This window comes from Orbicella faveolata, unplaced genomic scaffold (genome assembly GCF_042242905.1).
Source record: "Orbicella faveolata isolate gen_17 unplaced genomic scaffold, um_ofav_v1 contig_34, whole genome shotgun sequence".
Lineage (NCBI taxonomy): Eukaryota > Metazoa > Cnidaria > Anthozoa > Scleractinia > Merulinidae > Orbicella > Orbicella faveolata.
The window spans coordinates 25173102-25245190 of record NW_028301563.1 but is presented as its reverse complement, the minus strand read 5'-3'; the positions used below and the strand labels follow the sequence as shown (position 1 = coordinate 25245190).

At 38.5% G+C, this 72089-nt stretch overlaps 1 protein-coding gene, 2 long non-coding RNA genes and 1 pseudogene across 3 annotated transcripts in view; 1 reads left to right on the top strand and 3 right to left on the bottom strand.

The window, feature by feature from the left end:
* Window positions 1-137, bottom strand: part of LOC149105431 (uncharacterized) — a 939-nt gene extending 802 nt beyond the window's left edge. Inside the window, exon 1 of the long non-coding RNA XR_016201499.1 lies at window positions 1-137. This exon is cut by the window's left edge and continues 161 nt beyond it. This is a non-coding gene — a long non-coding RNA (uncharacterized LOC149105431).
* An 18971-nt stretch (window positions 138-19108) lies between these two features.
* On the bottom strand, window positions 19109-21978 carry LOC149105430 (uncharacterized; annotated as a pseudogene).
* A 12143-nt stretch (window positions 21979-34121) lies between these two features.
* On the bottom strand, window positions 34122-58608 carry LOC149105428 (uncharacterized). The gene is made up of 2 exons (XR_016201520.1): window positions 58577-58608; window positions 34122-34938 (listed from the first exon to the last, which is right to left on the bottom strand). It is a non-coding gene; the product is annotated as an uncharacterized LOC149105428 (long non-coding RNA).
* Window positions 36644-38845, top strand: LOC149105429 (uncharacterized). Its single transcript, XM_089271607.1, has 3 exons — window positions 36644-36910; window positions 37475-37600; window positions 37924-38845. The coding sequence occupies exons 1-3, from the start codon at window positions 36804-36806 to the stop codon at window positions 38027-38029; spliced, it is 339 nt and encodes a 112-aa protein (XP_089127733.1). The 5' UTR covers window positions 36644-36803; the 3' UTR covers window positions 38030-38845.
* Window positions 58609-72089: the final 13481 nt, after the last annotated feature.

The following is a 72089-nucleotide window of genomic DNA, read 5'->3' as shown; positions in this document are numbered from 1 at the left end:
ATTTATCAGATTGACCGAAGGATTATGGGATCGAACGGAAACACCAAAATGGCGGGCAAAGATCGTGGTCAATGTTGTTAGGATTCGATAACAAAGCTCTCTGTTATTATATAGCCTTGCTCTACGTTGGAAAGCAGTCACAAAGTGTTTACAGATGTCCGTTGTTATTCCAGTTGAGTCAAATCCCAGTAAAGGTGGAAAAGTATGAAGTTTCGTCGGCAAAACAGTGTGGCAATCAAACTATTTGCCAGCAGCTGGCGGTTTCTCTTACACTCGTCAGGTTTACAGAAAGGTTATGGTTCCTGCAGCTTTCCAAGGTAAACTGATTTTCTTGCATAATTTGTGACGGTTCTTAAAATACTGGAACGTTCTGGCCGGTTAAATTGATCGTGGAAGATTACAGAAGATGCAGATACTTTAACACACTGTTAAGTCTTGTTGTTTCGTGAATACAAATGTTCATTTCCTAAAGGAGTTATGAAAGCAACTGTATTCAACGCAACAATATACGAACAATTTCGTGTTGGGAAAATCATTCATTGTAAAAGTACAATAAGTGCTATAAATGTGAGCTCTCTCATGTAGTTTACATATTCTTCTTATATATCTAGTGTATATCTTGTCTAGGATCAACTGGGCATACATATGTAGTATACAACACCTAAAACACAAGATATCAAAAAGCAACATCCTTCACCTTTTTGATTTTCAGGTTGATGGTGGTGCTCTTGAGGTTATGTTAGATGTGCATATTACATTATCAAGACCATTTGTTTGCCACTTATTACTTGAGTTGCAAAAGACTGATGTTATTTTCATTAGGGTGGTTGAAGTTCTCTTTAATTGGGCAGTGTTCCAAAGGTCCTTTATAATTTGGCATTTCTGTATGCAAATAGAGGTTATGTAGAACAGCAGATATAATTCACAGCTAGGTTACGGAAAATTACTTTTAACCACTTCCAGACCTTTGTACATAAGTCTTGCCATAATTTGAAAAACCCATGATTCATGGATAAAATTAATTGAAAAAAATACTTTCATGAAGAAATTACTGTAATTGAAATTTGAAATTCATGTCAAGAATATTTTGTGCTTTTCCGGTCATGAAATCTGTTTACATTTCATGAAAATTTACTGAAGAATGTAAACATTTACTAGACTCCAATTTAAGTAGCTGAGAAGTGTTTCAAACAGGATTTTAGAAAGATATATGTTAAATTTAAGTAAGTTTTGTGATAAGTCGCAACATAATGGAAACTCATTTCCAGCCAGATTTTGTCCTCCTTTTGCATCTGGATGTGCCTGGTTTTTGGTATTAAATTTTAATGTACAACTGTAGCAGGTTTAAATAAAACCATTAGTTATTTATACACATTCCTATGTAAATACAGAGATTTCACTTAGGTTTAGGATTTGAAGAACAGTTATCAAAGATCCATATAAAATGAATAATGAAGAGTTTTCAATAGTTAGCTATAGTTTCACCACCTGTGACTAAGAAAGCTTTTGGTTAGGTAAATATTAAAGTGCTGCATGTACATGAGTGATGGGTAATTTTTTAGATTGGCTGCTATCTCTCTGGGTTTTGGGTAGGTTATCACAGTGCGATATGAGTGATGGGTAGTTTTCAGATAGGCTTTCTTTTTACTAGATAGGATAGTGTTTTATTGTTCAATGTAAGGACTAGTCTTCAGAAAGCCTAGGTTTTGGCTTACTACATTAGTGGTGGTTTTTGGATAGACAAGTTAGTGGATAGCTAGGCCATCTAAGTATCTGTTGACTATCTACACAGGAAGCTAGTTTTTAGCTAGTCAATCTATTTCCTAACTATCTGATAGATAGATATTAGTTAGCTTTAAGCCATGTCAAAGATAGCTATCCTCTATCTACAAAACCTCTTGGATAGAAAAAAGAATAGAGATTTGCATCCCTCAACCAGGAATGAGATAGTTGCAAGTAGCATGAAGTTAGTAATGAACTAGTAATAAGATATGATTGTTTTTGGGAGGGCTTCTTTAACTGAGGACAGCAAACTATTGCCAGCTACCAGGAGACATCTCCAAGATGAGTATGCCAAATTAAAAAAAGAAAGAATAGAATTGCTTGTAGCATTAGCTACAATACTTGCATCCATATCTGTCAGGTCTTTATAAAAACAATCTTACCCACACTCTTCTCCTTTGAGCATGGTTAAACTGGTTGTGTAACTAAAGTGTGAATGAACTGGTAGCCCACTCAAAAAGTTAGATTGAAGATGTAAAAACGTGTTGGGCAAAGCTAAAGTCCATGGCCTCTGCTATATGACAACAGGTTTTTGGAGGACACTATATACATGTATGTAGAATACATTGACCCACTTAAATGTATCAACTGCAAATTTAAATGTTCATGTATATTGCAGTCTTAAATTGTCATCCCTGTAATGTACTGTAGTGTTCCTGAACGCTCTTTTTGTTTTATAACAGTGAGGTGCCTTGTTTCCATGTTAAACAGAAATTGTTAGAAATTTTTCTTTCACATAAGGTGGGCAAATTCTGACAGAGAAAGTGGAGTCTGCATTTATGCCTACAGTTGTGCAGTTTGAGTAATCTTACTGTTTTGATCAATTCTGAACTTTCCTATCCTCTTAGGTACTGTTTGATATTGTTTTTTTAAACTTACAGCTACTGTAATTTTGTGCATAGATCATTGTAATACAATGTGTGATGTTTACAGTTACTTATATTAATAGACTGCTGTGAAGAAAATTGTTCTTCATCACTCTCTCAGTATAATCTGAGTGTATGGAATCTGTTAAGAATTATGCTATATTTGTATAAAATTTCTAATTGAATATTGTTATGAAGAAAAAATATTTTGATTAGACATTGTTCAGGCAGGCAGCAAGATCTAAACCCTGTCTTCAGTGTTATGATTTAATGTGGCTACATTGGATGTAACACTGGCTTTGCAGGGGATCAGAAATTCTGAATCTTCTCCTGTGTTCTTTGGGGGATCAGAAATTCTGAACCCTTTCTAGTGTTCTTTGGGGGATCAGAAATTCTGAACCCTTTCTAGTGTTCTTTGGGGGATCAGAAATTCTGAACCTTTTCTAATGTTCTTTGGGAGATCAGAAATTCTGAACCCTTTCTAGTGTTCTTTGGGGGATCGGAAATTTTGAATCCTCTCTTGTGTTGTTTGGGGGATCTGAAATTTTGAATCGTTTTCTATGGAGGTACCTCTCGAGACAAGAAATTCAAAAAAATCATTTGGTTTCTTATGCGTGACTTAAACATAACATTTCAGTTCAAATAAAGAATAGGAAATTGCTCGGAAGAATTTTTTCATTCCTTGCAAACAGGGAAACTTTTCCTCTGAGTTTTAACACCAGTTTAAGATTCTTAGTATATTGCAGATATCATCTTTGGAATTAAATGGCAATCATAGATTTCCGTCTAAGCTCTACGTTTCACTTTAGGCCAATTTTGCACTCATTTCCAACGAAACTTCCAAGCCTGCAACGTAAAAATAACTTTTCTCCGAGACAGGTTTCTATTTTACACCGAAAAAGTAGCCATTTTTGAAGTGGTTCTCAGTATTTACTCTGAATTTTATCAAATTGGAACACCACATTTTAGTTTGGAAGGCGTTCTAATAGATAATAGGCGAGAACCAATCAAAATGCGAGAATAACTCGGGCTATTGTATAAAAGATCCCTGCCATTAACATCTACCGCTTGATTTAGCATCGAATTCCTTTACACCATCCCTCCCACGGGTAGCCACGTATTAGGGACAATACCATATCTAGGCTTGTGTTATAGGGCTTATACAATTTAGACAATTTTGACAATTTAGAACGATTTGATTATTATTACTTGCCAATTGCTTAAATTTTCCAATTTCAACAATTGGAAAGAATTATTTCGTGTATACTGCACATCATTTCACTCCTCACGGGAAGTTATGAGCTTAATTGATTGACCTCGCTCCCAATGTGTGGCTTGATAGCCCAGTTGGTAGAGCATCGCAGCGACATCGCGGTATCGCGGAGGTCACGGGTTCGAATCCCGTTGAAGTCCCGATTTTTCTTCAGGCTTCTTCTTTCCAATTGCTTAAATTGGAAAATTTACTGCGATGATCATTCTTCACTTTCATCTACAACCGCAGTTCAAATATGAATTATTTCATGTGTACTTCGCATCCTTCAAGTTCAGTCGTGTCATGTGGCCACATAGCTACCGCTGTGATATTTAAGTACGTGTGCATTTGTCAGTCAATTACTTAAGTAGAGGCAGCAGCGAAGTGGAAGTAGTGAAGTTAGACGGAGATCATGCAAGATAGAGTTCTGGCAAATAAAAGACCCATAGACCAGAGTCTCGATATTCCTCCTCGTTTGGACGACTGAGAGATTTCCAAGTAAACATAGCGTACAGTTTCTGAATAATTTCTTCATTTATTCGGAAGGCACCATTCCAAGTCCAGAATATTTAAAAGAATGGAGAATTTTCAAAATGAATGCTGCGCCCTTAAACTTAAAATCCTTTCAAGAACTCGTATTCAAGGCATTATAGAATCGCAAACTCAGTGATCGCCTGCAGCTAGGTGAGATCGATTGACCGAAATTTAAAAAGCTAATTGATTCGCAATCGATGCACATGTAAGTTTATCATTAAAACTACGGTTGCATAAGTGTATGCAAACAAACAATTGCGTCTATGTTGTTATGTTTTAATCCGTTATTTTATTCCTTGATATTCACCTCTGAAAATTATACTAAAACAATTATTCGCCTCAGGCTCAGGGAACGTTGGCAAATATTCACTGAGCCTTCGGAGCAGTTGTCCGTTTCGCAACGGTCGTTCCCATTTTTATGACTCTTAGAAATATTTTCTGAACTATCAACGAATTTTTCTCTACCAAATTAAAGAAAAGAGGAAATTTGTAAGTAACCACCCTCTGGCTCGGGAGTAAGGGGGCGTGTCTAAGCAAAACATTGGTGGATTCATCACTGGCAGTGTGATACCATGTTTCAGATAGCCAGATTATAGGTAAGTTTTTCTTTACTTCGCTCCTCGACTTCATCTCCAATGGCCACTCATGGATTTTCTTCCTCATCTTCTTCCCCCTCTGGTTCTTCATCTTCTTCCTCCTCTGGTTTGTCATCTTCTTCGTCCTCTGATTCGTCCTCTGGTTCTTCATATTCGTCATCCTCACCGTGTTCTTTTTCTTCCGCTATCTGTTCAACATCACTAACGTCCCTCTTATTGTACCCCTTTCTGATCTGTATGATCAGAACAAACGTCTAACGACACACTTCATTTTATAAATTTATCAGTGTATTGGGTGTTCCTTGTTAAACGTCATAAACCTCCACTCGATGGAGTTAACAAGTGGGATTCGCTGGTAACAGCAGGTACTCGTTCTCACGCGCCTTGGGGTTTGGACAGATGGTATTCGCGAATATGGAACCAGTAATCGCACCAGCAGCCACCACTAGTAAGGCCATCCCATTGAAGAGAGCCTGGTATACCTTGAAAACACGGTACATGTGACTGTTACACCACCATTGACAATGGTAGAAGGCATAGAGCGAATCCAAGGAGAGGAAGACGTCGGGCTCCAATTGCACAGCTGCTGCTTTCAAGTACGTTCCTTCCAAGAGCGAAATGGCTTCTAGAGGCATGTTTGGATCCTTGTTTTTTGTTTTTTGTTTTTTTTTTTTTTTTCTACACGGTGTTTTCTTTATGTACTGTCTGTGGTGATGGGAGAGGGGCTTGATCGTGGATCCGTTCTTCCAAAGGAATAGCGATCTCTACTGGAATAGATGCTGGTTCTGCCATGGCTTCCAGGCTTGTCGCATCTTCACCACTACTTGGGATAAACTAACAGTGCAACTCAACAAGGGAAGCTTGGTTTTCATGTATAACTGCGGCGACCTCTCAACAACGTTGGACACCAACGTATTGATCAGTTGGATGATGTTTTGGATCAACTGGTCCACCGACTGGCAAAATTTCTGTTCTTGCACTTCGATATTCATAATATATCCTCAACGCTGTCTTCGGTGTAAATCAAGAAAAATGGCATTGGGTAGGCACCTTAATACCTTTCTTGGAACGCACTCACACCACACGACAATGTTTTTCGAAAAAAAAAAAAATTAAAATTAAAATAATACAACAGGGCCTTTATTCATAAACGCCTCCAAGTATGTTTTCAAACCATAACAAGGTTTCTTTTTAAACAAATCAATATCCTAGCCATTTGTCCCCTCATGTATGTCGAACTTGACAGACAAGACTGTCTTATGACAGACCAGACTGTCTTATGACAGGCGACTTCTTCCCCAGCGGTGTCTTCTACTCACAAGTTAACCCCGTTTTCATTTTTTTTTTTTTTTTTTTTTTCTGGGAGATCTTTCGATTTGTTCCCGGAAGTGAAAAACACTTACGAAGCATATAAATTTCGGTGGAGGAAAACGTAAAAGGGAAGAGACAATTCTCATGTGATCTTTAAATGATGTCTTACGGAAAGGCGTCTAATAACAAGGCCACAGAAATTCTGTTGTAACATTTCTTATCAGAGATAGAATGTAATTGCGGTAAGGAATAAAATGCTCAATTGCTTTAAGAATATCGACCCATCGTTCCATCGTTCGCATTATAAGAAAAAGCCTATCAGGAATCTTCTTATATCAGCTTTTTATATTCTTATCAGAGAGGGTATCTCCCTTTCCATGACCTCAGCCTATTGAGGGGGCATCCCCCCTTACCGTGACGTCAGACCCAGCGAGAGGGTATTGGGTATGAGGTTTACGCAGCGGCCATCTTGAACCATTTATTTTCCGCCCACTTAGCCTAACCTATACGGGCCACCCACCAGTTTCGCCGCCTGAGCCACCTGTTGACGTAAAGGTGACGTCATGTTTTCTCACACTTTTATTGGCGGCAATTTTCTATAAATTAAAAACGAGGTTGCAATCGGGTAATTTGGCAGCTATACTACTACTGTCATAATCAGCTAATACTTCCCTTTTGTTCATGTAAAAAGTTGCATTCCACTGAAAACAGGTTATTAAACACACTTTCTTTTTTTTTTTTTTTGCAGGGAATGCAACTGGAAGGAACAGTCATGTCATAATGCACAAACTCCCTTTTAGAATGCCACACTAGGTATTACTTAGGGATTCTGATGAACATTTACCCTGTTGATAACCGTACTTTGTACTGAAGGGTTATCCTGTGTTAATATTCGACGATAATGATGATGATGATGATGATTTTTAGCTGCTAAGCACACTGACGGAGAATGAAGCTTATGGACTTCCAGTGTCTGAGGGAAAACGGATTCAATCGATCAATGTTTTATTTGGTAATGCAGGTTTTATGAAAAGTAGCCTTCATTTGGTGCCAAAAAATGGCATATTTCTATGTTTTCCGTGGACATGATCTGTTCCGAGAAGGAAAAAAACTAGATAGGAAAACAAGGCCAACAAACCTTCACAACAAAAGCCAACACAAAAAAAAGAACAAAAAAAAAAAACAAAAAAACAAAGAGAAAACAAAACTGCTCTACGATTAAAGCCAACAAATTCCACCGTACAGCGGACACAATTACAACACAAAAGGCCAATAAAGTCGAAACACCAAGAATTGAGTTCAAAGGCCTGATAACTACCAACAGAGGTGCTCCAAAATAGATATAAACCGATCATATCGCAGGGAAATTTTGGTGGAAATTAAGAAATAAACAACACTCAAATGGATTGATGAGAGAAACGGCCGGTTCAATCGACACAGGGAGACACGCAGATTAAACGTATATTATAAATGCATAAAACCTCCTATTAACAAGACTATTGGTAGGACTTTTCAGAGAGAAAACGCGAACGTTTTACGTTGATTTTTCTGGTCCGGTTTTCAAGATGGCGGTCCCGTCACTTACCCGCAACAAATATCAAAAAGAATACACGACTACGCGCGCATAAAGCTAAACAGATTATGCACACAGGCAAAAAGCAACAACAAACTGTAGACACCTACACTTAGTTAGCGAACAAAAGCGATATTAGGCCTGTTTTTTGTCTTTGTTTACCTCTGTGGTCCTTCTTCAATGGCGTAATATGAATAGGCCACTCGAAGCGCTCACTCGTTGCTATGTGACGTCACAATGGCAGCGACGAGTTGGTCATGAATCAATACCGGAAAACAATAGAGTCACCCCCTTCCTCCTGAGCGTAATGTAAAACGCAAAATGAGCTGCTCATTTTCAGCTGCTGACCTTGTGTGCGGTCCAACACCATACGCGCCAAATGAGCTTTATGTTATTCCTCTAAAACTATGCAGGAAGGATTTAACAGATTATTTAACTAATCTGGGTGTCAGTCGAAGTCAAGGCTTCGGGACACAGATTAACGAGGCTGATGTTATTCTCATCGCGCCGGATTGCATTCACTATCAGAGGAAGACAGGGAAAGGATTACCCTAGGTCCAAAGCACAGATACCAATTAACAACACATTACCAGAAGTTCAAGTCCAGTGTTCTCACAGTGATGAAGCGAAAAAATTAAAAAAATCCTCGTCGGGTAAACAAACAGGTGTCGGAAGAAATATATCAGGAGTTTCAAGCTTCAGTTCCAATAGAATCCGGTAAGTAAAATGAGGCAATATTTAAATTATTTCCTCCCAATTGACCTATTTTTGGTAGATAATTTACTTTTTATATGTTACATTAAGATATTTTCACCTTACGTGTAGTTTCTTATTAGTTCGGAAATCTCAGCCAATAACAGATGCGTTGTTTTGTTACAATGTAACATTTCCTTTTATTGAAATCAACATTCTTTTGCGTATTTTAAAACTAGTAAATCTAATATTGTTTCAGCCTGTGTAGCACTGGTCGAAAAGGTCATCCAAGCAGATTAAAAGTGGAGGATGTAACCTCAAAATGTGAGGACAATCTTTAAGGTGAATGTTTTGGGTTAAAAGTGGAACACTGTTCCCTTGGATGATATATAAACTCTGACAGCACTGCTTTATTTATTCGACCCCGAAACAATTTTGTGAAGATGCCAATAGAGTTAACGAGTTGGGCGTCGCAGGTTCTACGTAAACGTGATGTTTTTTTTCCTTTTTTTTTTTTTAATTCTCAGTAGCGTTCTTAAAGGTCCGGCAGCTCTTCTTATCCGTCTCCTATATCATATTTATTAAGGTATCAAAGCGGAGACCGCTAGTAATCTGGTTTCACCACAATGTTCGTTGGCCTCTAAGGGCGGGACGAGACGGGGTGTTGAAGGCACAAACGTAATGGCAGGCTGCTGTAAGGGTAGCCACCCTATGCAAACCTGTGTTTGGTAAGCAAATAGACGGATTAGGAGCACTTTCTACTCAACTCCTACTGAAGGCACAAATGTAATAACTAGTCACAAACATAACAAAGGTCACAAGAGTAATAACAATCGGCCTCAAATGTAACAAAGGTCACAAGAGTAATAACATTCGGCCTCAAATGTAACAAAGATCACAAGTCTAATAACAATTGCTCACAAATGTAGTAAAGATCACAACTGTAACAACAAATAATCACAAATATAATAAAACCATTTAATTGTTCAGTAAGCGTCAATGAAATACATAACTGGCTTTAGTAAAACTTTTTTTTTTTAACTAATGAAATTACGCTGTTTAACTTAAAAGTGACTTCACTGTATTGTCTTTCTCTTAGAGCTCTCGCCTGTGGTTCCGTTTTTAGAAATGTGCTCAGGACTTTGTCTTTACTTTCGGCATATTTCACTCGCATAAGCCAGCATCTCCATGAAAATTAGTGACGCGAAAGAAAACTATATTTAGTAACACGAGATTTGATGGTGTTTTTAGACATGGAGCAATAATTTTGAATTTACCAACCACGATCGGAAGATGAGGTAAACTGAAAAGACAATTGCCGCTATGAGCTCGTCCTGCCGCACGTTACCTGCCAATCACCTATTGTTAGAGTAAGGTGATCCCTTTCTGGTGTGAATTAACATTGATGTTAAGGCGTTAGAATGCTTTACAAGGATGACGCCACCAAAAAACAAACAAACAAAACTTTTCGCTTTTATTCCGATCGAAAATTTAGCGAAGATAGGCCCACCTTTTAATTTCCAAATTTGCAGTCCTTCAACCGATGGACTGAAATTTCGCCAGCTTATTGTTGAACATTTTCCCTCAATTTATTTTGTTTCTTTTTTGAATTATCTTCATGACTTTTTACAGGACTTGCAGATGATTTGTTAATCTAATTACTTTCTTTCTACGCACTTGAAAGAAACATCAAGAAATTATCGATTTATGTGTTTCCTTCTCAAGAACAAAAACATTTAAAGACGCTAGACTACATGACGCACTTTAATTTCAAAAAAGTGATGACCGGTGCATTTTTATGACAAGGCGTTATCTGAAGGCTGTTCCAAAAACGCGGAGTGCGGAGTGCGGAGTGCGGAGTGCGGAGTGTTAAAAATATTAAAAAAAAGAAATAAAATAGTAAATATGCAAAGAAAAATTAAAAATGAATTGAAAGAATAATTAAATACTTAAACAAACTAAAACTAGAAATTTAGGAAATAATAACGGTAAAAGTTCACGCTGCCTGCGGTGGACCGTTGATATCGAGACTGTCTAATCAGCGCGGGTCACGGGTAAAGAGGTGCTAAGGTTTAGTTTCACTTACTTCTAGCCGGTCTATCATCCTCTTCTCAGAAGACTCATCCTTCTCGCCACAATGGAATGTGAAAGTTAAGACTCTTGCTCGGTCGAGCGTTTTTGAAACAACTTTAACGAAATCAAAATTACGATAAAAATGTTTGCTGGCTAAAAATTTTTAAAAAGAACACGACCTTTCGGCTGTCAATCTACAACCTTCGACGGATAAAAATGGAAAGCAGAATGATAAAATATATGCAAGAAAAGGCGAGATAAAGAGAAGAAAACGAACAAGAGAAAAGTAAAAATGTGTAAATTAGGTGACTATTGTTTAAAAAAGAATACTATTCTGGTTTGGAATCGCCTTAGAATTATTGCCAGCATGCTTCGTAGCAGAGGTGTGCCAAGCGTCCAAAGTTTTTCTAATGCGAAAAAAGCCTTTATCGACGACACTAGAATTATCAAAATCTATGCAATCGTCGAATGACCACGCATGTTTCGCACTGTTTGACCATTAGTACATGTTTTGACATTCCTGATATTTTCTTTCTTACGAGTTTCAACACACCGGCCAGTTTTGCCTACATAACACCAATCACAATCGGCGCAGGGTATCTTATAAATCACGTTCGGTTGATGTTTGACAGATGGTCTGAATTTAGGAGAAGGAAACTCTCGTTGTAAAGACTTAAAGGGCTTATTTATAAATAAAGACTTAGTTACATTTGTTTCATTCTTTTATTTTTCTAATCCGAAATTTCTGTTATATGGCTTAAGATTTTCTTTCCAAATTTACCGTTCAATTTCCTATCCCGGCCATATTTGAAGACATTCCATCTCATTTGATTACTGTAAAACTTTACAATCATATATCTTGAGGAAGTTCAATATTTGCCTGTGTCGTTGAAGGCGTCAAAAAAAGTGTCAGACATTTATTTTATTTACTTGTTAAAGTTGTAATCTTAATAGTTTTAAGATGCGCTTGTTAATACAAATCAAACATGTTCACTTCCTTATAAAGTTATTGCGATATCTGTCAAGAGCAGCATGAAAAATTAAACAAACATTTAATACATGATCCTCAGTTACAGCAGCACAGAGTTCATCCGTTTTAATGCTAATATGGCTTTCTAAGTATGTCCAGGTAGATTTTTCCACGGCGAACAGGCTTGGGTGGCACTTCTAATTCCCTTTTTCCTTTCCTACTTTCTCTTCTACAATATATGCCTGCTCGCGGGCTAGTGCCTCTAAATACAAATGCAGATTGCATTCTGCTTTCGGGAGTATTAGCTGCCACGACTTTTAAAATTACTTTTCTCGAGAGTGGGGTGGGGGTGGATTTGCGCCACTTCTAAAACCTAATCATAACAGCAGAATTGAGCGTCATAAGTGAATCAAATGACTAAAACACAGAAAAACAGGCTGTGCCGTTTTAGTTAGCAAAGGCTGGTGATATACGAGCAGCAAGAGCAAAGCTTATTTTTTTCGCGTGAGATCCGCGTTTTCAGCTCGTTCCTTTCGTGCCTCTAAATCGGCCGTCGATAAAACCAGAAACATGGAACATTCCGGAACATTCCGGAACATCCCGAAACATCCCGGAACATCGAATAATTATAATAACTATGCGAAAAATATGCAAAATTAAATTTTTAAAGATTAAATCAAACGAAAATAAAGTGGTATCAGCTCGGAAAATAAAAATAGAAACATAACGAAAAAAAAAAAAAAAAAAAAGGAAAAAAGATAGAAGAATGAAAGTCACTGCAATAAGTGAAGGCTAGCAACTAAGTGGAGTAATCCATTCCTTCCAGTCGTTCGCCATTAGTTTAATTACGTGACTGTCCCTTATTCCCAGATTTCGTTCTTCACAGAAAACCAAGGTGGCGGCGTTCGAAATCCTTAATCAGACCTAAAAATATGGGTACACGAGTGTGATGTCTTTATTCAATTTATTGCGTCTATACAAAGATATGCGTATAAACGATTTCTCATGAAGAAATAGTTTCTTCGTGAGATAGAAATAGAAACTCTTTGGCATTAAGTTTCTTGTCGAAACTAGTTCGGACTGCTCGAGCTCTGATGACAGTGTGAACAAATACAAACACAAAATTTAAAAACATTTAGCGACGCACGCGCTATTTTGCAGGGTCACTGGTCAAAACTTTATTGTCTCAAGAAATATTTGTTACAAGTGTTGGCGATCTAAAACTGGAAAATGTTTTTTTCCCAGTACAAGTCAATACTTACTTAATTAATTAATTAAAAATACTTTTACCGCAGGCTATAATCTATTCATCGCTAGTCCAACTTCTCGTACAGACCGTTATCTGGCATTCGATCAAACCTAGTTTTCTATCGAGACATTCGAACACCACAAGAGTAGACCAGGCATGCGAAGTACGCGCGTGCGAGTGAACGCGCTGCCCTAATCTTTCATTACTACTAGGTAATAATAACTTGCTTGTTACTCGTGCTTCCGGAAAGGCTTGGTGGATCATAGTGTCAGACGTTCCTAGCGGAGCGGCGCGAAAACTGGGGATGATAGAATAGAAACATGAAGACCGCACAGTGACAAAACTATGGCTACTGACTTAACAAGCAACTGTATGATGCCCAGACGAACACCTCAGATGTTGAAGAAATCAGATATCAAAAACGAAGACGCAATGAATTACCTGGCATTCATCGTCCAAATCGTCCATGTTTGTGTTGAAAAGCAGAGTGCTGTAAAACGACGTGAAGCAATTGGCGGCAAAGAAGAGGAGTCTGCACTCACTGTAGTCAGTTGAATGAAAACCCAACGCTTCCTATCCCTCCACTACCGACTCCCCTATCCCCAATAACATCTTTTCATTTTCGAGCTAATACCAGTTTATTTTTGTTTATTTTAGTTTTGAAAATTTAATTTTACATACTTTTCTCATAATTATTATAATTATGCGATATTCCGGAATATTCCGGGATGTTCCGGAATGCTGCATGTTCCTGATTTAATCGACGGCCCTCTAAATCACGCATTCACTGCCAGGGGCATTATTTATATTAGTCCGTGTAACTGACGATGTGTGGAGATCTGGCCCGGATAGTCGCTGTTTTAAAAACCACAGGCAATGGTGCTATCCAGTAGGATCATTTGCCTCCTTTGATTCACATTCGATATTTTTTACTATAAACCCTGTAAACCATGCTGAATTTTCAAAATCAGGTATTTTCTACATGCTTTATCTCTGAAACAAAGTCGTTGACCTCCATTTTGTTTTTGCATTTCTGACACAAGTAACTCATTATCTGACTGCTCTAAAAATTAAGAAAAAATCTATCCACTGGAAAATTTTCGTGCGAACGTCCTAAATACAGCGTTACGTGTGTAATGTGAAACCGGAGAAAAGTAACATAACGACTTATCACGTGACCTCCTGACCTCAGAGGTCATTCGAGTTGTTTATTCAGTGTTCGGGGACTGATTTATTTACTCATGAGTCGACATGAGGCATATGGATATGAGAAACTAATTTACTACGGTTTGAAGCGTATATTCTATCATATTTTTAAAGGACTCTCGACTGAGCAAGACGATGAAAACAGCCAGGACTGTGTGTGCCACTCAGTGTCTTATCTCAAATATAAACATTGTCGACATTGTCGACCTTGTCAAATTTTATGGCCGTTTATGCTCGCTGTTTTACTGGAAATATTTTACAGAACAGCTCACAAGGACACTGGGAAGTTAAAATGGTTTCTATAGCAGCAGAAGGAACGTAAGTAACGGCGAGTCGTTGTTTCCTGTTTTAAACCGTTGACTTCCAAAGAATAACCTTGTGATTTGCATAAAATTGAACTCGCTTACATGTCGTAACATTTTATTTTACTGACGGAGAACATTTTAATTCCCAGACCTATAACTTTTCGGGTGAAAAAAAGCAATAACCAAGGTTTCCTAAAGTGTAGATATTTTGACCAAATGATATATACCAGAGGCCATTTATACTAGTCAAAGTTGATCTTTATTGGCCCCTTGCCAGGAGACGCAAATGGCGGCTGTACAAATACCCTTCGTTAAAAAGCTACACACAAAACTTCAAGAAACGTATTATACGATTTTAAAGAATAAGAATAAAATAATATTTGTGCAAAGTTTGGTTTTCATAAGATTGTTTTTACGCCCACTCTGTTTTCGTAAAAAAGCGTGAAATTCTGAACATTTTAAGCCGCAAAAACCGCCATTATATGCAAATTTCGAACTTTCTTAAATTTTGGCCGTAAAATAAATCGTTGGAACTTTAAACTATTTTTCCTTCAATAGGTTGACCCAAAGGTATGTTTTGGGGAGATAAAAGAAAAAGCGATTTGTCGTGACTGTCTTCTGATTCTCGACACTCTCAGAAAATCACTCTTAAATATTTATGTCGAGAATGAGCTTTAACTATAAGGTCTCTGCCATAAACACCTTCCACCTGATTCAGCATTGAATTCCGTCACAAACTCCCTGCCACGGGTAGGCACGTATTAGAGATAAGGCTATATTTAGGCTTGTATCATGATGCTCAATAATTTTGTTTAGAATTCAGAATTTTCGTTCGTGATCGCCAAATGTTTATTATTTTGTAGTTCCCTCGTTAGTCCTGTAATTCTAAGGCATGACTGCCCACAAAGTGAGCCTTGTGACTTCAGATTTTTTATCTTAAAGCTTATCGATAATACTTTAGCTCTAAACCCCACCACTAGTCATGTTTGGGTTTGTCTACTGGCCTTGACCTGAATCTCCCACAATGATCATGATTAGGTTTTTTGAAACGTTACTTTCTATCGCTTGTTTCAAGAATTTTGTAGTTTGCTCTTGAGAGTCGCGTGAAAGTGTTTGGGTTAGTATTCAACAAAATTCGATTTACAATCGATCTCATTAAAGTTACGACTGCGTAAGTAATGTGAAATTATCAGCGTTTTTGATTTTTTTTGTTTTTTTTTTTTTGTTTTTTTTCTTTTAAAGCACGGTAGAAATCCAAGAAGTTATTGTAAAAATTCTAAAAGGGGTTAATCGTGCCTAAATAATATCATATACATACAATGGGGGGAGGGGAAAAAGTTTGCTGGAATGGAAGTACTGTAACTATAACCAAGTAAGTAGCAGATAAATGTTGTGCTGTCGCATTGTATTGTAAGTATTTCTCATTGTAAGTAGTGTTTTTTTTTTCTTTCTTTTTTTTGGTCTGTTAGTGTTAAACAAAGTTAATTGAACAAGAAAAAGAAAAAGAAACTACGGCTGCATACGTGTAACCAAACAAACAATTGCGTCTGTGTTTTGATGTTTTAATCCGTCATTTTGTAGTCCTTGATATTCACCAATGTTTACTTTGCCGAAGGCTAAGCAGTTGTCTGTTTCGTAAACGAACGTTGCCATTTTCGCGACACTTAGAAATTTTTTTTTTATTTATTAACGAGTTTTTCTCTACTCATTTAAAGGAAAATAGAAATTGTAAGTAACCACCCAGTATGGAACACGGAGCCAAATCTCCGAAAATTTAATTATAAAATGTGACTTTTGTAGATATTATAATAGAGTTGCCCCAACCATGAAATAAAAGACAGCCGTAAGCAAACCAGTGTGAATATGAACAATTCAGCATTTGGTGAGTGCGTTTTCCTCCATCCAAAAAATCATAACCAGTTTCTACCTTATCGTAAATGCTCTTTTCCTTTGGCCATCGTAGCTTAATAAGAAATAACACACAAACTGCGGTGACAAACATGACAATAAAACGCATTTTTGAAAACAAAATTCATTAACTTGAAACATACGAAACGTAAAGTATTTGGAGTTTACCTGTGACATTCTAAAGCAAATTTTCTTATCTCTTAGAAGGGCGTTTTCGACCACAACAAATCATGACCTGAGGGGAAATGTATGCATGCAAGAAAATCGTAAGGGTTTCTCAATCAGTATTGCATATTTTCCGTCTGTTCTTTACATGCTTCGAATTTTTGACAGGAAAGACAATTAAAAAGTTTTGCGTCATTACGGTTTCTGTAACACACATGGGTGTTTTTGCATGACTAAGTTTGCTCTGCACGCTTTGCTCTGACTTAACTAGTCAGAGTGGATGATGCCCAAATCAACTTTGCACTTTTTCTGCGCATTCCGTAAGAAATGTATGTGGTCATTTTCGCTTCATATGACCTGCCATTAAAAAATTAACGTTTTCGGATTCGTTGTACCCCATATGATAACCTAGTTGAACTAGTAAACTCAATTTTAGCCATCAGTTGGTATATGCCGGGGTGATTGCATCTCGGATCAACGGACGCGCGCATAAAAATTGAAAACAAATTTCAAAACGGTGGCTTCTGTGCCATTTGAAGATGAATCGAAAAAATGACTCATATTGACACAGAAGAGATACAAGAATCCAGTGACGAGGTAAGCGACAAAACAGAGAAGCTGTTGAGTCAGCGGTCAATTGTTTCATAGAATGCAGTGACCTGGGGGAAAATTTTGCAATTTTTTGTTAAACAAGAGGCAAAAAGATTAAGAGGTCTTTACGAACAACGTGCTCGAGGGAAAGATCCTTTTTCCATTTTCTGTGAATCATCACTCAACACAGGAGCAGAGTTAAAAGACGAGACCTGTACATCGTTGGATTTAATCTACAGGAGGCTGTCAGCTCGTCGGCGAATTAAGAGACCTTGGTATTTGGAGTTTACCCGTGGCATTCCAAAGGAAAGTTTCTTAGCTCTTAAAAGGACCTTTTCAACCACAACAAATCATGACCTGAGAGGAAATGTATGCATGGAAGGAAATCGTGAGAGCTTCTCAATCAGTATTGCATATTTTCCGTCTGTTCTTTACATGTTTCGAATTTTGAAGGGAAAGACAATTGAACAGTGTTGTGTCATTACGGTTTCTGTTACACACATAAGTTTTCTTAGCATGACTAAGTTTGCTCTGTACACTTTGCTCTCACCTAACCAATCAGAGTGGATCAGAGCGCTGGACGTTGACCCCGACCGACTGAAACAAAATTTTTCTTTAAATTTACTGTTTCACACCTGCATATCTTCACGGTAAACTTTGTTTGTACCAAAACTTAACCAAAAAACGCTGTTAATTTTAGCAGCCGAAATGGACTATTCGAAGCAAAACGGCGTCAGCGACCCTGAACTAGACTACGTTTATGGAAAGGCTTGTAATGTCAATGGTTTTGTCAACGAAGAAGGTAGTGTAGATTCTCTTCTGTCTCCACTTGATTTATTCACGTTTTTTTGTTCGAATTGTAGGGCTCCACTAGTTTTCTACGCCGTAATTTATGTCCAACCTTCACAGAAAATACACATTACCAAGGTGCAAACCCTGCGAGTGAATAAAATTAAAACAATGATAAAATTTGAAAACCAGTTGTCAACAGATAATCTGTCGATTTCACATGGGACAAGAGTACACAAACATACTTGTCGCAAACGTTCCTGAAAGAGTTGCAACGAAAACAACAGCATTATATCCTTATTAGCGTATAATTTATGATTTTATAAGACAATTTTCAGGAGCTGAACAGGTTAATTTCGCTTGTGACTCTTGTAGTTTTATGCTCAATATTATAGCAAATATTAATTCCGCCCGCTTAATATTTACAAACAACTCGGCTCATCGTGCGGAGCTTATGTTCAGATCCAAAGTGAACGCAATACATACCAAGAGCTCGAACCTACCCCAATGACACCGCATGCAGCCTCTGAAGCCATATTTTTCTCGAATCAAGTACCTTTACCACCAAGGATAACTGACATTTTATGACGGTGGTTTTGCTGTTGAAACGGGAGAGACCCGGAGTAACGCAACACTCCTTTGAGTCACGCATGCGGAGACGGGATACTATATCTGTTGTCAATGTAAAAGTCGAGTTAGCAGACAAGTGAGCTTAAGTTAGCAGTATTCTCAAATACTGTAAAATCAAATACAACCTCGCTTATTTCCAGGTGTCACGGTTATCTTAGTATTTTACAGGCAAAATACAAATTGTGGCCAAACTTTTGCTGCCCATTTTTCACACATTGTTTTTGGCGGCAAGCGAGAGGGGAGTGGTCGGCGTCGTAGGGGTCTGTGAGCAAAAAGGAAGGGTAACCCTAATGCCACAGTTATCCTAACAATAAGACTTCTCTAGCACTCGAAAGTTTGTTGTTTTGTATCGGCGTGCTTATGAGGCAGCCAGAATGCACGACCATGACAAACCCTAGCTGAGCGTGAATGTTACCCTTGCACCTGGGTTATATGTTGTCCTTGTAAAGACTCGGATAGGTACAACTCAGCTATCTGAACAACTTAATTTCAATTCCATGAAACAAAATATGTTCTACACACTGACGATCAACAATTAATCACCAAAATTGTTTATATTTAGTTTGGCGCTTAAGTTTCCGATATGTTTGTTGCCACTGTCGCTAAAATATCCTTAAGCAGAATTGTTTATAGTCTTGCCTTCAAACGCGTTCTAAAATCAAGGAAAAAATGGTGTCTGGATGATTAAGAGCTTGAAATCAAAATTTGATTTTGCTTGTTAACTCGGGGTAGGATAACCCTACTGATACGGTACCCTCCCTTCTTGTAATCAGGCCTCAGTACAGTCCTTGTGGATCGTAAGGTTTGTTCATTGTTGACAAGAACAGTTCTGTGTTATGTCCTTTAGTAGTTCCATGTACGGAGCTCTCCTGCGCACGGGAGGCTGTGGTATATCTAGACCCAGGCCCTCGCATACACGCTGCAGCATTGATAACTTGAGCATCTTCAAGGTATCACCTTTCACCATTGAGCAAAGATGGAACTGGTCATACAATAATGGGATGCTGGATCTGGCTTGCTGTGGCCGCCACGTCTCTGGCGCCAGTGAAATTTGTCTCCTCTTCTGATGCCTGGATATCTAACTCATTCATATCTTGCTGGCGAGCGGCAGCATTAAGACGTGAAAAGTAAGAGGCGCTCTGCGAGGCTGTAAGGAGTTCTGATGACTGGAAAAGGCGCAGACAGTCAGCACCACGAGCACGGCGCATTTCACGAGCAACGACCTCCGCATCGAGCTTTCGGCCTGTTGTTTGGCCGATACGAAATTTAGCCAAAAGGTAGAACTTTTGTTTATCGCTGAACCGATAAGCTTTTTTTGACAGCTCTTAGAGCCCATCCCTCCTTGGCAGCTGCAATAGGGTAATCTTGGGAAAGCGTTGAGGTTTTTAGGGTTGGTAAAACGCCAACGCCCTCCTCCAGGGCTGACTTGTAACCCATTTTGGCTAGATCTATCACAGTATGTCTCTCAGGGGACCGTGTGCATTTCTCGAGGGACAAGTGCTTTTCAAGCGCCGATACCTGTTGAAAGATGCGCACGCACCCATCCTGGGGACATGAATAAACCCCAGCAACTTTGTTGCTCTCCTCTGGATTGACGTTCTGCATTTCCTCCGCGCTGGCTTCAGGAGTTGTGGCTTTGGTCGACTTGTTGCCCAAAGGTTTGAAGTCTCCCGGGGAAAATGCTGCCACTAGTCCGCTCTGACTAGGTTCTGAAATATGATGAGACACACATCCACATTATATTTCAATCTAGGAACAAGTTACAATGCAGTTATTGTTATTGGTAATAACAGGTGTTGAAGAGGTACTACTGAAAAGCATTACCCATCCCTCACTCCCTCTGTACCTAACACTATTAATCAGGGAGGTTTCCACACTCGTTATTGTATCTAATTAAGGTCGAATTGTGAAGAACACCGTAGTAACGGAAAAATAAGAGAGTTTGTCAGTCCGTAGAACAAATCGTGACATTATGTCTACAAGCTTTGGCTACTCACCAAAAGACCTAAAAGACGATACATCCAGTTTGATTACATCACCAGGACCGACACCATATGCACGCCAACAAGTAACGGTATCTGTTCAAGTAAACCCAAAGTTGTTCAGCTTTGCGATACTTGCTACTGTCTGGGCCGTGTCTTGCGTCTCAGCAATGGTGTCCATGGAAACCACTCGGACTTCCTCCAATCATCCATGAGAAATCAAAGCAATTTTCATGTCATTTGCAGTGCACACGTCGTGTCCTTCATTTATGTATGCCCTGATATGGAATTTGCGTGACGCAGCCAGTCGACGTGCCGCACCTTTACCCTCTTGTGGATTGCTAAAATCAATGCGTGCCACCCAAATTCCGCAACGTGTTCCCATATGTCGACACGCCAGGATTGTGCGAGAAGAATAGTAACACCCGGTCTTATCCTGACGAAAAAAGGCCGTGTTGATTTCCGAGTGCTCCTGCTTAAGTGTGGTTAGAACGTGGTGCATGGTGGCTACGACTACAGAGCTTCCCTGGCTACATGACTGGATGACGTGGATGAACCCTTGCTACTGTAGGACCCCTTCTACCCGTCGGTATGCGACTGATCTGTGCCAGGATATAGCACGCTTGCCAAACCAGTCTGCTTGGGACTCTCGGTACCTCTGCGGCAAGAACTTCATTGCCCAGTCGTTTACAATGAAAACCGTTTCTTGGTTGAGGGCAACGATGACATCCAGGCGAGCCTGGTCTTGGTGTGCTAATCGTAACAAATGAAATTCCCATGACTGGATGGCAAACGTGGCGTGATTGGTAAGATATACAGCTTCGTCTCTGTCGTCTTCCGTGTGAAACGGCGCTCTAGCTACGGCTTCTGAAATGGCGGCAAGCGTAGAATTTAGGTTTTCGCACTGCTCGCGTACGTCTTCAAAAAAAAAAACAACTATTAGCTTGAAATCGCCTTTAAGATACAATTTGGCAGTCTTCAAGGATTGGGTGTCAATGGCATCTGATTCTTTTCCCAGCCCGAGTTCGCTAACCTGGCGCACTAAGGATTCAAGGTCTTCAAAAGCGCGAGCACCTTCTGCGGCAAAGTAATCAAGCCCTTGAAGAGAGTTGCGCACTGAAGCTTTGCACTCTGCTAGTATCCGCAACATGGTGCGCTCGCTGAAGGGCTCGAATCCCGTCTCATCGCAGCACTGTTCGTACTGGCCCGCTATGTTCTGTGGAATAAGCGTACGGATGACGTTCGGTATTTCAATAGTTTTTCCTGAGGAAAGCGTCAGCATTTCTGTCCAAAAGGCAGATCTTGGACTAAATGAGGACTCGTAATGAAGGACAGAAAATGGTCCAACTGCTGCCGCTCAACTCTTACTCTCACTAATGGTTGGTAGGTCATGGAAGCGCCGCGCCCAAACTACAGGCGATGAAGGTTGGCTATGCTGCAGTGATATCTCGACAAGCCTAGTATAAACACTGAGATGGCCTTTTAGCTGGCAAGACCTGCCATGATGGACAGAATCTGCCTTCTCGTGTCCCAGCCATTTGCATTGCCGTAAGCCTCTGCCAAAGCCTCGAGGTAGTCTTTTGACGGCTGCGATAAGTCTTCTAGACCAAGGGCCTTCTTCATGGCAGCAGACGAGACAGTAGCCTGCCAAAGAGAACCTGCGTCTTTCGGGCTGATTGTGCGGAGGACTGAGGACACGATCTCTGCCGTTCTTTTGGTGTATCGTTGCTTGGTTCTGTCAGAGACTTGTTCCCACTCAAGCCAGGGTTGAACTATCGGAGCGATACCGTCGGAGAGTAAATACTCATTCAACCTTTCTCGAGGTACCACCGACGTTGCCTTCACAGCTTGCGTTTCCTCGCTCGTGCTTGAAACAATGCTATCTGTATCTGGACTAAGGAAAGTCTCATCCTCAATTGCAAGCCTTGATAATTCTGCCGCCAGATCTTCAGATGAAACATCGCTGTCCGAGGGATCCTTTTCCACCAATGTCTGCTATAAGTAAAAATAATTTCAATAGTAACTAAAAAGCGTATTTATTTTCTTTTTGGTATGTGGGTGTATGTTGTGAAGTGTGTGCGATGGTGTTGGGGTGGGTTTTGGGCTGGCATGATTAAATTAACACCCGGCGCAAAATTAGTCAGCTTCTTACCGTGGATTGTTCTTGAGATGACTCAGCATGTAGTACAGCTTGTTCAGCCGCAGGCGCAGCCAAAGGTGTTCCACAGGCTTCTGACTTCTGGTCCGGCAGTGACTTGTTTTCCAACAGCTGTTTGCTCACGAACTCTTTACACTGTTTGCAAATTGCTGAAAAAGTGAAGCAATAAACCTTTCACTTCTTGCCGAAAAATATACTGCTCGAGGACAATGCGAATTTTCTCAGCCAATTAAAATAACTCGAAAAAGCTCTTACGAAATCAGAGTGACTTCAAGACCACAGAAATAACTGTTCCATTCTGTCGCGCGATCCCTTGCCTTATTTCCCTTTGCGATTACTTCACAGGTCAGTCCGTTTCACCCCTCATGGTTCCGAAATAGGAACAGTTACATGTATATGTATAACTACTTGTACGAGATCTGGTAAACATTTTAGGCTATATGCAACTGATAAAAATAAAACAACTCACGCGATCCAATTAAAATGAGAATCTTGGTTTCCTCGAAAATTACTGCTCATTGGTGGCTATTCACTCGGTACATTCTTTAGCATTCGCTGATTTGTGGGCGGCCATCTCTGCAGGGACTGTGTAGACAGATTTTCCTGTCCTCCAACGGATACCATAAACGGCTCTGTGGTGCGGACAAATATTAAGCAACTCGTGCTCTTCTTCCACTTTAAACACACCTAAAACATTGACAACTTTTAGCTAAACATCTCATCTGTATGTGGGCACTACCGGTTCAAAAATAGCATAAATGACACCACTCACCAGCTCTCGCCAACAGTAACTTCATCTCTGTATTAATACCCTCATCCCCGCTTAGTTTGAAGCTTGCCAAATGACTGCTGACATCTCTCGTTTGGTCTTTTAGGCTAACGCACTCGAGGTGTCCTGGATAGTCGCTCGATTGTCCGCAAACGCTGGACCTACCTTGCAGCGTAATGTAGCTACAGAAAAATGCCATGTGAAAAATACAAACACTTAGGGGCACAAAATGGCACAGCTAAGCCACTAGCAGGACTGGTCTCATATGTTCCTGGTTTTCCAGTTCCATGTAGCCAATAATTTTACCGCACTTTGGTGTGCACGTGACTTGGCTGTTGTGTTACTTTGTAAATAAACTGACCTTTCAGGAAGATTTCAAACACATCTGGTTTCTACAACGGATGCTTTAATGCTAGCTGAAAGCTGGAGCGATAGCAAGTAGATGGGAAAACGGGTTTTGGTGCGTATTTTGTGTTTATTTTAGAAATATATTTATATGACTGTGCGTGGTTTGCGTGGGATCGGGAAGTTGTAGGTAAAAGGTGAAATTAGATCAAATTACAGTCCAGTCGGAAAATGAGAAATAACAAATAAGTTTACACCATTGCGCGTAAACTAAGCGCTGTTAGACACTGATGAGATGTTATCTTTTACCAAATCTTGTTTGGAGAGTTCTGTACGGGTCCGCAAATGATCCCAGGACCGCAAATGATCCCGGACCGCAAATGATCCCCAAATTGAACCAGAAATGACCCCGGAGCGGAAATGATCCCCATATTGGACCGCAAATGATCCCGATCAAAAAATAAGGAATGGCATGGATTTAAATCAGAGGAAAGGGGGAACATATACAAAAATTATGAACTAAAAAACATGTTTTATCATTTTACAAAAAAAAAATATTCCACAGTTGCTGTTTTTTTTCTTCGAACGGTTCAGATCGTTTGCACTGTCACGCAATAAAAAATAATAATAACTCGAAAACCAACCAATGGAAAAAGCTAAGACAGTGCGATGTACGCTATAGAAGATAACTAATTAAGACACTTCTCCAAGTTTTAGGTCTGCGCGTTTCCCCAAACTTCAGAAATTCGTAGTAAATGTTTCCCAGAAATTTACAGAGCCCAGTAAGAAAACGCTACGTTGGTATACATCCGTGGTACACCAATATGGCAGCCGGAATATAGTGTAAACATCTAGAACTTACTTTGGGTTTCAAGGCGACTGATTACCAGCACTAAACAAACAAGCATTTACATAAGTACTTTTCCTGATGCTCTAACTTCCAAAAAGGCTCAAAATCATGAGATAAGTATATATTTTTCAACAAACTCAATAGTAGCCTTGTGTCACGCAACCTCCATAACCCTGAAATTCAAAATGTTCTGGTTTCCAAACGAAGCACGCTAATTGTAAACAGATGGAAATATACCGCCTCTTATGCCTGACCTATTGAATTAGAATACTTAGAAAAACACATACTTGTAAACATTCTCGAAATACCGGGGGGGGGGGATAGTATCAAACATCTATCAAACAGCTAACTTGTCGAAACTAAGCGCAAGCCTTGGCCCTCCTTGGTCATGAAGCTGAACTTCATAACTATAGCTTGGAATTTTGGCTTCTTAGAATACTCAAGTAGTCATTTCGGAGGAATTAAAGCCAAAATACGACCAAATAAATTTGTTCAAATTTCCAGTGCTATACACTAGGTGTTTCACAGAGTGATGAAGCGATAGGCTTGTAGGTCTACTCAGGTGACAGCGTCTTCCTTAATAGTTGCTTCGTGGTTAGATTTTAGTTTAAAATTTTAGACGAGTGGCGTTAGTGGCTGATAAAATGTGATTTAACTATAACACCGAAATATCAGTGTTTAATGTTAATGTTAATGTTGCACTGATCATAATTTTACTGAGAATTGCAAAGAAATGCAAGCCAAGTCGCGTTTTGATGGTTGAGTGGTGATATTCATAACATCGTAGTTAGCAACAAAATTTAGTCGAAAATATGAAAAAAAAAAAAAAGCAAGTGTTAAGCCTCATTTTCTCTTGATTATAATTGTAAAATGGCTTTAATAAAAACATCAGTATTCACGTACGCCAATTGCCTATCCACACCATCCCACCATCCATGCCATTCGGTATTTTGTAGTCGGGATCATTTGCGGTGCCTATCGGGGATCATTTGCGGACCAATTTGCGGATCATTTGCGGTCCGGGATCATTTGCGGTCCGGGATCATTTGCGGTCCGGGATCATTTGCGGTCCTGGGATCATTTGCGGACCCGTACAGTTCTGAAATGCATTCATAAAGTTGACAATACATCCGAGAAAAGACGACCATTTCCGCAATGTTTACATAGCAAGTCGCCGTGTCATTTTAAAATAGTTTCCCACAACAACTTATCTTATAATCTCAAGGTAATAATCACACGATAAATATATATTTTAGCGTTTTATTTCGTAAGTTGCTCAGAAATAACGATAATCCAGTCACTCAAATGTAAAGAGCAGCGAACATTAAGGTTTCGGTCTTTCTTTACGTCGAAATGTAGACAAACATTTTGAAAGATGTGCTGAACATCGTTCGTAGATTCCAGTTTTTTTCAAAGGGACCCAGTTCGAGTCCGACCTTGAGATTTGGCAGAATAACAGTTAAAAGACAAATCTTTTCAGCTGTAGAGTTAGATTCTGAAATAATTAGGTACCAGAGAGAGTTTTATCCAGTCAAAAATAGCCAATATTTTGTCTCTCGTTAACCGGTCGCCGGAAATGTTTTTTGTATGGCTTGAAACCTTAAAATAATAGAGCTATTCTATATCTGAGCAAAATTTAACAGTACTTGATTGAATTTCAAGATTTTACGAACGCTTCGTCTTTTCGTGTTATTTGGGGCATTCCACTGGGAGTAAAACGCACTTTGACCGCATTTTCAAACTTTCGAATTTTTTTCAAAAACAAAAAAGCGCTGGAACTTAAAATTATTAGTTTTGAAAACAGTTCGCCAAAGGGTATCTTGAGGCAAAATATGAGCGATGTGCCAAAATAGTCGCCGTCGCACCATTCTCAATGCTCTCAGGCAGGTGCACTTAAAAAGGGACAATCGCCGAAATTGATAATCTTACTAAGAAACTATTAAGAAACAGTTTAATGTGTCAATTATATGGATAAATAACTTGTCCATATCAACTATGTCTTGTCCGTCTTCAAAGGGTATTTTAACTAACTGTTTGTGATTATTACGCGTACATTTGTCTTTGTGTCACATTTTGTGCCGAATTTGTTAAAAATTCCTATACTACTCTTTGATGCCCAAACCAACTTTGCACTTTTTCTGCGCATTTCGTAAGAAGGTATGTGGTCACTTTTGCTTCATATGACCTCCCACTAAAATTAACATTTTCGGATTTGTTGTACCCTATATGATAACCTAGTTGAACTAGTAAACTCAATTTTAGCGATCAGTTGGTATAACAAGTCCGTGTAAGAGAGCATAAAAGTTGCAGGATCAGATGCAGCTGATTAGGTACAAAGAATGTAATGTCACAAATTCGGTATCCAATCAATCCCCCTGGGCACACACGCCAACAAAAATGCCAGGGTGATTGCATCTCGGATTAACGGACGCGCGCATAAAAATTGAAAACAAATTTCAAAACGGCGGCTTCTGTGCCATTTGAAGATGTTCTCGAAGAAATGACTCGTGTTGACACAGAAGAGCTACAAGAATCCAATGACGAGGTAAGCGACAAAACAGAGAAGCTATTGAGTCAGCTGTCAATTGTTTCATAGAATGCAGTGAACTGGGGGAAAACTTCGCATTTCTTTGTTAAACAGGAGGCAAAAAGATTAAGAGGTCTTTACGAACAACGTGCTCGAGGGAAAGATCCTCTTTCCATTTTCTGTGAATCATCACTCACCGCAGGAGCAGAGTTAAAAGACGAGACCTGTACATCGTTGGATTTAATCTACAGGAGGCTGTCAGCTCGTCGGCGAATTAAGAGACCTTGGTATTTGGAGTTTATCCGTGACATTCCAAAGGAAATTTTCTTAGCTCTTAAAAGGACCTTTTCAACCACAACAAATCATGACCTGAGAGGACATGTATGCATGGAAGGAAATCGTGAGAGCTTCTCAATCAGTATTGCATATTTTCCGTCTGTTCTTTACATGTTTCGAATTTTGAAGGGAAAGACAATTGAACAGTGTTGTGTCATTACGGTTTCTGTTACACACATAAGTTTTCTTTGCATGACTAAGTTTGCTCTGTACACTTTGCTCTCACCTAACCAATCAGAGTAGATCAGACCGCTGGACGTTGACCTCACCCGACTGAAACAAAATTATTCTTTAAATTTACTGTTTCACACCTGCACATCCTCATGGTAAACTTTGTTTGTACAAAAACTTAACTAAAAAGTGCTGTTAATTTTAGCAGCCGAAATGGACTATTCGAAGCAAAACGGCGTCAGCGACCCTGAACTAGACTACGTTTGTGGAAAGGCTTGTAATGTCAATGGTTTTGTAAACGAAGAAGGCAGTGTAGATTCTCTTCTGTCTTCACTTGATTTATTCAAGTTTTTTTCTTCGAATTGTAGGGCTCTACTAGTTTTCTACGTCGTAATTTATGTCCAACCTTCACAGAAAATACACATTACAAAATTAAGAGAGCCAAAGAGTTTAGTTTCACCAAATTGAATGCGAGAGATTAAAGAAATATCTAGACAGTATACCTTGGAAAAACGATTGGACACTGCTTCGAAGACAAGAGTGGCATTTTTATTGTCAACACCGAAACTTTAAAAGGAAGAAAACGTCGCTGACGTCCACCTTAGTGAAAATAAAGTTTGGATTCTCGCGTCTATCTAGTGGTTCATAAAAAAAAAGGTTTACATTTATCTTCGAGTGCAGTGGATACAGAACTCCACGCCGTTGCTTGTTCTGTGGCCGTTCAACAGGCGGACTTGTTACCTGCAAAACTATTCTTTCACTTACTTTCTTAAATTGCGTGCAGCGGCATACCAGGTGAGTTTAGCCAAACCATGGTTCGTACTTTTGCGAGAGGTACTCCAACCGAAATACCCATGGCAAGACCAAACAAGCCTGATATGCCGCCAAAGCGTACCAGAAAGGAACGATTAGGTATTTACCGTACCCAAATTCGGCCAAATGACCTGATATTGTAGCCATATCAAGTCAGTGACTTGATCTCTCAGGATATCAAGACAGGAGACACAGCTTTTGATTGGCTAGTTGGGAATTTAGTTACGGTAATCTAGAGTTACACGAAGAGATCTACTCACAGGTCCAAAAGTTCGGTATTGTAGCGGAAAATATCCTCAGATAAGTCGTTCAACTGATTGTTTCCCAAGTACCTACCAACAAATAATCACAATCAGTGTCAATTGCAGGATAAAACGGAAATTAAAGAGTGTGTGCTAGGAGGTTCCCTTCCTGATATAGGATACAACCTTACAGAAAACAAGAATAATAAAAATAAAAATGGGAAAACAAAACTCTCTTACAAGATCCTTTCCATGTTGTTTCTCGATCTAGAAAATTCTGAGATCCCGGAATTGCAGGATCTCTTTCATTTGTGACACCACTCATATTTAGCCTGAGACATAGGAGATTAGGGCAGAGTCACAAAGTGTCCGCGCTGACTTAACATCGAATTTATCCTACACAACAAGCGTTTTAAAAGGCGACAATCGCCGAAATTGATGATCTTACTAAGAAACTATTAAGAAACAGTTTAATGTGTCAATTATATGGATATATAACTTGTCCATATCAACCATGTCTTGTCCGTCTTTATCAGCAATGTCTTTAAAGGGTATTTTAACTAAGTGTTTGTCATTATTACGTTTTCATTTGTCTTTGTGCCACATTTTGTGTCGAATTTGTTGCAAATTCTTATACTATTCTTTGATGTGCAAATCAATTTTGCACTTTTATAGCGCATTTCGTAAGAAATGTATGTGGTCACTTTGGCTTCATATGAGCTGTTACTAAAATTAACATTTTCGGATTCGTTGCGTCCCATATAATACCCTAAGTTGAACTAGTAAACTCAATTTTAGCAGATCAATGTAAAACAAGTCGGTGTAAGAGAGCATGAAAGATGCAAGATCAGATACAGCGCGGTGATTGGGTAAAAGGAATGTAATGTGAGAAATTCTGTATTCAATAAATAAATTTTCAAGTGGTTCTGGAACCAGTCCGATACGAGTGATAACAGTTACTGTGCAAAATAATAAGTCTGTCGTTAACTCGTGTTAATACAGTTGCTGCCTTTTCGTCCGTTTTGAGACTAAGTTGGCGACAGGCTACGTTCCGCAGCTCAGTGCTCCTGTTTACGGAGTGTAGGCTGCAAGTGCGCCGGTGTGCTTGTAAAATCGTGAGTTAATTGGTCTTTGAGAACTTATTTTTACTAGAAGGGATGACAGAATTCTCCACATTTTTTTGATTGAAAATCTTTCAAAAATTATGACTAGTTTAATTTATTTGAATCTCAACTTATCATATAAATAGAGAGGCGGTGGCCTCATGGTTAGAGCGCTCGTCCCCAGATCGAGCGGTCCTGGTTCAAGCCCTGGCCGGGGACACTGTGTTGTTTTCTTGGGCAAGACACTTAGCTCTCACACAGTGCTTCTCTCCACTCAGGAGTATAAATGGGTACCAGCGAATTGTTGGGAAAAGCTGACAAATTGCGGTGGAGTGACCTGCGATGGACTAGCTTCCACTCCAGGGGAAGTAGAAGTACTCCTAGCCGCTTCATACTATAGAAACTGGGATAAGGTCCGGCAGCTATGAACCAGTCCGGCAGCTCCAAAGCCTCACTTATCATATAGGCACACATCAGACATCATCACACATCACCTCTTGCAAAGATGTTGAAAATATAACACGGTTTCTGCTGCAATATATTCAGCTAAAGATATTACTCTTCACTCGTTTTTTACTTGCTTCAGTGTCTTAAGGACAAATATGGGCAAATTGTATTCAAAATATGACTTTCGTCTTGCTAATTACATATAACGTACTCCTATAGACGAAAATGGCGTTAGTTGAAAATATGAAGTTTCGTATCTCAGTTAAGTGTCATTGTCAGAGAAAACCGGGCAACAGGAAAAGATTGAGGTCGGCTGTTTATCTTCATCTTAATTTTTACAGTATAAAAGCTATCCGAAAAGATTAACAACCATGGCACTTAACGAGGTAGGTGTTCGTTTTTCTTTGAGATATCACCACATCATAATTTTGGCCTCGCAAGCGGTCTAAAATGGCCGAAATTTCTGGCAACTTTAGGTGAGGCTAAATGATACCTCTTACAAATTCCAGAAAGTCTTATTTTTTGCGATAATATTTGTTCCCTTATTGGTTGACTGAGATATAGTTGAGGTTTTTCGCTTTAATCCTACGCTATTCTTGTGGTGCCATCTATCGCCGCTGGATCGTTAATGGGTGTGACTCAATTTTAGCCATTTTCAGCGACTCGTTTTTCAAAAGTGCCGTATTTTATTATTATTTTTTTTTTTGACAGTCTTTTACACTGCCATCACTATCCAGTTTAGTTAAAATGGTTAAAAATTTGAGGTAAGTCGGAGTAACTGGTCTTGCAAAGTCCCCAAAAAAATCATTAGCCAGAATCATTTCCCGCCAAAATTTTTAGCGAAGAATATCACTTTATTCCCACTTTCTGCGATATTTAGCCTTGATTTACAAAAAGATCTGCCAAAATAGTTAGTTGGACAGCAGAATAGCATATTTTAGATGTGACATCGTTTTTTTACGATGTGAGCATTTCAAACACGCCAAATCCTTACTATTATCTGGGCTAAACTTTTCCGCAAAAATTCTAGTTTAACAAAGTGGATCCTAAGTTCGGTTGTGATTTTTGCTATCAAGTAGAACAAGAAGTTTAACGCTAAAAGATTTGTAAAACACATTTAAACAACAAACAAGGTTTCGTTCTGCATTGTCAAGGTAAAAAGTGAAAAAGTATAACGTGTACTTAGAGTATATAAAATATGAACAATACATAAAATATTTGCGGGTCCTATGCGTATAATTCTCAAGGTAGGAAACGCAATACAGAAAAACGCGTGCGAAAGTGTTACGTAAACAGTTTGGCGCGAATGGAGTCGGTTTGCGTGTTAAGAGAACGCTTGATGTCGATCCTTTACGTACGGCATCTCGTAGACTTAGCAATCGAATTTGCTGTTACATTTCCTCAGAACTTTGAAAATGTGGCTAGTCTCTGTTTTGTTGTTCTCTTGCTGTGTTTCAAGGTGTTTTCCGATGGCTGAATAACGGTGTTCATTTATGCGTTGATTTAAGTGTTGGACAGAGAACAATGCAAGAGTTCGAAGTTTTCATTCTGAGGAAAAATGATAAAAAACACTTAATTTTTCTCAAGCATCTGAGCGGGCAAGAATCCTAAATCCTCGAATTTGATTGGCTAATCATACGCACGTGACCGGTCCAGCTTTTCACGATACGCTGGGAAAACTTGCGGTTAAAGTTAACCTGGAGGCTATTCGATTCGAGTTTTGAATGAAAGGAGCGTTAGTGATGGAGGAAATTTGTGTCGTCTGTGGTTGGTGATTCTCATATGAGTTTAGAATAATGTCGGAGATACCTTTTAACTGTGCTAAAGCTGGCCGTGAGCTGTAGTTTGCTATACTTTGCTTGCTGCTGTCCCCTGAAACGGGCTGGAGCATTCGCATGTCGGAAAGCAAGGTTATCTGTTTATTTAAACTGATTTCAAGAAGTGATGTTTCGATGTTTCATTCTTGACATCAATTAGTGTATCAACATTTAATTTGAGAATGAGAAAAGTTGAATTTGTTAAATAAATTAATCTCATCAATATTTTGTTTATCAGGCTTGTCAAATTTGAGATAAAGCAGTGGTTCTCGGCTTACCAAGACCAATTTTGTGCTTGGTTTAGTCTCGGTCGACTGTCGACTGAGACTGCTCGAGTATTTTTTCTAAGTCATTTCTTAGAAAAGAAACGGCTTGATCTTTTTTGTTACTGCTTCTCGTACCTGTTCAATGCCTCGACAAGACTTTTTTTGTACCTTATCCTTTGCCCAGTCACGTAAAATATTATCTAAATTGTTAAAATTTCCGCCATTTTAAAACACAGAGGGAAAAGCTTTGTAACAATGACGTCAATCGTGCGTCTGTCCTCTAATAGATCATAGGCGAGAACCAATCAAAATGCGAGAATAACTTGGGTTATTATATAAAAGATCCCTGCCATTAACATCTACAGCTTGATTTAGCATCGAATTCCTTTACACCCTCCCTCCCACGGGTAGCCATGTATTAGGGACAATACCATATCTAGGCTTGTGTTATAGGGCTTATACAATTTAGACAATTTTGACAATTTAGAACTATTTGATTATTATTACTTTCCAATTGCTTAAAGTTTCCAATTTCAGCAATTGGAAAGAATTATTTCATGTATACTGCACATCATTTCACTCCTCACGGGAAGATATGAGCTTAATTGATTGACCTCGCTCCCAATGGGTGGCTTCATAGCTCAGTTGGCAGAGCATCGCACCGATATCGCGGTATCGAATCCCGTTGAAGTCCCGATTTTTTTCAGGCTTCTTCTTTCCAATTGCTTAAATTGGAAAATTTACTGCGATGATTATTCTTCACTTTCATCTACAACCGCAGTTCAAATATGAATTATTTCATGTGTACTTCGCATCCTTCAAGTTCAGTCGTCCCATGTGGCCACACAGCTACCGCTGTGATATTTAAGTACGTGTGCATTTGTCAGTCAATTACTTAAGTAGAGGCCGCAGCGAAGTGGAAGTAGTGAAGTTAGACGGAGATCATGTAAGATAGACTTCTGGCAAATAAAAGACCCATAGACCAGAGTCTCGATATTCCTCCTCGTTTGGACGACTGAGAGATTTCCAAGTAAACATAGCGTACAGTTTCTGAATAATTTCTTCATTTATTCGGAAGGCACCATTCTAAGTCCAGAATATTTAAAAGAATGGAGAATTTTCAAAATGAATGCTGCGCCCTTGAACTTAAAATCCTTTCAAGAACTCGTATTCAAGGCATTATAGAATCGCAAACTCAGTGATCGCCTGCAGCTAGGTGAGATCTATTGATCGAAATTTAAAAAGCTAATCATTTTTAGACAATGATGACAACTGTGAATAAAGTCAGCAACGAGAAAACAAAGGTACCGGATGAATTCATTTTTCGTATTGTTTCGTTTGTTTGTTTTACTGCTAAACTAGTAAATTGATTCGCAGTCGATGCACATGTAACTTTATCATTAAAACTACGGTTGCATAAGTGTATGCAAACAAACAATTGCGTCTATGTTGTTATGTTTTAATCCGTTATTTTATTCCTTGATATTCCCCTCTGAAAATTATACTGAAACAATTATTCGACTCAGGCTCAGTGAACATTGGCAAATATTCACTGAGCCTTCGGAGTAGTTGTCTGTTTCGCAACGGTCGTTGCCATTTTTAGCGGAGCTCCCGCGCGCCGAAGGCGCGCGAGCAGAGCCCCATTCCTTAGAAATTTTGGTAAACCCATCAAGCCGAGAAAATTTGGTTATGACTTCACCGTACGAGCGAGCGAGCGAGCGAACGCCGTCCGTACAGACTCTGGGGGAGGGGGAGAGGAACCTCGCGGTAACGCAAACTGAGGAACCGAGGAATGCCATCTATTTTTGGCGGGATTTTTAAAGAAAAGAAAACTCATTTCAATTTGTCATGTCAACAAATAATAGCGGAGGTTGATCTAACGTTTTTAAGATGGGGTTGCACTGAAGCATAAAACAGAAACAGAAAGCAAGAATTAACAGGCAAAGAAGTAGCGAAGAAGATCGTGAAAGAGAGCGGGCCAGCGCTGGGGAAGGAGGCGAAACAGTACTGAACACTGCCGTTAATTATAGCGAGTCAAGGACTAGAGAAAGGGGATGAAATAATACGGAACAATGCCGTGAAGCAAAGCTAACGAGGACTATAGAAAGGAGACGAAATACGCGACAGCTATAGAACTGCTCAATTAATTCGCGCGTCGAGATGCTGTGCAGCCGAGCAAGAAAGGTCACATGATTAAAATCAGGTGACGAACTAGGGAACTGTGTGTTTAGTGCAAAACAGAAAACACAGCGGAAAAAAGTGGTTGATTCGTTGATCTATCGAAAAGATTAGATCAGTTCCGTTCAGTCTTCACAACTTTTGCAGCAAGTTTCTGCCTGGAAGATTTGCACTGGCCGAAGTGAATTGCCAACTTGAGGTAAGCGACGTTTGTTGTGGCGTTTGCTATGGAAATTATGAAGTTGCCTCGGCGAGATAAGCTTATTTTCAATAGGAATCCTTTTTTAAAGTCTTCTTTATTTGAAGCCATGCTGTGAGGCATTTTGTAAATTACATAGGTTTAATTTCGCTCATAACAATAACACGTGAGTGGCTTTGTGGAGGTTGTTGTAAGTTGCATATTGTAAACAAATAAAGTTTTGTCTCGAGTTTCGTCGTCACCTTTAAATAAAAAAACTGTATTTGTAAACACTACCGGGCGAGTTTTGAAGTTTTCTCTGTGTTAGTTGGCACAACCGCTTCCTAGACTACAAAAATTTCTAAAACCAAGATAGGTCAACAAACCATTTTAAGCCGAAGCGAACAGGATTTGCTAAATTTACTTTTGACGTTCCTATGTGAATATTTACATCTTGTGATTACAAAGTATTTCCTCGGGTTGTTAGTTCAATTTATTCGGTTTGACGAAATGCTTGGGGGGAATTTCCAGGTTAATTTGGTTGAAGACCGGTAAAGCTACCGCCGGTAGAATGACTGCAAAGCTAAATTAAGCCGTCGGCAAAAATACACACTGTGATATTCAAATCTATGCTTAAGCGTGAATAATTGTTAAACTTTAACACTGCAAGCTTAAACGAATTTTCTTCATCCTTTCAGATGAAGATTTCCTTGTTATATTTTGTTGTTGTCCAGTTAGTTCGGTTTGGTGAAATGCTTGTAGTCGAAATGTCGAGTAGACGATTATGCATGTAAACCCAGTCGGCAAATAAAGCTCTACTTCGATTTTGATTTGCTATTTCATTTTATTAGTGCCACTGCTTTTGGTTGGGAGTACATGGACCCTATTTTCCTAATGAGATGTTATTCCCCAGTGTGGTATTTACACTTATGGAAATGTTCCATAAAAGTGAGATAGTACTAATTAAAAAAAAAAATGCTAAGAGCTGTACTCGGTAACTTGAAGAGTGAAAATGACATTTACATACGTAGAAAAAATTTTGGGCATAGAAGTCCTTCCCCTGACCATTTCTCGGTAATAAAAATAACTTTTACATATGTACATTCACAATTTAGTTGGTGAGAGTGCATTCCTCGCTCCACTCTCTCTCTGCTCTCTTCTTCACACAAATTTTTTGATTGACTAACTTATTAACCAAATGTCACTGACTGTTTTCTTTGTTGTGCTTTACTTTTTTGCTCGTCGATGAAAGTTAACGTTAAAATCTAACATTTGAATGCCTCCTTTGCTAAAGTTAGTCACCATTTAATTGTTATCACTCCCTGTGAATTCATAGAGAATTACCACCTAATGTGGAAGTCCTGTCTTCAAGTGAGGGAAAATGACACTGCAAAAAGTTACAAAAAAAGTTACTATGAAAGTAAAAAGAATTGTGAATGTCGATCATGACTTGGTGTACATTGTACATCATGTAAAGGTATGTGGTTAGTGCCAAAGGCATAACATTTCATGCATTTGCCTTTTCAGGACAAATTATATAACAGTGCCATTTTAAAAGATGTGATCAGAAAAATAATTAGTATTGTCCAGGCAGTACCAGTTTATGGACGGCATATGCAGACAGTGCGAGGTGCTGTAAGCATTACCAGGGAATTAAGTTAGTTTTATGCTTATGACTTCTTGTACTTGGATTTTGTGTCATTTCATCACAAGAATAAGTAATGAAAGATGCATTAGTTGACGCAATTTATTTTCAAAGGCAAACTTAAAAGTCTGCCTATGGTGGATACCGGTTGTGTGTAAAGTGAATGTAAAGCAAACACACTGTTAAAGATGTACGTGCATGTTAATATTGAATAATCTGAAATTTCAGCAAGTTTGAAAATATATTATATCTATGACAGTTCTGAGGTGAGGGCTGTTACATGTACATGTAAATGGGTCATGCTCGATTTTTCACTTGTTATGATTTAGCTGCCAATATGTTCTGTAAATTAATTTTAATAGTCATCTGTTGGTGTGCAACGATATACACCAATATATAACCAAATATTGTACAGTGTAAATTAATTAACCAAATTATGCTGTTTTCAGTTGACCAACGCTACTACATGTACATTGTAATGTGATGTTGAAGCGCACAAATTTACAAACATGCCCGGTGTCAACTTGTCAAATGTATGAACTGGCCAGCCAGTCTAGATTACAAAACTTTCTGAAAGTTGGCCTTACCAGGTAAGATATTTCTTAAAGCATATTTTGTAATTAATGATTTCTCAGACATTGTTTTCTTCAAGAAAAGACCCATACCCCACATGGAGGTTTTTTTCTTTAAGAGCTCCCTCCACCTGTTACTTTGGAATTTCTAATAACTGGCCATGAATGGGTATTGCGTGTGAATATCTCCTGGAACTGCACACTCAGACTAAGTCAGCAAGAACATCAGTATTTATCCTGACAAAGTCTGATTTTAAGTTATATGTACAACCAAACAGCCTGGATGGCCCTTTGATTGGGACTACATGCACATTGTTGTACTGCAATGTTCCAGTTTCTTGTTTAAAGCAAATTGCATGTGCGCTCAAAAGCAAGTTGCCAAGTTCATAACAGTTATATATGTTTGCTTTGCATCTCAGGACAGAGCCTGCCACTGTGAAAGCTTTGGTACCATCCCCCTAGCATTTGATTCACTACTGTAGACACTCAGTAAACAACTAGCAATGAAGTACACTGTATATCAATGAAAGGAATGTCCTCTGTTGGTTATAAATTATAATTGATATGTCTTTGTATGTTCAGTGGTGTTCAAGTAGCAGCTATATACAGTATGATTACATGCCTGTTCCTCTCAGTCAATATACGAACAGTGTACACATGGGCAACCTGGATTAAAACATCAAAGATTTTCAAAGCAACCATGGCCAGGTGAGATATTTCTAAAGAAATATAAATTCAAGGTCCTTATGATTGCTTATAGGGATTGATTTTTATTGTAAACAATATCTTACTGAGTGTATTTTTCTTATGTACTAATTGTTGTAGAACACAGAGACCACTGTCATGACAGAGATATTAATGTGTTAAAAGTTCCATAAAAAAATGCTCTGGGAGCAAATTAAATCATCATAGATGCAGCTTCTGAGAGATCCCCAATATTAATGGAACATACATTGTACATACATGTAAAAGAGTTCAATAATTTATTACTTAAGACTGTAATGCTTTTTTCGGTTTCTCTATATTCACAGACGACTTGATGCCATAATAATTTCTGCACTAAGTTCATTGAACAAACTGACTTGGAAGTTGTGTTCTGCAACCCATACTGTGTGTAGTAATATCATACAGCTGTAGCTGCAACATTGTGACAGATAAACTGTATTACATTATTAAGAAACACCTATGATACATGTATTAACTAATTATTTAAAGTGTCTCTTAAATTAATCAGTTTTTCCTAGGGATAATTTACTCATCATGTCATGGTTTATTTAAATAATTGCTTTTTTGGCTTAAAAATGATATTTATTGTGCTTGGTTTATGTTGCTCTTAAATCAATTTTGTGATAACCTGCATTGGGTATGGCATAAATTAATATTTTGCCAACACGAAATGGAGAACTGGGTCTTAAGCAAAGTTGCAGGATTAGTATTTTTGTAGAAAGAAAGAGTTGAGAAATTTGTGACATTCTACCGACAGCCTTGCCATTCGCAACATCCAATAAGGTTAATTCGTTCCCTAGTGTTGTACAAATAGTGTTCTCTAACTTATAAATTATTTCAATCAGTTGGTTACGTGATTGCCTTATAACCGCATGTCCAGCTTTGGTGCATGCAGGATATTGATGTATTGTTTATCCATTTTGCTGTAAATTATCTTTAATTGATGTGTCAATCAAAACATATCTTTGATATGCTGGCTTTTTCTGACAAATGTACGTATGCCTCATAATCTTTGAGTGTGTTTGGTTGTGAAGTGCAGACAAAATACACGTACATAATATAACTTACTTATAGCTTACATGTACTTATAATTCTTGGTATAATTTAATCATTATGAGCAAAATTAATTAATGGAACCCAATAACAGCTCCTGTAGTCCACAATCTCAGTCGAGAAAAAGAACAAATTGCATTGGAATTGAATAATAAAATTATTATCAGAAGCCTATGCAAGTATTCATGATCAGCAGCAAAATATCATATTTATCGTTCATGCCAGAGTGATTTTGCTTATATTTATACTTTGAGAGATGGTGCAAACCCTTTCAGCAGGAGGAGACGCCATACAAAAATGAAGATAGCTAACTATCTTTGGGGATCAAGTTAGAAAACAAAACTTTTAACTTTTTACATGTGTATACTACTTTGGTATTTTTGTGAGATTTCATTTAGTAGCACTTTGGGGACTGAGTATATTGTAACCACTGTATTTCAGTCATACCCCACCACAAAAAAATTGTGTAAACTTCTTTTGTGCGGGAGTCCCACTTGTTAACTAAGAAAGAATATAATGATTAATAACAATGTCTTGTCTTTCTCAATAAGAAAGAACAGGAAATGCCACCAAAAAGCACAGAAGACAGTTCTGTCATGTGATCAACATTATTGGTGGCTCCCCTGAAATACTTGAAATCATGGCTCTGTTTTCATCATCACACCATCTTACACCTCGATCTGCTGATCTAATCCTAGTTCGGGCTGAAACTATAAAATCGCTCGCAGTTTACTTCACATACATGTTCATGTTGGATTATTTTCATCAGTAACAACATTCCAAAAAATAACTGACGAGCTCCGCTTTTAGGCTTGGCTAAATCTATATATTATGACTCTTAGAAATATTTTCTGAACTATCAACGAATTTTTCTCTACCAAATTAAAGAAAAAAGGAAATTTGTAAGTAACCACCCTCTGGCTCGGGAGTAAGGGGGCGTGTCTAAGCAAAACATTGGTGGATTCATCACTGGCAGTGTGATTCCATGTTTCAGATAGCCAGATTATAGGTAAGTTTTCCTTCATTTCGCTCCTCGACTTCATCTCCAATGGCCGCCCATGGATTTTCTTGCTTATCTTCTTCCCCCTCTGGTTCTTCATCTTCTTCCTCCTCTGGTTTGTCATCTTCTTCGTCCTCTGATTCGTTCTCTGGTTCTTCATATTCGTTATCCTCACCGTGTTCTTCTTCTTCCGCTATCTGTTCAACATCAGTAACGTCCCTTTTATTGCACCCCTTTCTGATCTGTATGATCTGACCAAACGTCTAACGACACACTTCATTTTATAAATTTTTCAGTGTATTGGGTGTTCGTTGTTAAACATCATACACTTCCACTCGATGGAGTTAACAAGTGGGATTCGCTGGTAACAGCAGGTACTCGTTCTCACGCGCCTTGGGGTTTGGACAGATGGTATTCGCGAATATGGAACTGGTAATCGCACCAGCAGCCACCACTAGTAAGGCCATCCCATTGAAGAGAACCTGGTATACCTTGAAAACACGGTACATGTGACTGTTACACCACCTTTGACAATGGTAGAAGGCATAGAGCGAATCCAAGGAGTGCAAGACGTCGGTTTTCAATTGCACAGCTGCTGCTTTCAAGCACTTTCCTTCCAAGAGCGAAATGTCTTCTAGAGGCATGTTTGGATCCTTTTTTTTTTTTTTTCTACACTGTGTTTTCTTTATGTACTGTCTGTAGTGATGGGAGAGGGGCTTGATCGTGGATCCGTTCTTCCAAAGGAATAGCGATCTCTACTGGAATAGATACTGGTTCTGCCATGGCGTCCAGGCTTGATGCATCTTCACTACTACTTGGGATAAACTAACAGTGCAACTCAACAAGGGAAGCTTGGTTTTCATGTATAATTGCGGCGACCTCTCAACCACGTTGGACACCAACGTATTGATCAGTTGGGTGATGTTTTGGATCAACTGGTCCAACGACTGGCAAAATTTCTGTTCTTGCATTTGGATATTCATAATATATTCTCAACGCTGTCTTCGATGTAAATCAAGAAAAATGACATTGGGTAGGCACCTTAATACCTTTCTTGGAACGCACTCACACCACACGACAATGTTTTTCGAAAAAATAAAATAAAATAAAAATAATACACCAGGGCCTTTATTCATAAACGCCTCCAAGTATGTTTTCAAACCATAACAAGGTTTCTTTTTAAACAAATCAATGTCCTAGCCATTTGTCCCCTCATGTGTGTCGAACTTGACAGACCAGACTGTCTTATGACAGGCGACTTCTTCCCCAGCGGTGTCTTCTACTCACAAGTTAACCCCGTTTTCATTTTTTTTTTCCTGAGAAATCTTTCGATTTGTTCCCGGAAGTGAAAAACACTTACGAAGCATATACATTTCGGTGGAGGAAAACGTAAAAGGGAAGAGACAATTCTCATGTGATCTTTACATGATGTCATACGGAAAGGCGTCTAATAACAAGGCCACAGAAATTCTGTTGTAACATTTCTTATCAGAGATAGAACGTAATTGCGGTAAGGATTAAAATGCTCAATTGCTTTAAGAATATCGACCCATCGTTCCATCGTTCGGCTTATAAGAAAAAGCCTGTCAGGAATTTTCTTATATCAGCTTTTTATATTCTTATCAGAGAGGGTATCTCCCTTTCCATGACCTCAGCCTATTGAGGGGGCATCCCCCCTTGCCGTGACGTCAGACCCAGCGAGAGGGTATTGGGTATGGGGTATACGCGGCGGCCATCTTGAACCATTTATTTTCCGCCCACTTAGCCTAACCTATACGGGCCACCCAGGGGCGGGGCAGAAGACTCCTGAAATTTTCGTATAGGCATCATCCAGCAAAAAATGACGTCACATCCGGTTTAAACTGCGCTTCGCGGCTCGCTTCACAAAGCGAGAAAATGGCGTTTCGATTACTCATGATTTCCCTCTATTTGTAAACCATCAGTTTCGTTTCATTTTATATTGAGTATGGAAGGATGTTGCAGACACATTACTTCGACTTTTGAAGTAAAAATTTCGGGAAAAGAGAAAAGTTTATTATTGTTTTGAAGCAAAATAACGGAGAGCCTCCGTCATCGTCGGGCGAATTTTACACATTTGCAAAACTGGTGTTGTTCCAACTTTTGGTTCTTGTTGTTCGTGATTTAGTGATAATAATAAGTGCAATAGCCTATAATGTGAACAACAACCTGGATGAAGTATTGCTGGCCATAGTTTGCACTGTGTACTACGGGAACATAATTAACAGAAGCCGTTTAGCTCCGAAAGTCGCTGTCACCAGAGCTTTTGTTGCTCTTGGCTCACGTGTATTGGTACAAGAGACAAGCTGGATCGCATGCTGAAGGTCAGTATCCCACATTCCTACATCTCCCGTTGAAGATTGTTGTTTTCAGTGACATACAGTACGTATGTATCGGTAGTTTGGGGTCATCAGTCTCTTTCTCTTTGGTGAGTGCTTTTAAAACGCCCAGTAAAAACTTGATTCACGGCATGGAAACTTATGCCTCGCTGGATCGAAATTCGAGCAAGATTTTTAAGTTCTAGTCCTCTTTAAAAGTAATTAAATCAATTATTCAAATCCAAGCCATCAGAGGGAATCTGCCATTGAAGCTGCCCTAAGTTAAGGTCCTGTTTATGGACCTTCCCCTTTGAAAATCGTGGGGGTGTTCTTTGAGGCAACACAGGTCCCATTTGTATGGTCTCGCGATCGGGTACCCGGGATAACCCTCCCCCTGAGGCAACTTTATCAAGTGTTTGTATGAGAAAATGTAGCCCCTGTAGGCCGAGTAAAAGTTGACCCTACATGATTATTCGTAACTCTTATTGAATAATCAAATGTGCAACTATCCCTCTTTGTTTAAGTTTCCCTCACTCATTTGATCAGAGTGGGTTTTGCTGAGTTAATTTTCTCTTCTTTGATACAAATTGCTGCTTTAAATCTTAAATCTAGGCATTACGCGACACTCGCCATGCCGAGAGTTGTTCCAGTTAGGCGAACTAAACTGTTTATGTATACTCAAAGAAAAGTTGTTGGTTACTTTAGCTGCCATTAGGCGAGTCAACTTGCCAACCTGAATTGTCTCGCACCCAAGTCTGGTTCGTCATTCTCGTGTAAACGGTTAGTTGAATTTTGCAAAGAAATAAGTGAAAAGTTAGCTCCGCCAGGGTAACTCGGGGAAAGGGTTGTCTCTGGTACACAAGAGCCATTCTATTTTATTTCCATTTTCCCTCTTCCTCTTCCAACTGATTATGCGAAATATACTGTCTAAAATCTTTATGGGTACTGGTGTTTGAGAGTGTCATCTTTATCTCTACTGTGGAATGTGCCTCACCATACAGCCACCCCCGTTAACACAGCCACCTAGTTATTATGGCCACTCTATTCTGGCTCAAACAAAAGCTCAGTCGGTCATTTTCTTATTTATTAATTATACAGTCAGATTTTTGTGACCTGTTGGTGACCAGATTAACAGAATTCTGGCACATTGTAGGAGTAATTTATATACAATTCACAGCAAAGAACAGGCATCATTTTGTTAGTGAAGTCCCATGCATATATGTAACTCTTGATTATTTTGAGATTTTATCTTTATTATGTCATCAAGGCAATAATATTTTGATTCCTGCTCCAGCGGTAGGGGGCGGGGAACTCTCCTCTATGTGCTATATATAGCTGTGCAGCCCCAAAGGGTATGGTTATTCAGCCGTTTTGGTCATAAATACTCTAGGGTAAGGCTTTTGCCCTCTCGTCTTTAATTTGTCATGTTTTTTAAAATAAGCTACCTCAATTTTCATCATTATTGATAAGACCATCAACAAAAGTCCTTCAAAACTTATGTTTAGGGCAACTGTAGCAGTCGCAACAGTGATAAATGGGGTAGGGAAAATCACAGATTATGGTCATAAATAGGTTAAGAGTTTAACTTTTGTGAAGAGGGCTGCACTGACCCCCACCCAATTTTTCTGGGATGTACAAAACACATTTTCTTAGCAGTTACTACAGTCTTGCTTTAGTAAATCAAAATAGTACTTGCTGCCAGGTACTTTATAGAAGTATAACCCCTCCAGAAGCCTTCACAATTAAAGTACATGTAATATCCGATGCCAACAATTTTTTTTTGTGGATGATTAAAATTTGGTATTAAATTGTACTGAACTGGTGCAGATTTAATATACATCATATTTTGTCACACTTAGTTCACTTATTTTAAGACTACTCAGCAGCAACTAGTACCTCTTGTATGACCATGCAGTAACAGTATATTCCAAACAAAACAAAAAAAGTACATGTATATGTATTACTATCCTGCCTGGAAGAGTGTGTAGAGAGAGCACACAGTGCAGTGCCCTACTGTATGTCTTTTGTTAGGTATAATAATCTTAAATTTAGAAGACTCATATTGATCTTAGAATTCACAAAAAAGTTGATTTCTTGACAACTCTCCTTTAGCTGAGTCACCTCATAATAAATTAGCAGTTTGGTATGTTGTAGCATAGAACTTTAATTAATTAAGTTATTGCACCGATATCACAGAGGTCATGGGTTAGAATCCAGTTCACACCTAATTTTTTTTTCAGACTATAATTTCACCTTTGCTTAAGTTGTGTATAGTACGTTGCAATGATCAATCATGTCTTTATAAGTTGATCAATGTATATATGTCCCACTGACTTATACTTCAACATTTTATCTTAAAGTTTGTTTGTTTGTTTTATTGTGTGGTTGTAGAAAATGTCCATACCCACCCCAAGGAGATTATTGGAAATTCCAGGGATGGGGAGGGTCTCAAAAGCCAAACTTTTTAAAGAAAAGTATTAATAAAAATTGGAATTTCCATAGGGATGGGATGGGGAGATCTCTGTTTAATAAATACATAAATAATGTGTATAGACCCATTATCTGATGTGAAGACTGTGCAATATATCTTGGCTAACGAGTTACCAAGGTGTAGCATCCTTGTTATCAATTTCAAGTACCAAATTAAAGAAGATCAGCATGTTAGATGGGAGAGGGGAATTTTTCAAAGTATCATAAACTAAAAATATATATATTTTCCAAACTCAGTCATGTTAGTAGTGTTAGTGTCTATTTATTTATTTATTTATTTATTTATTTGTTTATTTATTTATTTATTTATTAATACCTGTGAAGAGATAGTCATACATTCTTGCAAATATTCTGGGAGTCTCCCACATACCATTTAGATCATCCATTCCCCCAGGAAAGTTATGAAATTTATTGTTCAAGTAAACTACTGAACCATGGGCTCCAGTGGGGACAGTGCTATTACGATGCAATTTGCAGATGTGCTACATAATATGAGCTTAACAGTTTTGTTACCATGGTACCAGACTGTATTTCAGACCTTCCCTGATATTCTAGGCTTTTCTGGCCACCTCATGGCCTTGATTAATGTTTTTTTAAGCTGAAAATCACTGCATTATTGAAATTGGGTTAGAGGGGACTGGAAAAGATTGAGTTGCCAATTGGGAACATATTTTTGTAGCCATATTAGTGTGTTGCCTGTAGAACTATAAGGCTACCAAGTTTCAATGATCTCTGCTGTATATATGGTCTGCACTTGATGTAATATTGGGTTTGGTGTATGACATCATCAGTCCTCTCATTTGCATATATTTTACACATTTTAAACTTAAGAGTGCCTGCCTGTAAAAATCAGACAAATTCTTAATTTCGCGGCAAGGGTCGAAAATTCGATTTCGCTCATATTCTTGTGGTAGATAGGCTAGGGCATGACAAAAACTACTGGATAGTTTTTTTTGGCAAAATATCCTTTTATTTCAAAGAAATTTGCAAATTACCAACTTCCGTTAAAATCGTCATTTGACGCACCATTTTATTAAGCAAGTTTGAGAGCCTCGCACGCAAAACCACATTATTCTTCCGTCTTTAAAACACTCAAATATTTTTTTCCAATGTTTAAATGTGTACTGGGTTGGTTTTAGGGAATGTTGCGTTGTCTTTTTGGGGTGCAAAATAATTAAATTTCGAAGACATGTATTTCATTCACTTGAAAGTACTTCGTGAATATAATTGATTTTCACCATGTGCGAAACCTTCAAATGGATTAAGCTTCTGGTGGTTGAATCGCAGAAGGATGATCTACAGATTCCTGTAAAAATTTCTTTGGGCAAATGATTGTGAGCGACGCGAGAGCTTTTCAAAATACGTCAAAAATGCAAATATTTGACCATCCGTCGTCAAATTTCAATTTACGGGTTAGACGTATATTTTAGCGAGCGCCACATGACTTGACCTATAATAAGTTGAAATAGACACAGAGCTGGTAATTTCGAAATGTTCTAACCTTATTTGTTGCAAAAGGCAGGTCCAAAGCCGATTTGACGTGTTTCTAGTCGATCTCTCACCATTCGTCGTACATAAAGCAGAAGTTTGCTTTTGTTTACACAAGGTTAACGTCCGATGTACATCGCCAACTGTCAACCTATTATTCGTCGAATACCATGGATCTGTGACCATCTTTCTGCGCATATGAACATCACTGCATCTAAAATGGCTGAGTCATTTGTAGGTCGTTGCTTGCTTTGCACTGCGCCAAAATAATGCGTTTGATCGATTGCTGACCATTGCTGATAAGCGTGTCGGCGCAGCACAATCTTACAGCCGTTATTTGTTCGTCACGCAATGCTGTCACGGCATATGCTGCATATTTTGATCCATTTTGTATAGAGCACTCTCAGGATAAATGAAACAATTTAATCATTGTTCATCTGTTTGTTCATATATATAATAATATGTGTATATTTATATAATCGTATTCTATAGTATGCGTGGCCTCGGTCCAAATCACGTTTGTTGTACGTTTTGATGTTTCAGACAACAGCTGATAAAACTAGTGCCAGTACTCACTAGAATTTTAAAAAAATCGCCATGAAACAAATTATAGATCAATGAAGCAAGAACTAGCTGAAATGAAAATAGGAAATCACAACGTGTCTAATTCATGAGAAAAACAGACTAAATTTAATTAGTAATTACGCGAGTAAATAGCCCTGGCCATGCCATTTTATTTGGCGTATTTTGTTTGCCTAGTGGCGAGGCATCGGTATGTTTGTAACAGAAAATAGAGGACTGTTGTCAATACAGTCCAAAATTATTGTCAGTAAAATATTGTAAATAAAACACCTATTGACCGGTTACCTCCGCGGCCACCATTTGGTCGTTCCCATAAGGGTTTCACTATTGTCTTTACCCCTATCATAGGGGTAAAGACAATTCAGCGGCCACCCAAAATTTAAACACTTTGTTTTGGAAAGGGCGATGGTAGATAGGGGTCCGAAATTGAAGGTGCATGACGAGTGATAATTCAAATACACGTCTATCATGATTGTCTTGAAATGACTCCACGTTCACCAAGAAATTTATAACCCGATAGTGAAAAAATAAATATTCAGGGTACACCTCTATTTAAGCGGCTAGCCCCATAGTAAGCGGTCACCACCCATTTCCCCGGGGGTAGCCCACTGTATTACATGTAAATCAAAAATAATTGCACAGCCAGCGCGAAAAGACCTAGGTATGAGTTTAGCGTTACAGTATTACGCAGGCCATGTAGGTAGCGGTGGTCGAGTAAAAGATATCAACAGGGGCAATGGTAAACTATTCATTCTTCTCATTTCTTAATTTAATCTCTTCCTACTCAACACGATTGTGTGCTCCCAGCGGTACCCAGCTTTACGGAGCCTTATGTATTAGGATAGAAATTGTCCTACCTCTACCCCCTAAAATGGGATGACAGTATTGCGTGACGAAAAAGGAACCGCTGCAAGCAAGGATTCAAGCCATCAAACCATGATGATCAAACGTAATATTTTGGTGTAGTGCAAAGCAAGCAACTATCTACAAATGACTTACCCGTTTTTGACTTAGATGCAGTGGTAATCATATGTGTCGAAAGAGGGTCACAGATTCATGGTATTCGACCATTCAATAAGTTGACAGTTGGCGATGTACATCGGACGTTATGTAAACAAAAGCAAACTTCTGCTTTAGGTGCGACGAATGGTGAGAGAAACACGTCAAATCGACTTTGGACCTGCCTTTACAGCAAATGAGGTTAGAACATCTCGAAATTACCAGCTCTGTGTCTATTTCAACTTATTATAGGTCAAGTCATGTGGCGCATGCTAAAATATACGTCTAACCCGTAAATTGAAATTTGACGACGGATAGTCAAATATTTGCATTTTTGACGTACTTTGAAAAGCTCTCGCGTCGCTCACAATCATTTGCCCAAAGAAATTTTTACAGGAATCTGTAGATCATCCTTCTGCGATTCAACCACCAGAAGCTTAATCCATTTGAAGGTTTCGCACATGGTGAAAATCAATTATATTCACGAAGTACTTTCAAGTGAATGAAATACATGTCTTCGAAATTTAATTATTTTGCACCCCAAAAAGACAACGCAACATTCCCTAAAACCAACCCAGTACACATTTAAACATTGGAAAAAAATATTTGAGTGTTTTAAAGACGGAAGAATAATGTGGTTTTGCGTGCGAGGCTCTCAAACTGGCTTAAGAAAATGGTGCGTCAAATGACGATTTTAACGGAAGTTGGTAATTTGCCAATTTCTTTGAAATAAAAGGATATTTTGCCAAAAAAACTATCCAGTAGTTTTTGTCATGCCCTAGCCTATTTACCATGAAAATATGAGCGAAATCGAATTTTCGACCCTTGCCGAATTATTTTCCATTTTTATGGACAGGGACTCTTAAATATCTCCAGAATTAATGCAAATATTTGTTAAGGTAAACAGCATTTGTAATCTGTAGTGGAATTCTCTTTGATACTCCTAAAAATTCTGAATCAAGGGGTAAACATTTGATGATAGTAGCATGCCAAATCATTGAGTTGAATTTATGCTGCTGACATTTACATGTACTGTAAGGTGTTGAAGAGAATTTTGCAGGGGAGTTTGGTGTGATTATTGAATTGCCAGAGGTTGGTTGGCTGGTTTTGTTATTGCTTTGTCATTATCTTCCATGTATTTTTTCTAAAAGCAGAGTGGTTGGTGGCAAAAGCAAAACTGGCAATATTCTCACTTACATGTGTTTCTAAAGTCATGTTTTTAGGTTTTTGTGGTCAATCTATTAGTAGTTGCACTGTCTTAAATTACAATAGAAAAGATGTGATATTAATTATGTAAGTTATACTTTGGTATCGTTCATACCAAAATTATAGTATTTTCTGGTTCAATGTTTGCCTCTGCATTAATTTGATTAAACTACTGTAGTTTATTTTTTAATGGAATTTAATTCCGTCAAAAGGGAGGTGGGAATCTGAGAACAATAGTGAACTAGACCAACAAATATACAGAAATCTACCACCATTGCTTTCATGGCTGGGTGGAGATGAATCTAAGTCAGACCAAAATTAGAAAAAAAAATTACTGACTTATTGGAGGGTTGAAATGGGATCTTGGCTATGGGAGAGTGGGAATCGGGGCTGAGGGGGTTGGGTGGTGTGCTTGTGAATTTAAGAACCTCTCTGAAAGTGAAAACAAACTGTAGGTTTGAAAAGTTTAAAGCAGAGGTAAAAATTATACTTTAATATATCTTGTTTATTACGGTGCAGGTAATGAGCACAATACCCACTTAGGGTGAGTCATTGAAACAATGACATAATTTATGTTTGTCTTTTCTTAGGTGGTTACCTCCTAGCATATACACCCCACACAGGCATACAATGTTATGATTAGATGATGCAACCTGCTTTCCCATGTTTAACATAGACGTAAGAGTATTGATCAGTGGACCAGTGTACAAGTGTGATTTCTCTACTGATAATGAGAATTATAATAAAGATACAAAGCCACTCTGGTGTGATTTATTTAATTATTCCTTAACGGTAAAGTGAACCAGTTAAACCAAAGGTTGCACTCTGTAAGATCAGGTGTACAAAAACTAAATAGAAAATTTCACTACATCAATTTTATTAATTAAGTATACTTCTCTGCAAAATATACCTGGTATGTTGTTGTACTGGTAAGAATATAATTTGGAAATTTTTTATGGGAAATGTTCCCATTTAAAAATGTAGCTCAGATGCCACAACTATAGTTCTCCTTTCTGTGGTGTTTTCTTTTGTGGTAAATTGTGAAAACAAATTATGTTGACCTACATGTAAGTTAAAAAAATTATACAAGTAGTAGCTCTTCTGAAAAAAAAAAAAGTTAATTTGTTGTTGTTTCTTCCTGTTCATTTTTTCCTTGAACATTTTTATTTTCCTAATAAGTAGTTTAGTTAGCCATAAAAATGTTTTGTTGTCTCTGAGACCATTTTCAAGATAAAAAAGTGATTTGTATATAAAATTTGAATTTTTTGTTTGGGGGGGGGGGGGGTGGGGACTTATCAGAATTTCCCTACAAAGATCACAAGGTACTAGGGAAGAGGCAGAAATAGAATTTTAAGTGTTAAAACGTATGTTTTCATCATCAGTTTGGGCTTTTCTGTGAAGCTGCATAGTATACTTGAGGATCATGTTATACCCATTTTAATTCAAAATACAAACGGAAACTTGCACTGACAATCACTTAATCTCTTGGCACTGTTTTGTTTTTTAATAATTGCCTTTTTTCACAAAAAAAAAAAATTGAACATCTTTGTTTCACAAGCTGGGAGGGCGGGGGAGAGGTATTCTACAAAGTTTTAAATGGAAAGGCCTTATCTCAAGGTCCATTACCCCTTACCCTTTTGTATACATTTGTACCATTTTGATAGAAATGGCACCTCTTTTGTCGACCTTACATTGCAAAAGGGTAAATGTACCCCTTTAACAAACCTATTTAAGAATACTGCATCCCTTTTCTATTCCCTTGGAAAGAAGTTAATAAATAATATTATAGAATCTCTTCATTCTGGCTGAGGAGAGTAAATGAAAGCTTTTCAACAACATTTTAGAACCAGAAGAATGGAATCCCTAAATGAAAGATTTTCCTACCCTTTCATACACCTCAACTTGTGAAATCCCTATCCATAATTTTATACCTGAAGCCTGAAAAAGGTACTCATCGTGAGCTGAGCCTCCCCATATAGGTCATTACAGAGAGCCTTCCCACATACACAAGTCAGGAACTCTTGACAAGTACTGTAAGTAGATGCTGGCTTTAAGACTGGTCTGAGCCAGCTTCTTCAGTTTTTTAGCACAAACTTGTTGCTCTCTGTCAATTTCTAGTACAAAACCTTTTCTTTGCTGATCTGGTCCAAGTTCACAGACACTAGCATCACTCTCACGACACTGACTCTATCACTGTCACTCACAGTCTGATTCTTCAGTTTCACTGCACCATGCTTCATCATCACCCATCATTGTTAGACATGAGTTCATTAGCTTGTAAAATTCACCAGCCTGGCAGTGTCACTGTTGCTATTGCCTGTTCCCAGACTTCTTTTATGGCTAGGTGTAGGGGCATGAAACTTCACTACTGTTTACGAACAATTTGTTTAGATGGCATATTGAAAGTGATGAATTACCGAAAATTGTCAGTATTGCTAGTGTTCTCTCGTTTCCTTAGGGATTGAAATATCTTGATGTAAGATTACCAAGAGAAAGCACACTGAAATATAATACACAATTGTTTAGTAACCTTTCAAAATAGGTTGCCAATATGACAGGGATTACTAGATGAGGAACTTGGTCTGCAAACAGGGCAAATGAGAGGGTTTGAAGAAATTAAAGGTGCATGCTTGACCTCAGTTGGGGGGGGGGGGGTTATTGGAACTTAGCGCTGCTGACGTCAAACACTGTTGAAACGGAAAAATAAATTTGATTATAAACGAGAAAAAACCACGACATGTCCAAATTACTTAATCGCCGTCAAAACTAATCCTCTTGCTTTTTTTAAAGGGGTTCTTAACCAATCGTAACATATTTTATGGCATCAGTTTGAGTCATGAGTAAACACACGAGTTTGTGTTTGTGTCGATCGGCAAGAAAGTTCTGCAAAGCGCGTTATGTGTGTGGGTCTATTCTTGCAGTGATACGATTAACAGCACTCAAGTACTCCGAGTGTTTGGCAACAGTCAATTTTAAAAAAGGGGCTTCTGTTAATAAGGTTCCCCCATGTCTAGAAACCTGTCATTGCGCATTTTTCTTAGTGTAATGCCTACCTAAGAGAATAGGATATTTGAATTGAGTGCAACTTACCTAGAATTCATTATTTCCACACAAACGATGACTCCTGTGGAATTCAGCGAGGAAGAAATGGCGACATTTCGTAAAAAACACGCCTTCAAAACAGCGTCTTTTTGAATAAATAATTACCCTGTCCTTCAAACAAACTGATATGACGAGGAACAAGACAAAATTTTGCTTATCGTGGCCAAATAAAACGTTAAAAATATCCGGCCGATTGCAAAATATTACAATTTTACTTACTAAGAGCCACGTTCAAATTTGATTTTGCCGCTCAGCGCTCTTTTTTACCGGATGTGACGTCATTTTTTGTTGCATGATTCAGATACACAAAAAGTGCCAGGCGTCGAAGAGTGTTCTCCCCCACCCCTGAGGCCACCCACCAGTTTCGCCGCCTGAGTCACCTGTTGACGTAAAGGTGACATCATGTTTTCTCACTTTTATTGGCGGCAATTTTCTATAAATTAAAAACGAGGTTGCAATCGGGTAATTTGGCAACTATACTACTACTGTCATAATCAGCTAATACTTCCCTTTTCTTCATGTAAAAGGTTGCATTCCACTGAAAACAGGTTATTAAAGACACTTTTTTTTTTTGCAGGGAATGCCACAGGAAGGAACAAGCATGTCATAATGCACAAACTCCCTTTTAGAATGCCGCACTAGGTATTACGTATTACTTAGGGATTCTGATGAACATTTACCCTTTGAAGGCTGGATGCCTCCCCCCTCACCACCCTTCTTCTTTAACACCTGTCCTGTCAAGACATGCATATGAGAACTCCATATTTTTCACATATATTGTTCAATCATGCTGTCAAATTTACAAGTTCCTGCTTCATTTATGCACCCCCTTAGGGGCCCTTCCAAACCTCCAGTTAAACTTCCATTGATTATGACTGCCCAACATATTTCTTTAAGGGCACAAAGTCATGTAAAGGTTTACCTCAGCTTGATTGCTAGTAAAAATCAATTGGCAAGTTTAATAATTGGAGATCTCAAATTTAAGATAGTTATACGTTGGTGGGAAGGAAAAAAAATGTGACTTTTCTGTTTTATAAGCAACCAAAATAAATGTAACCAACCTTTTCACTTTAATGCCATAGTGAAGAGAAAGCTAGGGTGGTGAAATTCAACCATTTTTACACAAGGATAACTGAACATCGACCAATGAAGACACAAAACAAAGCAAAATAGGGGGAATTCTCTAAGGCCAATATCAAGGTTTTCAGCCCTGACTGCTATAACACTAACTACAAATAAAACCACTAAAAATGGAACAGGCAGGGTTTGTATGGCCAGATATGGTCAGAATGAGAGCGTAGCAGGACCCTGTTGATAACAGTACTTTGTACTGAAGGGTTATCCTGGGTTAATATTCGAAGATAATGATGATGATGATGATGATGATTTTTAGCTGCTAAGCACACTGAAGGAGAATTGAGAGAACTGAACTATGAAGCCACACATTGGGAGCGAGGTCAATTAATTGAGTTCATATCTTCCCGTGAGGAGTGAAATGATGTGAAGTTTATATGAAATAATTCATATATGAATTGGGAAGATATGAACTTAATTAATTGACCTCGCTCCCAATGTGTGCCTTCATAGCTCAGTTGGTAGAGCATCGTACCGGTATCGCGAAGGTCACGGGTTCGAATCCCGTTGAAGCCCTGATGTTTTTTCAGGCTTCTTCTTTCCTATTGCTTAAATTGGAAAAGTAACTGCGATGATCATTCTTCACTTTCATCTACAACCGCAGTTCATATATGAATTATTTCATATAAACTTCACATCAAAAGCCAACACAAAAAAAGAACAAACAAAACAAAACAAAAGAAAAGAAAAGAAAAGAAAAGAAAACTGCTCTACGATTAAAGCCAACAAATTCCACCGTACAGCGGACACAATTACAACACAAAAGGCCAATAAAGTCGAAACACCAAGAATTTAATTCAAAGGCCTGATAACTACCAACAGAGGTGCTCCAAAACAGATATAAACCGATCATATCGCAAGGAAATTTTGGGGGAAATCAAGAAATAAACAACACGCAAATGGATTCATGAGAGAAACGGCCGGTTCAATCGACACAGGGAGACACGCAGATTAAACGTATATTATAAATGCATAAAACCTCCTATTAACAAGACTATTGGTAGGACTTTTCAGAGAGAAAACGCGAACGTTTTACGTTGATTTTTCTGGTCCGGTTTTCAAGATGGCGGTCCCGCCACTTACCCGCAAGAAATATCAAGAAGAATACACGACCAAGCGCGCATAAAGCCAAAACAGATTATGCACACAGACAAAAAGCAACAACAAACTGTAGACACCTACACTTAGTTAGCGTACAAAAGCGATATTAGGTCTGTTTTTTTGTCTTTGTTAACCTCTGTCGTCCTTCTTCAATGGCGTAATCTAAATAGGCCACTTGAAGCGCTCACTCGTTGCTGTGTGACGTCACAATGGCTGCGACGAGTCGGTCACAAATCAATACCGGAAAACAATAGAGTCACCCCCTTCCTCCTGAGCGTAATGTAAAACGCAAAATGAGCTGCTCATTTTCAGCTGTTGACAGTGTGTGCGGTCCAACACCATACGCGCCAAATGAGCTTTATGTTATTCCTCTAAAACTATGCAGAAAGGATTTAACAGATTATTTAACTAATCTGGGTGTCAGTCGAAGTCAAGGCTTCGGGACACAGATTAACGAGGCTGATGTTATTCTCATCGCGCCGGATTGCATTCACTATCAGAGGAAGACAGGGAAAGAATTACCGCATGTCCAAAGCACAGATACGAATTAACAACACATACGAGAAGTTCAACTCCAGTGCTCTCAACCATCTTACAGTGATGAAGCGAAAAAATTAAAAAAATCCTCGTCGGGTAAACAAACAGGTGTCGGAAGAAATATATTAGGAGTTTCAAGCTTCCGTTTCAATAGAATCCGCTAAGTAAAATGAGGCAATATTCAAATTATTTCCTCCCAATTGACCTATTTTTGGTAGTTAATTTACTTTTTATATGTTACATTAAGATATTTTCACCTTACGTGTAGTTTCTTATTAGTTCGGAAATCTCAGCCAATAACAGATGCGTTGTTTTGTTACAATGTAACATTTCCTTTAATTGAAATCAACATTTCTTTGCGTATTTTAAAACTAGTAAATCTAATATTGTTTCAGCCTGTGTAACACTGGTCGAAAAGGCCATCCAAGCAGATTAAAAGTGGAGGATGTAACCTCAAAATGTGAGGAAAATCTTTAAAGTGAATGTTTTGGGTTAAAAGTGGAACACTGTTCCCTTGGATGATATATAAACTCTGACAGCACTGCTTTATTTATTCGACCCCGAAACAATTTTGTGAAGATGCCAATAGAGTTAAAGAGTTGGGCGTCGCAGGTTCTACGTAAACGTGATCTTTTTTTCTTTTTTTTTCTTTTTTTTTTTTTTAATTCTCATTAGCGTTCTTAAAGGTCCGGCAGCTCTTCCTATCCGTCTCCTATATCATATTTATTAAGGTATCAAAGCGGAGACCGCTAGTAATCTGGTTTCGTCACAATGTTCGTTGGCCTCTAAGGGCGGGATGAGGCGGGGTGTTGAAGGCGCAAATGTAATGGCAGGCTGCTGTAAGGGTAGCCACCCTATGCAAACCTGTGTTTGGTAAGCAAATAGACGGATTAGGAGCACTTTCTACTCAACTCCTGCGAAAGGCACAAATGTAATAACTAGTCACAAACATAACAAAGGTCACAAGAGTAATAACATTCGGCGTCAAATGTAACAAAGGTCACAAGAGTAATAACAATCGGCCTCAAATGTAACAAAGATCACAAGTCTAATAACAATTGCTCCCAAATGTAGTAAAGATCCCAACTGTAACAAGAAATGATCACAAATATAATAATACCATTTAATTGTTCAGTAAGCGTCAATGAAATACATAACTGGCTTTAGTGAAACTTTTTTTTTTTAACTAATGAAATTACGCTGTTTAACTTAAAAGTGACTTGACTGTATTGTCTTTCTCTCAGAGCTCTCGCCTGTGGTTCCGTTTTTGGGAATGTGCTCAGGACTTTGTCTTTACTTTCGGCATATTTCACTCGCATAAACCAGCATCTCCATGAAAATTGGTGACGCGAAAGAAAACTATGTTTAGTAACACGAGATTTGATGGTGTTTTTAGACATAGAGCAATAATAATTATTGTGAGTTTACTAACCACTATCGGAAGATTAGGTAAACTGAAAAGACAATTGCCGCCATGAGCTCGTCCTGCCGCACGTTACCTGCCAATCACCTATTGTTAGAGCAAGGTGAATCCTTTCTGGTATGAATGAACATTGACGTTAAGGCGTTAGAATGCTTTACAAGGATGACGCCACCAAAAAACAAACAAACAAAACTTTTCGCTTTTATTCCGATCGAAAATTTAGCGAAGATAGGCCTACCTTTTAACTTCCAAATTTGCAGTCCCTCAACCGATGGACTGAAATTTCGCCAGCTTATTGTTGAACATTTTCCCTCAATTTATTTTGTTTCTTTTTTAAATTATCTTCATGATTTTTTTAAAGGAAGTGCAGATGATTTGTTAATCTAATTACTTTCTTTCTACGCACTTCAAAGAAACATCAAGAAATTATCGATTTATGTGTTTGCTTCTCAAGAACAAAAACATTTAAAGACGCTAGATTACATGCCGCACTTTAATTTTAAAAAAGTGATGACCGGTGTATTTTTATGACAAGGCGTTATCTGAAGGCTGTTCCAAAAACGCGGAATGCGGAGTGCGGAGTGTTAAAAATAGTAAAAAAAAAAAAAAAAAGAATAGTAAATATGCAAAAAAACATTAAAAATAAAATAAAATTTAAAAATGAATTGAAAGAATAATTAAATACTTAAACTAACTAAAACTAGAAAATTAGGAAATAATAATGGTAAAAGTTCACGCTGCCTGTGATGGACCGTTGATATCGGGACTGTCTAATCAGCGCGGGTCACGGGTAAAGAGATGCTAAGGTTTAGTTCCACTGACTTGTAGCCGGTCTACCATCCTCTTCTCAGAAGCTTCATTCTTCTCGCCACAATGGAATATGAAAGTTAAGACTCTTGCTCGGTCGAGCGTTTTTGAAACAACTTTAACGAAATCAAAATTACGATAAAAATGTTTGCTGGCTAAAAATTTTTAAAAAGAACATGACCTTTCGGCTGTCAATCTACAACTTTCGACGGATAAAAGTGGAATGCAGAATGATAAAATATATGCAAGAAAAGGCGAGATAAAAATAAGGAGAAGAACAAGAGAAAAGTAAAAATGGGTAAATTAGGTGACTATTGTTTACAAAAGAATACTATTCTGGTTTGGAATCGGCTTAGAATTATTGCCAGCATGCTTCGTTGCAGAGGTGTGCCAAGCGTCCAAAGTTTTTCTAATGCGAAAAAAGCTTTTGTCGGCGACAATAGAATTATCAGAATCTATGCAATCGTCGAATGACCACGCATGTTTCGCAATGTTTGACCATTAGTACATGTTTTGACATTCCTGATATCTTCTTTCTTACGAGTTTCAACACACCGGCCAGTTTTGCCTACGTAACACCAATCACAATCGGCGCAGGGTATCTTATAAATCACGTTCGGTTGATGTTTGATAGATGGTCTGAATTTAGGAGAAGGAAACTCTCGTTGTAAAGACTTGAAGGGCTTATTTATAAATAAAGGCTTAGTTGCATTTGTTTCATTCTTTTATTTTTCTAATCTGAAATTTCTGTTATATGGCTTAAGATTTTCTTTCCAAATTTACCGTTCAATTTCCTATCCCGGCCATATTTGTAGACATTCCATCTCATTTGATTACTGTAAAACTTTACAATCACATATCTTGAGGAAGTTCAATATTTGCCTGTGTCGTTGAAGACGTCAAAAAAAGTGTCAGACATTTATTATTTACTTGTTAAAGTTGTAATCTTAATAGTTTTAAGATGCGCTTGTTAATACAAATCAAACATGTTCACTTCCTTATAAAGTTATTGCGATATCTGTCAAGAGCAGCATGAAAAATTAAACAAACATTTAATACATGATCCTCAGTTACAGCAGCACAGAGTTCATCCGTTTTAATGCTAATATGGCTTTCTAAGTATGTCCAGGTAGATTTTTCCACGGCGAACAGGCTTGGGTGGCACTTCTAATTCCCTTTTTCCTTTCCTACTTTCTCTTCTACAATATATGCATGCTCACGGGCTAGTGCCTCTCAATACAAATGCAGATTGCATTCTGCTTTCGGGATTATTAGCTGCCACGACTTTTAAAATTACTTTTCTCGAGAGTGGGGTGGGGGTGGATTAGCGCTACTTCTAAAACCTAATCATAACAGCAGAATTGAGCGTCATAAGTGAATCAAATGACTAAAACACAGAAAAACAGGCTGTGCTGCTTTAGTTAGCAAAGGCTGGTGATATGCGAGCAGCAAGAGCAAAGCTTATTTTTTTTTCGCGTGAGATTCGCGTTTTCAGCTCGTTCCTTTCGTGCCTCTAAATCGGCCGTCGATAAAACCAGAAACATGGAACATTCCGGAACATTCCGGAACATTCCGAAACATCCCGGAACATCGAATAACTATAATAATTACGCGAAAAATATGCAAAATTAAATTTTTAAAGATTAAATCAAACGAAAATAAAGTGGTATCAGCTCGGAAAATAAAAATAGAAACATAACGAGAAAAAAAAAAAAAAAAAAAAAAAAAAAAAGGAAAAAAGATAGAAGAATGAAAGTCACTGCAATAAAAGAAGGCTAGCAACTAAGTGGAGTAATCCATTCCTTCCAGTCGTTCGCCATTAGTTTAATTACGTGACTGTCCCTTATTCCCAGATTTCGTTCTTCACAGAAAACCAAGGTGGCGGCGTTCGAAATCCTTAATCAGACCTAAAAATATGGGTACACGAGTGTGATGTCTTTATTCAATTCATTGCGTCAATACAAAGATATGCGTATACACGATTTCTCATGAAGAAATAGTTTCTCCGTGAGATAGAAATAGAAACTCTGTGGCATTAAGTTTCTTGTCGAAACTAGTTCGGACTGCTCGAGCTCTGATGACAGTGTGAACAAATACAAACACAAAATTTAAAAACATTTAGCGACGCGCGCATTGTTTTGCAGGGTCACTGGTCAAAACTTTATTGTCTCAAGAAATATTTGTTACAAGTGTTGGCGATCTAAAACTGGAAAATGTTTTTTTCCAGTACAAGTCAATACTTAATTAATTAATTAAAAATACTTTTACCGCAGGCTATAATCTATTCATCGCTAGTCCAACTTCACGTGCAGATCGTTATCTGGCATTCGATCAAACCTAGTTTTCTATCGAGACATTCGAACACCACCAGAGTAGACCAGGCATGCGAAGTACGCGCGTGCGAGTGAACGCGCTGCCCTAATCTTTCATTACTACTAAGTAATAATAACTTGCTTGTTACTCGTTTTTCCAGAAAGGCTTGGCGGGACATAGTGTCAGACGTTCCTAGCGGAGCAGCGCGAAAACTGGGGATGATAGAATAGAAACATGAAGACCGCACAGTGACAAAACTATGGCTACTGACTTAACAAGCAACTGTATGATGTTTAGACAAACACCTCAGATGTTGAAGAAATCAGGGATCAAAAAAGAAGACGGAATGAATTACCTGGCATTCATCGTCCAAATCGTCCATGTTTGTGTTGAAAAGCACACTGCTGTAAAGCGACGTGAAGCAATTGGCGGCAAAGAAGAGGAGTCTGTTTTCACTGTAGTCAGTTGAATGAAAACCCAACGCTTCCTACCCCTCCACTACCGACTCCCCTATCCCAAATAACATCTTTTCATTTTCGAGCTGATACCAGTTTATTTTTGTTTATTTTAGTTTTGAAAATTTCATTTTACATATTTTTCTCATAATTGTTATAACTATGCAATGTTCCGGAATGTTCCATGTTCCTGGTTTTTTCGACGGCTCTCTAAATCACGCATTCACTGCCGAGGGCCGCTTATTTATATTAGTCCGTGTAACTGACGATGTGTGGAGATCTGGCCCGGATAGTCGCTGTTTTAAAAACCAGAGGCGATGGTGCTATCCAGTAAGATCATTTGCCTCCTTTGATTCACATTCGATATTTTTTACTATAAACCCCTGTAAACCATGCTGAATTTTCAAAATCAGGTAGTTTTCTATATGCTTTATCTCTGAAACAAAGTCGGTGACCCCCATTTTGTTTTTGCATTTCTGACACAAGTAACTCATTATCTGACTGCTGTAAAAATTAAGAAAAAATCTATCCACTGGAAAATGTCCGTGCTAACGTCCTAAAATACGTCGTTAAGTGCGTAATGTGAAACCGGGGAAAAGTAACATAACGACATATCACGTGACCTCCTGACCTCAGAGGTCATTTTAGTTGTTTATTCACTGTTCGGGGACTGATTTATTTACTCATGAGTCGACATGAGGCATATGGATATGAGAAACTAATTTACTACGGTTTGAAGCGTATATTCTATCATACCTTTAAAGGACTCTCGACTGAGTAAGACGATGAAAACAGCCAGGACTGTGTGCGCCACTCGGTGTCTCATCTCAAATATAAACATTGTCGACATTGTCGACCTTGTCAAATTTTTTGGCCGTTTATGCTCGCTGTTTTACTGGAAATATTTTACAGAACAGCTCACAAGGACACTGGGAAGTTAAAATGGTTTCTATAGCAGCAGAAGGAACGTAAGTAACGGTGAGTCGTTGTTTCCTGTTTTAAACCGTTGACTTCCAAAGAATAACCTTGTGATTTGCATAAAATTGAAGTCGCTTACATGTCGTAACATTTTATTTTATTGACGGAGAACATTTTAATTCCCAGAGCTATAAATTTTCGAGTGAAAAAAGCAATAACCAAGGTTTCCTAAAGTGTAGATATTTTGACCAAATGATATATACCAGAGGCCATTTATACAAGTCAAAGTTGGCCTTTATTTGTCCCTTGCCAGGAGACACAAATGGCGGCTGTACAAATACCCTTCGTTTAAAAGCTACAAACAAAACTTCAAGAAACTTATTACACGATTTTAAAGTATAAGAATGAAATAATATTTGTGCAAAGTTTTGTTTTCGTAAGATAGTTTCTACGCCCACTCTGTTTTCGTAAAGAAGCGTGAAATTCTGAACATTTTAAGCCGCGAACACCGCCATTATATGCAAATTTCGAACTTTCTTAAATTTTGACCGTAAAATAAATCGTTGGAACTTTAAACTATTTTTCCTTGAATAGGATCACGCAAAGGTATGTTTTGGGGAAATAAAAGAAAAAGCGATTTGTCGTGACTGTCTTCTGATTCTCGACACTCTCAGAAAATCACTCTTAGATATTTATGTCGAGAATGAGCCTTAACTATAAGGTCTCTGCCATAAACACCTTCCACCTGATTCAGCATTGAATTCCGTCAAACTCTCCCTCCCACGGGTGGGCACGTATTAGAGATAAGGCTATATTTAAGCTTGTATTATGATGCTCAATAATTTTGTTTAGAATTCAGAATTTTCGTTCGTGATCGCCAAATGTTTATTATTTTGTAGTTCCCTCCTTAGTCCTGTAATTCTAAGGCATGACTGCCCATAAAGTGAGCTTTGTGACTTCAGATTGTTTGTCTTAAAGTTTATCGATAATACTTTAGCTCTAAACCCCACCACTAGTCATGTATGGGTTTGTCTACTGGCCTTGACCTGAATCTCCCACAATGATCATGATTAGCTTTCTTGAAACGTTACTTTCTATCGCTTGTTTCAAGAATTTTGTAGTTTGGTCTTGAGAGTCGCGTAAAAGTGTTTGGGTTAGTATTCAACAAAATTCGATTTACAATCGATGTTATTAAAGCTACGACTGCGTAAGTAATGTGAAATTATCAGCGTTTTTTTTTTTTTTTTTTAAAGCACGGTAGAAATCCAAGAGGTTATTGTAAAAATTATTAAAGGGGTTAATCGTGCCTAAATAATATCATATGCATACAATAGGGGGAGGGGAAAAAGTTTGCTGGAATGTAAGTACTGTAACTATAACCAAGTAAGTAGTAGATAAATGTTGTACTGTCGCATTGTATTGTAAGTATTTCTCATTGTAAGTAGTTTTTTTTTTTTTTTTTTTCTTACTTTTTCTTGGTCTGTTAGTGTTAAATAAAGTTAATTGAAAAAAAAAAAAAGAAAAAGAAAAAGAAACTACGGCTGCATACGTGTATGCAAACAAACAATTGCGTCTGTGTTTTGATGTTTTAATCTGTTATTTTGTAGTCCTTGATATTCACCAATGTTTACTCTGCCGAAGGCTAAGCAGTTGTCTGTTTCGTAAACGAACGTTGCCATTTTCGCAACACTTAGAAATTTTTTTTTTAACTATTAACGAGTTTTTCTCTACTCATTTAAAGGAAAATAGAAATTGTAAGTAACCACCCGGTATGGAACACGGAGCCAAATCTCCGAAAATTTATTTATAAAACGTGACTTTTGTAGATATTATGATAGAGTTGCCCCAACCATAAAATAAAAGACAACCGTAAGCAAACCAGTGTGAATATGAACAATTCATCATTTGGTGAGTGCGTTTTCCTCCATCCAAAGAATCATAACCAGTTTCTACCTTATCGTAAATGCTCTTTTTCTTTGGCCATCGTAGCTCAATAAGAAAGAACACACAAACTGCGGTGACAAACATGACAATAAAACGCATTTTGGAAAACAAAATTCATTAACTTGAAACATACGAAACGTCAAGTATTTGGAGTTTACCTGTGACATTCTAAAGCAAATTTTCTTCTCTCTTAAAAGGGCGTTTTCGACCACAACAAATCATGACCTGAGGGGAAATGTATGCATGCAAGAAAATCGTAAGGGCTTCTCAACCAGTATTGCATATTTTCCGTCTGTTCTTTACATGCTTCAAATTTTGACAGGAAAGACAATTAAAAAGTTTTGCGTCATTACGGTTTCTGTAACACACACGGGTGTTTTTGCATCACTAAGTTTTGCTCTGTACGCTTTGCTCTCACTTAAATAGTCAGAGTGGATGATGCCCAAATCAACTTTGCACTTTTTCTGCGCATTCCGTAAGAAATGTATGTGGTCATTTTCGCTTCATATGACCTGCCACTAAAAAATTAACGTTTTCGGATTCGTTGTATCCCATATGATAACCTAGTTGAACTAGTAAACTCAATTTTAGCCATGAGTAGGTATAACAAGTCGGTGTAAGAGAGCATAAAAGTTGCAAGATCAGATGCAGCTGATTAGGTACAAAGAATGTTATGTCACAAGTTCTGTATCCAATCAATCACCCTGGGCACACACGCCAACAAAAATGCCGTGGTGATTGCATCTCGGATCAACGGACGCGCGCATAAAAATTGAAACCAAATTTCAAAACGGCGGCTTCTGTCCCATTTGAAGATGAATCGAAAAAATGACTCATATTGACACAGAAGAGCTACAAGAATCCAGTGATGAGGTAAGCGACAAAACAGAGAAGCTATTGAGTCAGCGGTCAATTGTTTCATAGAATGCAGTGACCTGGGCGCAAATTTCGCATTTTTTTGTTAAACAAAAGGCAAAAAGATTAAGAGGTCTTTACGAACAACGTGCTCGAGGGAAAGATCCTTTTACCATTTTCTGTGAATCATCACTCAAAACAGGAGCAGAGTTAAAAGACGAGACCTGTACATGGTTGGATTTAATCTACAGGAGGCTGTCAGCTCGTCGGCGAATTAAGAGACCTTGGTATTTGGAGTTTACCCGTGACATTCCAAAGGAAATTTTCTTAGCTCTTAAAAGGACCTTTTCAACCACAACAAATCATGACCTGAGAGGAAATGTACGCATGGAAGGAAATCGTAAGGGCTTCTCAATCAGTATTGCATATTTTCCGTCTGTTCTTTACATGCTTCGAATTTTGACAGGGAAGACGATTGAACATTGTTGTGTCATTACGGTTTCTGTTACACACATAAGTTTTCTTTGCATGACTAAGTTTGCTCTGTACACTTTGTTCTCACTTAACCAATCGGAGTAGATCAGAGCGCTGGACGTTGACCTCACCCGACTGAAACAAAATTATTCTTTAAATTTACTGTTTCACACCTGCATATCCTCATGGTAAACTTTGTTTGTACCAAAACTTAACTAAATAGCGCTGTTAATTTTAGCAACCGAAATGGACTATTCGAAGCAAAACGGCGTCAGCGACCCTGAACTAGACTACGTCTATGGAAAGGCTTGTAATGTTAATGGTTTTGTAAACGAAGAAGGCAGTGTAGATTCTCTCTTCTCTTCACTTGATTTATTCAAGTTTTTTTCTTCGAATTGTAGGGCTCTACTAGTTTTCTACGTCGTAATTTATGTCCAACCTTGACAGAAAATACACATTACAAAATTAAGAGAGCCAAAGAGTTGAGTTTCGCCAAATTGAATGCGAGAGATTGAAGAAATATATAGATAGTACACCTTGGAGACTGCTTCGAAGACAAGAGTGGCATTTTTATTATCAAGACCGAAACTTTAAAAGGAAGAAAACGTCGCTAACGTCCACCTTAGTGAAAGTAAAGTTTGGATTCTCGCGTCTATCTAGTTGTTCATAAAAAAAAAGGTTGAAATTTATCTTCGAGTGCAGTGGATACAGAACTCCACGCCGTTGCTTGTTCTGTGGCCGTTCAAGAGGCGGACTTGTTACCTACCAAAGTATTCTTTTACTTACTTTCTTAAATTGCGTGCAACGGCATACTAGGTGAATTTGGCCGAACCATGGTTCGTGCTTTTGCGAGAGGTAGTCCAGCCGAAATACCCATGGCGAGACCAAACCAGCCTGATATGCCGCCAAAGCGTACCAGAAAGGAACGATTAGGTATTTACCGTACCCAAATTCGGCCAAATGACCTGATATTGTAGCCATATCAGGTCAGTGACTTGATGTCTCAGGATATCAAGACAGTAGACACAACTTCTGATTGGCTAGTTGGGAATTTAGTTACGTTAATCTACAGTTACGCCAAGAGATCTACTCACAGCGACTTCAGCTTGGTATTGTAGCGGAAAATATCCTCAGGTAAGTCTTTCAACTGATTGTTTTGCAAGTACCTACCAACAAATAATCACAACCAGCGTCAATTGCACGATAAAAGGGAAATTAAAGAGTGTGTGCTAGGAGGTTCCCTTCCTGATATAGGATACAACCTTACAGAAAACAAGAATAATAAAAATAAAAATGGGAAAACAAAACTCTCTTATAAAATCCTTTCCATGTTGTTTCTCGATCTAGAAAATTCTGAGATCCCGGAATTGCAGGATCTCTTTCATTTGTGACACCACTCATATTTAGCCTGAGACATAGGAGATTAGGGCAGAGAGTCACAAAGTGTCCGTGCTGACTTAACATCGAATTTATCTTACACAACAAGCGTTTTAAAAGGCGACAATCGCCGAAATTGATGATCTTACTAAGAAACTATTAAGAAACAGTTTAATGTGCCAATTATATGGATATATAACTTGTCCATATCAACCATGTCTTGTCCGTCTCTATCAGCAATGTCCTCAAAGGGTATTTTAACTAAGTTTTTGTCATTATTACGCTTACATTTGTCTTTGTGTGAGATATTTTGACGAATTTGTTGCAAATTCTTATACCATTCTTTGATGTCCAAATCAACTTTGCACTTTTTCTGCGCATTTTGTAAGAAAGGTATGTGGTCACTTTAGCTTCATATGACCTGCCACTAAAATTAACATTTTCGGATTTGTTGTACCCTATATGATAACCTAGTTGAACTAGTAAACTCAATTTTAGCGATCAGTTGGTATAACAAGTCGGTGTAAGAGAGCATAAAAGTTGCAAGATCAAATGCAGCTGATTAGGTACAAAGAATGTAATGTCACAAATTCGGTATCCAATCAATCACCCTGGGCACACACGCCAACAAAAATGCCGGGGTGATTGCATCTCGGATCAACGGACGCGCGCATAACAATTGAAACCAAATTTCAAAACGGCGGCTTCTGTGCCATTTGAAGATGTTCTCGAAGAAATGACTCGTGTTGACACAGAAGAGGTCCAAGAATCCAGTGACGAGGTAAGCGACAAAACAGAAAAGCTATTGAGTCAGCGGTCAATTCTTTCATAGAATGCAGTGACCTGGGGGAAAACTTCGCATTTCTTTGTTAAACAAGAGGCAAAAAGATTAAGAGGTCTTTACGAACAACGTGCTCGAGAGAAAGATCCTTTTTCCATTTTCTTTGAATCATCATCACTCAACACAGGAGCAGAGTTAAAAGACGAGACCTGTACATGGTTGGATTTAATCTACAGGAGGCTGTCAGCTCGTCGGCGAATTAAGAGACCTTGGTATTTGGAGTTTACCCGTGACATTCCAAAGGAAAGTTTCTTAGCTCTTAAAAGGACCTTTTCAACCACAACAAATCATGACCTGAGAGGAAATGTACGCATGGAAGGAAATCGTACGGGCTTCTCAATCAGTATTGCATATTTTCCGTCTGTTCTTTACATGTTTCGAATTTTGACAGGAAAGACAATTGAACAGTGTTGTGTCATTACGGTTTCTGTTACACACATAAGTTTTCTTTGGATGACTAAGTTTGCTCTGTACACTTTGTTCTCACTTAACCAATCGGAGTAGATCAGAGCGCTGGACGTTGATCTCACCCGACTGAAACAAAATTATTCTTTAAATTTACTGTTTCACACCTGCACATCCTCATGGTAAACTTTGTTTGTACCAAAACTTAACTAATCAAAGGCTCCTTCGAGCTACCTCATGGTATGCGGTAATAATGCTATGAAATTCTGTCCTTGGCCTCTTTTTGAACTAAGAAGTGTTCCATTTGTAAGGTGGTTTACTTGAAAAGTGCATCATGTTAATGAGCAGCCAGTAGTTGAGCATTTTTATAGAAATAAGGTGTTCATGTAATATATGTAACGATTTGACAGGAAATATAAGCCTTTAGTGAGGAAGGAGTCTAGATTATGTTCAAGTGTTTAACATTATACATTTGGGAGCATATTGACAGATGTTGGTCACCACAAGTAACAAGCGGTACTTTTCTTAGGGGTTAATCAAATTGGCTATGATCTAATTAAATTTATAAATGGCAGAGTACCTGGGAATGTGATGACTGTAAAAATACAGTTTTTTCCTGGTTAAAATGTGTGTGAAGGATTTGTAATTTGTTCGTTCCTAAGAAATGTAAGTTTTGTCCACTGACTACTATTTGGAAAATAAACATGTATTTGATGCCAGAATGTGAGGACTCTATCCTTCTAGTTCCTAATACGTACCAACGAGCAGTTTTTTCGCGTTGAAAAAGCTTAATCGAACAGCGCGAAAATTGGCACTAGAACAAAAATGACGGAGCAGAGGGAGATAGTGGGGTGAGGGGGCAGAGGGGAAGAGGTTGTACGCAACAGACCATCTTAGGTAGGAGACCCCTCCCTGCCCGGCTGGCCGCTCACCACTCTTTTACTTTTCGGTGCAGTTTGGCATCTAAAATGCAGAAAAAAAGCTACCGTATTTACTCGAATAAACGATGCAGCGTTTGTTAAATTTTTCGCGCCTCAAATGCGGCGCTTGTTCGAGGGTGCTGCTTACTTAAAAAATTGCATGCCACAAAGAAATATTCCTTTTAATGGTATTTTTTCTATCTGTATGAAAATTTTGCAAGAACTAACAATAGCGTCTGTTGATTGTCATCATTTGTCTTTTCGCACACTTTTCATTTCCTTTATCAGTAGCGTCTTCATTCAATTTTGATCTCACTGTCCCCTTCAATACTGGTTTTTTAGTTATACCGTAAACCGTTGAATTAGCGTCCCCACCCCCCTCGATTAAGCGCCCCTCCTATCGCCCAAAATTTAAAATAAGCGCCCCCCTCCCCTCCCCCAATTTTGTAGACGAGTAATGAGACAACGAAGGATGTATAGTTTTCGTCACGTAGTATTAGAATGGCACATTGGTTGTTTGTGAACACGTTAAGTGCTAACGGTGGTGCGATTTAAACTTTAGGATCAGCTTTTTATGTCGATAAACAGCTTTTGTTGTTGTTAACGAGCATGACGTATTAAAAAAATGATCATGTCAGGCCACGATTTGGGAAAAATTAAATAGGCGCCCCCGTCTTCTTCTACATTTGAAATAAGCACCCCGGGCGCTATTTCGAGGATTTACGGTACGTTATCCGTCAAATGAGCGTCGCGAGGGAGCCGCGGCGCTTATTCGGGAGCGGCATCTTTTAACTTTGTTTCAAATGCGGCGTTTCTTTGAGGATTGCGCTTACTTGAGTAAGAAGTTTCTCATTTGTGACTGATCAGTAGAATCATCTCGCAGAGAGAGAAAGGAGGGATTAATTGTAGTCTAGCTTTTTGGTCAGGGAAAAAGGCTTATCATTTTAACAAGTCTGTGCGAAGAGCCACCTATATCGTAACAAGCAAAAGCCTGTCCTACATGTACCATAGTCAGTTTTTGGCGTTCATATCATGTGGGGTGCAGTGCACAGAAAGGTGAGTGGTAAAAGATACTTTTATTTTTTTAGTTGTCTCTCTTTGGACCACACTAAACTATCAGAACACCTGGAAAAGACCACTTTCTCCAGCATTATGATTTGAAATTATCAAAGAAAAGCTGTCTTGGGTCAGAGCCTTGTGTCACTCGATTATTCTTATAAGTATTTGGTCCAGAAAAAAAAAATGTTCAGTGAATTGAACATATAAATATAAACGTGATTCAAAGTGCTTTTGTTGTTAAATAACATTGCGTTACATGACAGTGTGACATTCACAACGCGATACAGGATGGAGTAATGAAGGTATCATTGTTGAGCCCAGGAGGGGATTCCCCGGTTTATAGAGAGATGACATGAATAAACTTTCTCAAGCATTTATTGCGAATTATAAACATGTTTCTAGTTTTACTTGACAAGACTTCTTCTATTGCAAGATTTAATAACTATTATAAGGTAACCTGAATTACGAAAAGAAACATTTACAACGAAAATGAACAACCCGTCTTAACAAAAATTATCGAAGTACAATTGACAATGTTATTTAGCTTCTTTTGGTCTCGAGGAGAAACCCTTGAAACTTAGCTTCAGTAGATTAGTCTTCCTACATGAAATTCTGCTAAAACTGAATTTCAGAAACAACCTGTCACTGTACATCGAACTGGAAAAGCTTGGCAACTTAACAACTTGGCAACTTAACAAAAGTAGCGACATCAGTCAATACAATTAACACTGTTAGTTTTTGTTTCGGCGCCGAGGTCAAAGTATAAACTTAGCTTGACTGAATTAGTTCTTCTACATTAAATTTTTCTAAAGCTTAAGAGGCCCTGCGCCTAAGAAACGACCGATGATTTCCGGCTAAGAAATAAAATCGGCCGATTTTTATCTCCCAAGCAGAGGTTACCGAATACTATTTAAAAATGAATTTCTTTTGTTTCAGTTCCCCTTTAAACCAAAAATATAGAGCCACAAACTTTTTCCGTCTGATAGCAGCAAAATCAGGCCGAAAATAAGCCCCCGCAAAAAACTGTTCAGAAATTACTATCGCAACGCAAAATAATGAGAAAACTACACAGTGTTGAAGAAAAAGGCCTTTTAATGCAATATCATTCGATAAACATCAAAAACCTGCCGAAGCGATTAACAAATAAAGTTTCAAATAATGCATACTAAATTAGATGGAGCGTTGGAGCTGATTTTAAAATAATTATTTCTCAAAAGTTCAACGCTTTTGAAAGCAATCACAGTGATGAATCAGACATTGGAGGGATATACATCACGTTTCTGGAAAAACATTTTTCGGCCAAGGTATATTGACTTTGTACAAAGCGTTCAAAGTTACCGTGTTTACCGTTATCCTGCTACTTCGGCGAAAAACTTCTCTTTTGCCAATACGGCCGTGGATAGCGTGGTAAATGCCACTTTAAACCTTGCTAGGCATTCAAAGACCATCCTAAGTAGAAGGACGTAGAATTAAAAGAGAAAGAAAGATGAAAAATACGCAGAAAAAGAAAATAAAAACTCGAAATTACCATCTGCTAACGAAAGTTGAATCTGGAAAATGTCGTGGCGGGGGCTTATTTTCGGCCTGATTTTGCTGCTATCAGACGGGAAAAGTTTGTGGCTCTATATTTTTGGTTTAAAGCGAAGCTGAAACAAAAGAAATTCATTTTTAAATAGTATTCGGTAACCTCTGCTTGGGAGATAAAAATCGGCCGATTTTATTTTTTAGCCAGAAATCATCGGTCGTTTTTTAGGCGCAGGGCCTCTTAATTTCAGACACAATCTGTCATTGCACATTGAACTGGAACAGCCAGGCAACTCAACTCCTCATAACAAAACTACCAACTTCAGTGAACACAATTGACATTGAATTGACAATGGAAGTTTCTTTCGCTCCCAAGGTGAAACTGTAAACTTAGTTTCGTTACAATAGTCCTACTCGTAATCCTGATCTGCCAAAACTTAATTTCAGAAACAATCTGTCTTCGCACATTGAACTGGAACAGCTACGCAACTCAATCCTGACAACAAAACTATCGATATATAGTGAATACAATTGACAATGTTATTTTCTTTCGGTTCCGAGGTGAGACTATAAACTTAGCTTGACTAAATTAGTTCATCTACACTTGACAATGTTGGTTTCTTTTGCTCCCCGAGGTGAAATTATGAACTTAGCTTCGTTAACGTAGTTCTACTCGAAATTCTGCTGAAGGTTAATTTCAGAAACAATCTGTGATTGCACATTGTATATCAGTTTCAAATTTTGAAGCATAAGCAGTTTTCTAGTAATCTCACCTTCTCCAAGTGAAGTAATATCACCATCAAGGATTGTCTTCAACACGTCCTTCCTGATCATTAATCTAACAGTTTGGCCATCATCTTGAGCAGCGACAATCTTTGCCATTATGCTCCGTTCGCACTGGGACAGTCGCATGTTGTGTCCACAGCGATCACATTGTACAATGTTCTCCGAGGTAACTTGCACTAGTTTTCTGGTACAATTGACACATTTGCTGAAGTGTTCCACTTTCTCAACGGAGAGAATGTTGTCAATCTCAAAAACTTCTTGGCCTAGCTTACGAGCGTCATCACAATCTTCAACGGCAATTTCACTGAAGGATTCGTCTTCCACAACTGTGACCCGTGTGTTTATTGTAGTGGAAATCTTTTTCTGTCAAGACCAAAGACGAATCCCTACAGGACTGAGGCGGTAGATATGACCCAGTCTCAACTGTCGAATATTTGTGTCCCATACGTCAAGACGAATAGATCCAGTGGTATCGGCTAACACAGCTTCGCAAACATCAATAGTGGTCGACACATTTTGTCCTTTGCGCCGTACAGTATGTGGGAATCCAAGGTTAATTATCTTTCCTACCATTTCCACCTCATCCCATTCTTCGCAGGTGGCAATTGCTTCCGATACTGTCACTCTTTCGTACCGGCACGCTGCGCTGTTGGTAAACTGGAAGGCATACTCAGACGGTTTAGGAACCGAGACATGAGTCATATCATTGATAATGATTTTCTTTTTATCGTCAGTATACGTGTACTTCTGGAGCTTTATTGGTGTACGGCACTTCTCACTTTCCTCGAAGAGGGATCGTTTGTGCGATGAGTATAAAAGCGCTTCCTGCTTTATTTCATTGGAGGTTTGTAGGCTGACTGTTGCATAGTCGAAGGTATTGCGCCTGTTTCTTTTGGGAGGGCTTACGCTGTGGACGTAAGCTATGATAGGTGCAGTCTTAGTATCGTATCTGTTCGCTGGTTTGACATTAACGGCAACGTTTGGAGAAGACGACTTTGGGTTTTCTTGAAAGCATCTGTCCGCTGGTTTGGCATTAATGGCAACGTCTGGAGAGGGCTCTGGATTCTGTTGAACTGATTTTCCGGTTTGGAATGTGGACTTTTGGACGACTGAGCGGGGTGTTCCTCTTCAAGCTGTTTTGTTCTGGTCCTTGTTACCCCTGACCTTGCCAGACATATTGACTCCACGTGTTCAGAGTACACTGAAAAGTGGCATAATTTGGTTTTTATACTGAAAAGACGGATCGAAAATTGCAACCGCTGATTCGCTGAAATTCTCGTTTTATTATTGGCTAGTTAGAATGGCTGTTTCCTATGCGGTCCGTTGAAAGCATGACTCCGAA

What these genes read in the sequence shown, in the direction of transcription:
- LOC149105429 (XM_089271607.1), top strand. Translation starts at nt 36,804, where the DNA reads ATGTTGAAGCGCACAAATTTACAAACATGCCCGGTGTCAACTTGTCAA. An exon ending in CTGAAAGTTGGCCTTACCAG is followed by an intron (nt 36,911 to 37,474) that starts GTAAGATATTTC and finishes TTGTATGTTCAG; the next exon opens with TGGTGTTCAAGTAGCAGCTA. An exon ending in TTCAAAGCAACCATGGCCAG is followed by an intron (nt 37,601 to 37,923) that starts GTGAGATATTTC and finishes CTATATTCACAG; the next exon opens with ACGACTTGATGCCATAATAA.